The 60,948-nt window shown below is 41.7% G+C and overlaps 1 protein-coding gene and 1 pseudogene across 6 annotated transcripts; both read left to right on the top strand.

Annotated features, from left to right (window-relative positions):
- Window positions 1-1,832: 1,832 nt before the first annotated feature.
- On the top strand, window positions 1,833-2,819 carry LOC102558583 (polyadenylate-binding protein-interacting protein 2-like; annotated as a pseudogene).
- A 312-nt stretch (window positions 2,820-3,131) lies between these two features.
- Window positions 3,132-50,413, top strand: FBXO15 (F-box protein 15). 6 transcript variants are annotated; one of them, XM_059724275.1, is made up of 11 exons: window positions 3,258-3,334; window positions 4,836-7,066; window positions 19,014-19,133; window positions 22,183-22,287; window positions 24,784-25,026; window positions 25,387-25,596; window positions 31,542-31,671; window positions 33,676-33,758; window positions 35,358-35,503; window positions 41,785-41,909; window positions 48,530-50,413. In XM_059724275.1, exons 2-11 carry the CDS (start codon window positions 7,014-7,016, stop codon window positions 48,803-48,805), a joined length of 1,491 nt encoding a protein of 496 aa, XP_059580258.1. In that variant the 5' UTR covers window positions 3,258-3,334; window positions 4,836-7,013; the 3' UTR covers window positions 48,806-50,413. The 6 variants fall into 6 exon arrangements, with proteins under 6 accessions (XP_019346040.1, XP_059580261.1, XP_059580260.1 ...); XM_019490495.1 differs by lacking the exons at window positions 3,258-3,334; window positions 4,836-7,066 and adding an exon at window positions 3,132-3,185; XM_014606714.3 differs by lacking the exon at window positions 4,836-7,066 and having other exon boundaries at window positions 3,224-3,334.
- The last annotated feature ends 10,535 nt before the right edge of the window (window positions 50,414-60,948 follow it).

The raw sequence follows: 60,948 nt of genomic DNA, 5'->3' as shown, positions 1-60,948 counted from the left end.
GCCATAACCACATATATGTGTAGTTCAGAGGTGTCAAACATATATGGCTTGTGGGCTGCATCTGGCCTATGAAGCCATATGGTTCTGTGACTTATGGGCCAGATCAACCCCATGTACTGGCCTTAGCCCCCTGCACTGCATGCAGTATGTGGTCTAGACTTGGCACTGTGTGTCCTGCACACGGCACAGGGGATCAGTCAGGGGAACACAGTGCATGTTGCACTCTGCAGGACCAGCCCTGCATACTGGCTCTGACCTGGTGTAGATCAGGCTGTGTCACATATAGCATGTGCCCTATACTGGACCTCCCTGCCATATGCACAGCGAGGCCTGGAACCGGTGTACGCAGCATGCAGGCTGGACCTCATGCTGTATGTGCTGCACACAGAGTTGGTCCCAGTCTGCTCACAGACTGCCCCAGGGATCCTCATCTGACCCGTGGAGCTGGATGAGTTTACAACCCTTGGTGTAGATGATTTCTTTGGTTCCACTGATACCAAGTGCCTCTCAAACTTTACATGTTGGTATAAAAATACATTTAAGGATCAAATTAAAATAACAGTTAACCATATGCTAATAAATCTACTTTGTTGGAAGAATCAGTCCCAACACTGCAGGTACCAAAATGGCTATTTTGGAGATGCTAGTCACAGATCTGTCACTTAGGTTTTGTTCTTAAAGCAGACAAAGTATTTATTATGCATGCAAATGGCAGCAATTGCTCTTTGAGAATAAATGGAACATTCTGAGAATTTGGAAGTAAATCTGTTAAATGGTTTAGGCTTAATTTTAATTATTAGTTGGGTCCTGTAAGAAATTTAGCAGCAGGTGTCAGACCTTTTTTTAGTCTCAAATTATCTTAATAGCAGAATAACTCTGGCAGTTCAAACTTCCCATATAGTTTAAATTCACAGAAGTCTTTTGACTCGGTGGCTGCTTCTGACTTTTCTTTCTTGAGGATGGATAGTAATACTTGCAAATTATTCTTCCAGCAGAAAGCTTCTCCTTTAGCCAGCGCTGAAGAGTAAGTTTCTCATAAGTTCTTCAGAGAACTCCCCCTCTCTAAATATGACAACTTGTTATTATTCTCAGTGATCCTGGAGCCACAGTTTGTACTCAGGTGGCCAGTATGAGAAGGCAGAGTAGACTGGCACCTTTGCCAGTGGATCTCAGCCTTTTTAGACTCAAGGCACCCTTGGATAGACTTGAGGCACCCCTTTGATTTCTGCTCCACCCAAAGTTTAAAATCAACTGCCTGGCAGTGACAGCAGCATTTCTCAATAGGCAGTGCTGAGTGAGTCACTTGAATCAGTCAGGGGGTTGGGACTGGATGACCTCTGGAGATCCCTTCCAGGCCTACTTCTCTATGACTCTATGACTTCCTGGCTCATTATCATCTACCTGATCCCTCCTAAACTTTTCAATCTGTATGTGTATAGCATTCCTCCCTTCTTTTGAATAGGCTTGGTGTCCAACCAAGCAAAGGGATTGTGCTATGCTATGCTGCTGCCTGTTCCCTGCTCCTGGTGAGGCAGCTCCTGTCTTATAGCCTTGTGAATTAGTTTTCAACTCATTCCAATGAAATTCTCTTTGTTTCTTCTTCACTCTAACACTAAATAATACAGCCCTGCCTGGGTCTCTAGCCTGTTAGGAAAAGTGTCTAATTTCTTTTTACCTAGAGAGAAACACCTGTAGTTTTAGATGCCATGATGCCCCTCACCAGGTGTATCACCCCCTCCCCCCCCCCATTTTTTAATGTCCTAGCACTATGGCAAGGTTCATGCCATTAGCCTACAAGAGTACTTTGTAAAATCTAGAGCTACTCGTGCTCCTACTTCAGATCAGAAGTGCAGCCATGAAAGATCCAAATGGCAGCAGTCCTAGCCCAAGCATCATCAGTGAAGATGTGATTATTATTAATGGTCACGCTCATGAAGATAACAATGCATTTGCTGAATACATGTGGATGGAAAATGAAGATGAGTTTAACAGGCAGACAAGAGTTATAGGAAGAATTTATTGAACATTGTTTTTAAGAAATGCTGGAAAAGGAAGAGTAACACAAATGATTTTATTCCCACTCGAGATCTCCCACAAACAGGGTGCATGTACATGAGAGGTTTACTGCAGAGCTGATTAATTAGCTCCACAGTAAAGTGTTAGCATCTACACATGCGGTACTATTTGACTGAAATAGACTAAATAACTCGGCCATAGGACAGTACTGCCCAACACGGGTATGATCCTATGGTGGAGTTATTTACTTTGCTGCAACACGCATGTAGATGCTGACCAGGGCTGACTGGTGCATTAGGGTTGCCCCACACCACAGCACTTTTGTACCCCAGCTAGCCCCTCCACAGCATGTTGAGTCAGAGCAGCCCCAGGCTGGCAGGCGGACCACCGGCACCCCCCGCCTGCTGGGGCTGGTCTGCTGTGACTCAACATACTGTGGTGTCAGGCGCACCTGTAAAAGCAACGCAAAAAAACTCCATTGCAAACTGCACGGGAGTTTTTTTTTGCATCAAATTGGTTTCACAAGTAGACGTGCCCAGAGTGGATCAAATCCAGGGCCAATTTAATAGCCTTGCTATCAGCGACAGCTCATCACGGGAGGACGTGATGATCAAGGGTCATCTGAGTCCGAGCGTGAAGGAGTTTTCTTCTGGGACGAAGCACTAAGCGTGGGAGCAGCCTGGGCCCTCTTTTGGCTGATGTAGCACAACTTTCAGGCTGTGAAGCCAGGCTGCAGGTCTCATTTCAAAAGCGCTCTCTCCTTGTCACTGGGCGCACTGACACTAGCAGCTTATGCACATTAGCATCATACCGCATGTCACAGCAAAAACTGTGTGACTAGCCTAGCCTGCAGTAGCATGAGGCTAACTGGCAGCTAAGTGTCACTAAATAACTGTGCCCCAGCACTACTGTGCAGTAAGTTCAGGCACTACCGATGTCCTTAGCACGTTAGAAAGGAAGTACTGAACTAAACACGCAGTACCTGAGGTGCGTTAGCGCCCAACACGTCACACTTCTGCATTGCCCCAGGCGTGCTAGTCACGCAGGCGTCACACAAGTGTTACGAAGTAAGCAGCTGTCACAGGTTGAATGACGTCAGGGCGGGGCGAGAGAAGGTGGCGCAGAAGCCCCGCCCCGCGAGAACGAGGCCGCCCCTTGGAACGCTCTCAGTGAGTCACGTGACGTCGCCGCCAAAAACCCCCCCCCCCATAGCTCCGCGGGGGGGGCAACAGTCGGGGTTCGGTGTTGCCATGGCGATGGGCCGCGGCTGGGTCCTGCGGCAGCACTGGGCGGGCGCGGGCTCCGACATGCGGGCCAGGTACCCGATCCCCCGGCTCGGAGCTGTCTCCTGGCTGGGGCGCCGCGGTGGAGGAGGGCCCTGTGCTCCAGGCAGGGGGCAGAAATGGGGGGGGATCTAAGCCCGCCTTGAGCCCCCGTGGGGGAGGCACGTGCAATCCCATCCCTTGCTGGTGTGGCCTCTTGAAGAGCTGTAAGCCCCCCCGGGTGATGGGGGGGGCCCCCAAGGGCCTGTTGCCCTGGCTCAAGGCAGCTTAAAGACCAACTGGACGGCGGGGGAGGGCGCAGGTTAAAAATTAAGCCACTGGGTGGGGGGAGACCCAGCAGAGGACACTGGTCTGTGGTGAATGGGGGCACCCCTGGGTGTTGGAGGGTTGTTGGGGGTGGCTCAGCAGCCCCAGAGGCTGCTCAAATAGGGGAAAGCCAGAGCTCATAGTTTGGGGCCCAGCACTCCCTGGCCGGTTGCAATTTTTCATCTTTTCCAGTAAAGATGGAAACAAGTTTGGCTGCAGCCTTGGGCCAAGTCCTGGGATTTGCCAGGGTAATTCTCTCTCTCTCTTTTTAAGCCTGGCTGAAGGGGGGAAAAAAAACTGGAAAACATTTCCATTCAAGGCTCAAAGCCAGAGGCAAACTTGGTAAAGGAATAGCAACAATTCGCTGCTACTTTACAGTTTGATTTTTGGAGAGCCTGACTTGGGTGGGATGTTTCCTCTCAACATTTCTCTTGGTGTTTTCTGCACAAAGATCTGTGTTTATGTAGTTTGTTTGCTTTCTAAATGAAAAAGGGAAATACTGTCATCCTGTTAAGAGAGAAACTCTAGGAGTCTTAGAAATGGGGGATGGCAAAAACAGCTGAGATCTGAAGCTAATAGTTTTGTCTGGGTTGATTTAATACAACAAGCCATTAGTAGACTTCATGCAAAGCTAGTGAAACATTCATTTAAACTCTCTTCTGCGACAGGTTACTGTAACATCCAGGTACTTTGCAAGTATTAAATTACTCTTACCGTGCTGCCTTGCACTGCGTACAACTTGTGTGGGGCAACCACTGCAGTGACTAAATGTTTTGAAAAAGACCTTGACTAAGACACAGGTGGAATAGAGTGAATTGAATTGGATTGGATTGGATAATCATTGATATGTGGCTAGAGGAGCTGCAAAATGCTACTGGATCAGAATACTCTGGTGTCGATGCTGTTCCAAATAGTAAATTGGAACAGAATTTGCTCAACAAGACAGAGAAATCAAGTACTTTATACCGCTTTGCAGCAATGCATTATATCTTGGTGATGAGTACATGTAAGAATTCATACGAAAATATTTTACTTGTTCATAATCATACAGTTCTTGTATATTGAATACTCTGGATTTTTGTGATGATCAGTTTTACCATAATCATTCTTTCTAAACATACATGTCTCATGTAGTGAGACGCTGCATATAGTTTGCAGTCAGAATTTTATTATATAGTTACGTCTTCATTATAACTGTGAACAATCTTTTTTTTTTTTTTTTTTTTATAGTGTGTTGTGCTGTGGCATGTAAAACCGATGAGTGCAAGATGAGTATACTCTTTAGCAAAGTAGAAAAACTCCATAACTGCAGCAAATGTTCAGTGGGTTTAATTATTGTTTCTTTTATGTTGTAGCTTTTAAAGTGCTGGTTTCTCAGTGATTTGTGAAGACTGTTCTCTTTTCTGTTTAGCCTGATTCATTCAGCAATGCCTTAGTTTGGTGTTTCATTGTGGGTTTGTTTGACAGCAAAACAACTCATTTGTCTCGAATGCTGGATTTACAAAGGGAACTGAGTAGGCAATGCATACCGAATTGGAAAGCAAAACCCAAACAACAGAAACTCCATTGGTTCATCTACTGTTGAAAGTGTGAATAGCTAATGGTGGGGTGGTGGAATCTGACAATTTGAGGATGTTGTTGCACATTCCTTCTCTATTGTGTAGAAACCCCAAACATTGGATACCTAAATCTCCAAAACTACAATGTAGGTGAGTGACCAGCATTCATGTGCAATTCTTTTCTTTCCTCAGGAAGTCCTGACATCAAAAATACTTTGATTCTTAGAAAACTGAAATTTCTAATGGCAATAGTAGGCCTGGTGAAAGAGAGAAACTTGTCAAGCCTGGTCAGAGACTTAGTGTGGGGATAAATAGGTTGTGGTAGTGGAGTCATGAAGGCTTAATGGACTGTAAGATATTATTACCTAATGGCATATTGGGCTGCATTAGTAGGAGTGTTGCCAGCAGGTTTAGGGAAGTGATTATTCCCCTCTATTCAGCACTGGTGAGGCCACACCTGGAGTACCGTATTCAGTTTTGGGCCCCCCTCTACAGCAGGGATGTAGATGAATTGGAGAGAGTCTTGCAGAGGGCGATGAAAATAGTGAGGGCTGGGTCACCTGATTTATGTGGAGAGTCTGAGGGAACTGGGCTTATGTAGTCTGGAGAAAAGAGACTGGAGGGGGAATTTAATGGTATTCAACTACCTGGAGGTGGGGTTCCAAGGAGGATGGAGATAACTGAACAAGAAGCAATGGTCTCCCGTTGCAGCAAGTGAAGTTTAGGGTAGATATTGAGAAGAACGTTCTCACTAGGAGGGTAGTAAAACACTGGAACAGTTTACCCAGGGAGGTTGTGGACTGTCCATCTTTGAAGATTTTTAAGACCCAGCTAGACAAAGCCTTGGCAGGGATGATCTAGTTGGGGCTGGTCCTGCTTTTGAACAGAGGGTTGGACTAGATGACCTCCTGAGGTCTCTGCAACCTGAATTTTCTGTGGTTCTACCATTAACAAAGACCTGTGGAAGAGGAGGAAAACAAGTTTCAATGAAGTAAGACAATTTATTTTGAGCAAATTCGTACCTTCTATGACCATCATTTTGACTGTTTCCTTGTTTAGTACAAACAGATTAGGATCAGATGTCTGGGATTTTTCAAGGAATTGAAGGAGTTAGATGCCTGACTTTGATTAAAATTATATGTCTCCTTGGGCTCTGAAACTCCTCCTAAAATTGTATAACTCCTTGAATAATCCCATGTTTAAGGGTCAGTCTAATTTTGGGACTGATTGGGATATAGCTTACTCTTTCTAACCTTCAAAATAGTTTTTAATTTTAAAAATAATTTTATTTTAAAGTTTTGCTCTTGAATTATTTCTTGATTAAAAATATTTTAGTTGTTTTCTCCTTTTCTCTCATGCATCTTCAGGACAATTGATTTTTAGCAGCTAGTAATCCCAGTAAATATCTGGAAGCAAGCGCTGGTAGTAAAACACTTTTGGTACTTGAATCATAAGAAAAGAACTAAGGAGAGGTGAACTTAATTGTCTAGGAATATTGGTTTAACTATAAACTTTGAAATTTGAGGTGAAGCAAATTCAAGAGTGATTTTAATGGTTGCCTGATTGTGTGTGGAGTTTCCAGATGTGAGATGCATCTTGTGGGTATATCTGAAGGACCATTTAGGAAGATACGCATAGGTCTCTCAACTCATGTTGGTCTGTAATTTTATCTATTTAAATATTTATTTAGCCCTTCCTTTCTCTGTCTTGTTCCAGCTGTCATTCTGGAAGGTGCACGTTTGACTTGTGTGAAGTCCTCTGTGCATTTCTTGCAATAGTTTATCCCTGATCCTCTTTCCTTCTTTCATTTGTTCTGGATCATTACCCAAAGAGGCCTCTGAGGTGGAATATGGTTAAAGGTGCAGTACATTTTTGGCAATGCGAAGGAAGGAAGAAAGAAAGGTATCTTTTATTTTACCTTTGGCACCACAGTGAGACTATAAATTGGTGCTCATTATACTTTTAATTTAATCTCTGTATATTTGCCTGATCACAAGTAGTTCACAGACAGAATTGTAAGTTGTACATATATAATTGATTTCAAACAATTGCCCAAATTTTTATTGGCTGCCCTGCAGGTAGGAGGGGTCAGTACCAAAGGTGCAGGGTTTCTTTACTAGTGATGATCTTAACCCTTATTCAAGTACCAGTAGCAAAGGAAGATGTTAATCTGCTGGAAGTCCCACATGAGGAGAGGGACTATTTTCTAGGCTTCTCCTTGCTATTTTTTGAAGGCATTGCTTTATTGCCTGGGGACTGATCAACAAAGCAGTAACCAGGAGAACTGATATGCTACAGGAGCAGGTATAATAAGCTTCCTTTACCCAGGAATCTCCTACCAGCCTGGAAGAATTCTATAATGTTATGGACAGTAGGGAAAAACTCAGTCAAGCATAAACAGGATGCTGAAACTTGAAGACACCAGGTCTATTGTTATCCTTCTTTCTGCAAACTAAGACTGCAGATAACAGCTACAGATTTTCTGTTTAATAGAATGAATGGAATCAATAATTCATTCTTTAATGCAAATACCAATATAAAAATATCAGTGAAGTAATATTTATTATTAGCTATGAATTCAAGCTAGCTAAATCTGTAATTTTAATGTTGAATGCAAGCAGCAGCCAGCTAAAATCACAGGTTGGATAGTTATATTTCCTCCTACCCCCTGAAAATCAATGTAGATCACACCTGGATGGATTGATTTTAAAATTAAATCAAGTTCACTTAAATCACCAAGGTGAATTCCTTGACAAAGGCGCAATTTAAATTGGTTATTTAAAAAGAAAAAAATGCACTATTTATACAAACGTTCACAAACATGTAAATTCACAACTAAATAGAAACTTTGCATTTCACTTAGTACTTTTTATGCCACCTAGGGGGATACACTATAATTATACGGTTATTGTATAGTTTACTATCTTCATTTTTTAGTAGTTTTGAATTTCTGGTGCGTTAGGAAATGGTGAATGGTAGGTGTATTGCTTATTTTCAAGGTATCTGTTTACTCATGATTTGTCAAGCAGTTGTCAGTATATTAACTGAAATTTAATTAAATAGAGACATTTTGTGTGTTTTACATCTGACAAACCAACCTTATTTTTGTGTGTGTGTATATATTTTTTTTTTTTATTGTCAAAAAATCTTTCACATTTGCAACTAAATGACCACCTGAAGAGGGATTAACTGCAGTAAGTGAGTTAAACTGACTGGCTGTGAATTTCAAATGGGTAGAATTCCAGTCACTATCACTGAAGCATAAATCTTCTGAAAATGGGTCTCTGAAGTTATTAGGCTAGCCTTCAAACTTTTAAAATTAGTGGATCTCATCCTCCCTTTGCATTATTTTTTACAATCATCTGTGACTGCGAGGGATTGCCATAGAAGTCATAGACTCGAAGAGAAAGGTGAGTCTTTTTGCTCTTTCAGATTCTACTTGGCTTCTCATTTTTGTATAAATCAGTTCAACCTAAGAGTATTTTTTTTTTTTTTTTTTTTTTTTTTTTTTTTGTCCCTGCAGAAAAAGCTACAGTTGTCAAAATCTAGTTGAACATTTCAGCAGACTGTTTTCAGGTGCTTACTAATAACTTCTACCTGTGCACGCCAGGTCTGACCCCGGGTCGCTTACGTCGCTCTGCATGCGGGCTGTGGCCAGCAGCCTGGGCAGGCCGGGTCGGAGAGGGCGGGCGCCGAGCTAGAATTGGGTACAGACACATAACGGTTGATTTTAAGATTATTTTACTTACACCGAGATGGTCGTGGTGTAGGCTGAGAACTTGCTTGAGTTGCAGTTACAACAAAAAACACGAACAATCACGTGGAGGTTGCTAGGCTTCACGCAGACAAACTCCGGATGTCCAGGACAAGCGCGCATTAAATTGTCGTTACGTCTTATAGTAGGCTCTGTTCGAAGACGGGAAGAGGTGGGCGGTGGATCAGGCCGCCAAACCCCTCTGAGCGACACAGAGGGTTTCTATTACCCTGCCGCGCACACCCAGAGTCCCCACGAGATGGATGTGGAGTCCTCTTCGGCTTGGGCGGAAACTGCTCAAGCCTCTTATACGGCTAGCAGGCCAATCGCTAGCCGCCACGTGTGAATAATTTAGCACTAGCCAATTGCGGGGCACAAATTTGCATACAACGAGCGGGAAATCTTTGCACCGTGCATTTCTGTGTTGCAAAGGGAAATGCACCCTGCAAAGATTGCTGCAAACTGGCGGGAACACTCCTTTGCACGCGGGTTCTCCGCGCAGCAGAACTCCTCCGTGCAACGAAGCTGTATACCCACGGGGATAATTCTTAGTGCTGAAGCACACACAAAAAAAATCAGACCTTTGGGTCATGACACTACCAAGTTAATGGTGTGATTTTTTTTTTTCTTTTTTCCCCTTAAATGTTATCAGCAAATATGAACTGCTTGAATGGCTTGCCTTCAGACCTGAAATTTATTTTGGTTAGCATGACTGGAGGTCAGTTATTAAATACCCATGTCATAGCATTATCTTCTTCCTCAGCAGTTAGGCATCTACCTTGGTATATTAAGTTGAAAATATTGGCAAGAAAATCATGGAATAAGTATTTGATTCTTTTGCTGGTCTGCTCTCTTTAATTTAACTTCCCAGAGTGCTCTTCAGTGTCTCTTGGAGTTCTTCCTAAATTTTAGTTGTATCAGTAATATTACAACTATCTTAATGTAACTTGTCTAAAGCTATTGACACAGATCTCAATGTATTTATCTTCCATGTTTCTCTTTAGGGTGATGTTTACTCTTTGGCTGTGATAGTTCCATCTATTTTGTCACTATTTTCTACACAAATTGCCATCACAAGGAGCCAGTTCTAAATAAATAGTTCAAAATAGTCAAAAACTGGAATGCCTTTGTACTTCTCTGAGAAGAATTATTTTTAACATGCTTTTTTCAGTGAAGCTGAATCAAAGTAGTTGTCAGAATATTTTGCTATTTCATTGCGTCCCTTTTATTCTTGGAATTACTTGCATCTGTGGCTAAAAGACGAATCAAATGAGCACTGGAACCCTGTAAGTTTCAGATTCCCTTCATTGTTTCTTAGACTTGTCATCTATGCTGCGTGTGCAACGTTTGTAACAAAGCTGTGCACTTGGCACTAGAATGCTCACGTCTTTTCAACCTCTGCTTTGACTTCTTCTGAACATTGTGAGTTATGAACATTTCCAAATATATCGAATGCTCTTGTAAGGTACAGGTATTGATCTTCTGTTGGCACACAAGCATGTATTATTGAGTCATTGTGCATGTTGCTGCACTCATCAAGACGCAGATTAATGAATTTCCCATTGATGTGTTTTTGCACACTGTTAATTTCTAGCAATGTCTTTTCTGCCTGGTAGAGTGGAACTTATTTTTTAATAATTGGATTTTGTCAATGAACTGAACAAAATGAAAGGGAGAAATGGTTGCTTAAATGAATCAGGCGGTTGTTTCATTTAAGGAGTCTTGCTGGAATCTTCTGGTCCTGATTACAAACTCATCCTCTTCTGCTCAGTAATGAAAGATAACTTCTGTTACAAGTGATTTTACCAGCAGATGACTCTAAAATTGTAGGTAGTACAGAAAATGGATATTCATAATCATGACCCCTTGTATTTGAGCTGGACCCTAAAACAGAATGATTAAAAAGTCCCTCTTCTGCACTGCTTTATGAAATAACCAAGGACCTACCAAATACATGATTTCAAGGAAATTGAGTAATTGGCTGGTTCCCTGTGGGGAAAAGTGTGGGGAACCATCCCCAGCTTAGTCCCAGCACTGTCAAAACAAAACAAAACAAAAAAACATACTCACCGATTGCAGCAGCAGTGATTGAGGGCCTCTGGGCGCTTGTGGCAGAGCCCCCCTGCACAGTGTGGGGCAGCAGGGATTGCTGTCCCCCACCCCCCTGCCTAGCACTCATGTGGCAGCTATCACAGTGCTGCATGCTATCTGGGAGCTGGAGCTGAGTGGTGCTGGGCTCCACCTGACAGGTAGAGCCACTCCAGCTCCCAGACAGTGTGCAATGCCCTGCTGAGCTGTGCTGCACCCATGCCATGAGGCAGCTGCTGCGCAGGGGCCGAAGTGGGGGAGTGATTCCTCGCGCTGCACAGGGGGCTGTTCCACGAGGCCTCAGAGGCCCTGATGGCTGGTGCCAGAGCTGGTGAGTATGGAGCTTTTTTTTACAGTGCCAGGACTAGGCTGGGCTGTGTGGGGGATGGGGCCGGGCAGGGCAAGGCAGCCATGGGGGCTTCTTCTATGGCTCCTCTAGCTGTGCCTAGCTCTGCCTCAGTGGAGGGAGCTGTGAGGGCTATGCCCTGCTGCTGCTTGCCCAGCTGATGTGGGGGGCAGGAAGGGGAAGCATGATGCAGGTGCGGCTTGCTCCGGGCAGCAGCAAGGTGTAGTCCCTGCTGCCGGGTATCGGCACTGAGAGTGGGGGCTCTGCCCTGTCAGTGCTTGCCAGCCAGCATGGAGGGAGGGATGCAGGTGCAGCAGTGCTGGGAGCAGGGGCTATGCCCTGCTGCCACTTGCCCCCTTCTGCCTGGAGCGAGCTGCACCCACATCTCTCTTTTCCTCTCCACCGCCCCAGCTGGGCAAGTGGCAGCAGGACTGAACCCCTGCTCCCAGTGCTGGTGCACCTGCATCCTGTGGCCCCCTGCCCTTGCTACCCAGCCTTGCCCCAATCCCTGCCTCCTCCATGCCCCTTCCATCCCCCCCTCTCCATCCCCAACAGATTTACTGGCTGGAGGCAGCTGTGTCAGCTGCCTGTTTAGTCTATGGCCAAATCTCTGAAGCTCTTCCGAATTGATTCAAAGCATCCAAATTGATTTGGAGCTTTTAATTGGTCTCCTGATTCGATTTGGATTCTGTCCCTGAATTGGGCCAAATCTCTGCCTAATCAAATCAGCTACAGAAGCTTCGCACAGCCCTACCAGCTATGTTTAAAAAAAAGTGGGCAAAGAGCTGGCAAAAAGCTGCCTACTAGAAGGGTGAGGGAAGGGAGCAAAGAGGAGGGAAAAGAAAGTCAGACTGCCCGTCTCCTGATTAGGGGGTGTGTGTGGAGAAAGGAACTTTTCTCACCTCTTTGTCTTCAGAATAGGAAGGAGGGGTGGGTGCAGGGAAAAGACCTTGGCCAAAAGTCTCCTTCTCCTGAAGAGGTGTGGAGGGGAGAGATTACTTTAATTGTTTGTTTACTAAGTGATTATTGCCCTCTGCCCCTGGAAGGGGGTGATTAATTACTGCAATAAACCAGGCAGCTCCAGTTTGGGTGGGGAGGGTATAGCTTGGAGTGGAAAAAAAATGCTGAAATTCATCCCTGCTTGTTAAAACTTTAGTTTTAAACAGACAGGCTTCACCTAGGATGTTTCATTGTATTATGCTGTAAAAAATCATTTCATAAGTCCAGCCTCCATAGTAAAAACACAGCTGATAACAACTCTCATAATAAATTAGACTGCCAACTATACTTTGAACAGAAACACTTTCAAATGTATTAGTGAATAACCCATACAATGTTATGACAATAATTTATCTCTCCTTTCTTTTCTGCCTCATGGTATGGAAAAAGCCACCCCATCATGCACAATCTTGCCCAGTCCAACCAAGTAGAAGTGGTGTGTGTGTGTGTAGGGGAAATATTTCCTTACATTTGGGATTACCTGATAACTGCCATGGGGATTGTTACCTTTCAGCCTTAACATACAAATATCATACCCGATTTCATAGGGATTAGGGCTGAAAGGGACCTCGGAAATCATTGAGTCCAGCCCCCTGCTCCAGGGGCAGGAAGTGAGCAAGGATCATAGGGTCCCAGCAAGATAAAAATCCAGATGTCTTTTGAAGGCGTTCACAGTAGGTGCTTGAACCACCTCCGGCGGCAGTCTATTCCAAACCTTGGGGGCTCAGACAGTGAAGAAGTTCTTCCTTACGTCCAGCCTGAAACGTTCCTGAAGGAGTTCATGACCGTTCTACCTTGTCATCCCCTGGGGTGCTCTGGTGAACAGACATTCCCGCAGATCCTGGTGAGCACCCCTGATAAACTTCTAGGTGGCCATCAGATCACCCCTAAGCCTGTGGTTTTCCAGGCTGAACAGTCCCATGGCTCTCAGGCTGTCTTCGTAAGGTCTGCTTTCCTGACCTCTGATCGTGCACGTGGCTCTCCTCTGCACCCTCTCAAGCTTCTCCACATCCTTTTTGAATTGTGGAGTGAGCCCAAAACGAAGCAGTACTCCATTACTCGGCCCTGGTGAGGCCGCAACAATAGGAGAATGACACCCTGGGATTTGCTTGAGAAGCATCTATGGATGTAAGCCAGCGTTTTGCTTGCTTTACTAGCTGCAGCATCACATTGCAGGCTCATGTTCATCTTGTGGTCAATCATGACCCCCAAGTCCCTTTCATCCATAGTGCTAGCCAGCATAGCACTGCCGAGTCTATTAGGATGCTGCAGGTTTTTCTTCCTAAGGTGGAGAACCTTGCATTTTTCGGTGTTAAACACCATCAGGTTGTCGTCCGCCCATTTTCTGAGCCTGTCAAGGTCAGCCTGGATCGCCCTCATGTCCTCAGGTGTGGATGCTTTACCCCAGAGTTTGGTGTCATTGGCAAACTTGGACAGTCCGCTTCTGATACCAATATCCACATTGATGAAGATGTTAAATAGTATAGGCCCAAGGACAGAGCTGTGGGGGACCCCACTGGTCACGCCAATTGACTTCCATCAACCACCACCCTCTGGGTCCTACCACAGAGCCAATTCCCCAGCCAGTGGATCGTGGTGTGGCTGAGGCCACAGTTAGCCAGTTTTGCTAAGAGGTGATCATGGGATACCAGATCGAAGGCTTTTTTTAAAGTCAAGATATATGACATCAATCTCTTCTCCTTTTTCCAGGTGATAGTTCACCTGGTTGTAGAAGGAAATGAGATTGGTCAAGCAAGACCTACCCGCAACAAACCCGTGCTGGCTATCCCTCAGGATATTGCCATCGGCCAGTCTGTTATCAGAGGCCATTCTTAATCTTTTCCAAGACCTTCCCCGGGATAGAGGTCAGGCTGATGGGCCTGTAGTTTGCCATATCCACTTTCCTCCCTTTCTTGAAGATAGGCACCACATTGGCTTTCTTCCAGTCATTGGGCACTTCACCAGAACTCCAGGAGTTCTCAAAGATCTGTGCTAGAACTTGGCATATTGCATAAGCCAGTTACTAAATTGGGACCACCTTTATTTTAGCATATTATCCCTTCCATAAACTTGTCAAGCTTCATTTTGAAGCATTTTGTAGTCTTTTCTGCTTTGTTTGAAAGGGTAGTCTGTAGTTTCACTGGTGTAATATTTAGAAACCTTCATCTTCAAAGTCATTGCCTTCTGAATAATGTTTTTGTTAAAATTGTTTTGTTCTCACAGCTAAGGCTTTCATCTTTTTGTTGTATTGCTCATATTCAGCATGTATTTCCTTTTTTATCAAGAGGCATAGTATTTTTTTTTTTTTAAATATTCCAGAAATTGGGTACTTTGTGTCTTGCAGCCCAGGCTCCCTGCTGCTTGTTACCTCACCCCCTGAAATAAGAACTGGTAGTTGTTTGGTAGATTAGTGTTTTTCTCGCCAGCTCACAGAATAAGTTGCCATGGTCGGGTAAATCATGATGTGAGTACTGAACCAATCAGCACACATAGGAGCTAATGAATTTATTAGTATAATCTATTGTACCATTTATGTAAAGTTTCACATCAAAAGTGAATATTTTTATGCAGGTAATTCTTTCCTTTATGTAGAGTACTACACAGCCTTTGTCTTTGATAGAGGCTCATGGATGCTGCATTTTTAATTTACGCCTCTAAAAGTTTGTGATGAGTGTTGGCCTGAATTTTGCATTGCATCCAGATTTCATTTTAAACATGGTAGTGTAGGAGTGAGATTGTAGCCATGATGATCCAGGAATTGTGAGAGGCCAGGATTTTTTAGGCTGATTAACTTTTATTGGATCAGCTGTGTAATTGGGATAAAGTTAGACAAGCTTTGGCATTCTTCCTCAGGTCTCTGGTACAGGAAGAATGCATGGTTGGTCCAATAAAAGATATCACTCTAAGAAATACTTGTCTCTCACCTGAAACAAGATTTGCTATTTTTAAAAGGATCTCTTGATTTTTCATTGCCATTTAAATTTATAGTTTAAATTAAAAAGCTGACTGAGCAAGACATTGTTGTAACAACTGTGTATTGCACATTATGGAAAGATGGGCAGTTAGTGTGTGTTGACTCTTGCCTTCAGCTGAGGCAGAGTATGCCCTCTATCATGTACTAAACCGTGTGGTAGTAATTTTATTGGTCACACATTGGAGAGTGTTTTTAGCATGTATTTCTATTCTTCCTGTAACACTAACAGAGATAGTGTCTGCTTTTAATGCGTCTCTGCTCCCAGTTTTGAAGTCTCTTCTTGGGTCCATCTTTAAGTACTTTTAATAGATCTGTGGAATTTGGCTTAAGGTTGTCCTGTTGCCTTAGGTGCAGGATCTGTTCCAGGCCAGTAGCACTTCCTGCCTTACTATTTCCTTTAAACTGAAGTCTCCTCTGGTACTACTGTCCCTGGCCTAAAAAAGTCAGACCATTCTGTTTTAAAAGCTCATCTGCACATGACTTTACCTAGGGTGGTACCAAACAGCTGGTTAAACTCTATTTCACAGGCACTACAGTAGGTTGCCAGGAATGCTGTTGGTATCTGTTACTCTGTGGTAAGCGCTCTTATGGTTTTAGTTCTCTGTCTCAACAATGATTTGTCTGCCTGATGCCCTCTATTTACAGGCCTTTTTTTTTTTTTAAATGTGCTTGTGATGAAGTTAATTTGCGAAAATCAGATTTTGAAGCAGGCTGAACAAAATGGGGGTTTAACTACTGCCAAGGTCTTACATAAATTAACAGGTAGCTTTTGCCACACCATACCAACCATGTAGGTAGAAGGGCTAGAAAACACAGCTTCTAGGGAATTGTGTTGGCAGTATTGGAGAACTGTCACAGTTGGTTACAGAGCTTGAGCTTCAGCTGTGTAAATGCACATATTGAAATGAAACTTGGCTTAACCCATATCCTCAGCCAGGCAAAGAGTCTTGCCTGGGTTAACCTTTTTTGTATATGGGTGGCCAGGGGCAAAACCAAGGTAAGAGCTTGAGTTAAAAGATGGGAGGGACAAGGGTGGAAGTCTGAGTGCAAATAATTAGCTAGGCATGGAAGAAGTATACATTTAGGATGGGCCTAGCTTTGAAATTCTACCAGCTATTGGTAATGTTGGAGGGTACAACTAACTTAACTTTTCTGGTATCGGACTCAGCTTTCAAAAGTTTAGAGGACACTGGTGTAACAGCAAGGCAACGTATCTGGGTTCTGTTTTTACCCTCTTATGTTATATTGAGCAAACTGGATAGCTGTTCTGTGCCTCAGTTTTTTCTTCCTGTAAGATAAAGTGCCAGTGCCCACCTTGGTAAAGCACTTCAAAGTCACTGGATGAAATGTGGCATATAAATTCAAAGTAGGGTTATAAGAGTGTTTAAATGAAAATTGGAAGGGGAATTGCTACTGTTATAACTTTAATTGCAAGTTGCTGCATTCCTTGAAAGAGACTTTACTGGACTTGCAAAAAGGCAGTATCCACTTTGCATATTCTTTGGCATATTCAAGTGAAAAATATAGCTGTGAAACTTGAGTGCCCCAAGCTGAACAGCTAATGAAAAAGCCATTGAGGTTTTTTTTGCCATTTGGGTTGCTATATGAGGCCTCTAAGAATGGGAGTATGGGAGGGAGGGAAGTAGCAGCCATTGTAAGCCTTTCAGTTGGGCAAGTCAGCTTTGTCATGTATGAAAGTTTTTGTTTTACTTCTGGTTCCACATCCTTTTACATATGAAATATGTAATAGGGTTATGAAATAGGGTTAATTAGTTGACATAATTGTTTTACTGTTCTGGCTTTCATACGTCTCTCAAAAGAGACTTTAAATCTACCTATGCAGCACTCAAAGGTGAATATAATACTTCTGGGGTTTTTGTTTAATTAACTTTCATTGTCTAAGGGCTTACTTCTGATGTGCTCAAGGCATGAAGATTTAGAGTTATCCAGGGTAATATGACCATTTCTTTTTGAATAGCAAAAAAAAAAAAAAAAATTGGAAACTTAATACAAGCTTTTAAAAACAAAGGCTTTGGATAGATGTAAAAATGGTGTGTATCACTTTTAGAAGTACCCATGAGATTTGGAGAAAGAAGTTTAATTGTTCAATGGGACGTGTGCGCTCTTGCGTTTGAAAAAATCCTTCCTCAGAAATTAAAAGAACATAAAAGGACACTTTTAATGCTGTTTCATCAGAGCTAATATAATTAAATTTGTCTAGACAAAAAGTATCGATAATTTTGTGCAGAAGGTGGAATTCTATAATCTAGTTGCTTAGCAGCTTTGGAAAGACAAAGTGACATCTGTCTTTTATAATCTAAAATGTCAGCTTGTGATCCAGAATTATCTATCAATAATAGTATGTCTGACCTTAAGGATCATGTATGAAATATAGTTAGGAATTTTATTACCAATTACAGTATGGTGGTTTGTTACAGGATTGCTATATGAAGTGTGCAGGGTACAGCTTTAATATGAAGATAAAAATGTGCTTGTAATTGTTCCCAATAAGACTTCAGGGGTTTTTAGGATGATGAAATAGTAGCTTATACAGTTGATAAGGTCAAAGATATATATTTTTCCTCAACTGACTTTTACTTCTTTCTAAACACAAAATTTAATTTTTATGTCCTGTGTATATTGAATGTCCTATTGACCCCTGGGCACCTAACACCTCTCCAGCTGCAGTTGATTTCCTGGAGAGACAGTTGGATTGACCATATGTTTGAGTATCAGCTGGCAATCCAAACTTGGGAGCATTAATAGAGAGAACTGTCCCATGGCGCTTCATAGAAACAATGGGCCAAAATTTGATTAAGTTTCTGTTGTGTGTCATCCCTCCCCCCCCCGGTTTTGTGATTAGTCTGGAGATAATTACAGACATTATGATATGCAAGATAAATGCTCTTGCTGTCTTGGAAACTTCAAGTATAAAATATGTAGTAGGTTAGCATATGTAGTTTTATAGTTATGCTTGGAACAACAAAGCCCTTTTTTGCTTTTTGTAGGAGGAAAAGCAAAAGAAGACGTAATCTGACAACTTTCTAGTGCTTTAATAAATAAGGAAAAGTAGCAGTGATGCCCACCTTTTTTGAGACTTTGTATTTGAATAACTTGCACCAAGTATTATGTTAAACAAAATCGGTGTTAAGGTTAGAATATCTTTGCATGTTTCAAACAGGAGCTGGTTTATGGCTTTGTGGAATTGTTCATGGGCTCTGTTAACTTTTAAAAGAAGTTAAGCTGATTTTTCATGTTTCACTAGCTTAATGAAGTTAGGTGGCAAAAATGTCTTGGTGTGTATCTTCTGTTTTGCTGCATGACCAGTTTTTGCAAGGACTTTTCTGGAATTCGCATTGGCCATGGTGGAACTGTTGTGTAATGGGGTGAATGAGTTGTCCCCATTGAAGTAAAAACCAATCTGATCTTGCTAAGATATCATTCATCTTGGCACAAGTAGTGGCTGATCTGAAAATGATCATAAGAGGGCTATGGTTTTTAAGGCTGTCTTCATCTCATCAGCATAAGTAACTCAATTACTGAAAGTATTTATGAAGTGAAAAACTGATCATGTAAGCACATTCTTCTGAATCTTGTTTTATTTGTTAAGCACAGGGTTTTTCATCTTTGCTGCAATGTGTGTCTCCAGTTGATGACCATATGATTCTTAACAACTTTATCTTTATAGTAAGAGGTCAGGAACCTTCACTGCTGTGCCTTTGAAAATGCCTGGTACCCAAAATGTGCATATTCAAAGACAATGTCACAAATCTTCTGCAGCTTCAACATCTTGTCTGTGCATTGAGAGGTGAGTGTGGCAGCTGCTTAACTCTTTTTAAACCAGTGTTTAAAAAACTTACTAAAGAGGTCCCATATTGGTGTCTTAGAAATCTCTGTATCAAATGGCCTTAGTATAAAAATGAAAAGATGTGTTTTTTTTACCAGCCGCATTGCATTCTAAATAGAGTGTTAATTGTCAGGCTCAGCCCTTCCCTAAGCTTTATCACCCTTATTAGAAGTTCTGCATGTCATAATAACTTGCTTAGATACCCCCTTCAACTTGTGGGCTACATGGCTTCTCACAATCAAGGTTGTTGAAATATTAGTTTAGAAAGACAGAGTTTACAACTAAAATTTCAAGTGCCTTTCATGCCAAATGTTTTGTCATAGGGAGTTTTAGCATGCTAAGTGGGGCGGGGAGAGAGTGTCACCCTCATCACTTGCTTCAGAACAGCTCCTAAAGACATGACTGAATCACTGTTTCTGGAGATACCAGAGACATTTTCAACCTAAACATGTTTTCCTCATGTACTTTATTGTTGCAAATACCATATGAGACTATTGTGACCGAAAAAGTAAAGAAATGTAGTTCACTTTGTTACTTGAATTTCAATACTTTTTGTTCAGCCATTTTCCTTGTTTCCCCCTGCATTGCTATATCTAAGTTGCTTCCCCTCTTCTCTGTTGCTGCATGAAAGGCAAACAGTGAAGAAGAAAAATATTGTTGTTTAAAAACAGGGGAAAATGAAGCTTGTAAAAACCCACATCAACAAGTGGACTCTAGAGCAGGTGTAGGGGCCATTATTTTTGTACCTTTCTGAATATGGAGTTGATTTTTTTGTCATTTTGAAAGCCATGTTTTCAAGTCTCTATCCCCAAATTGTAACTGGAGCCAATATACTGGCTGCTGTTGGCAAACACCACTGATATAATTGCACATGCATGTGGCTATTGATGTGCTTATATATTGTAGGTGTAATTTAGACCTTGGTTTCTCTTTTTAATATGAGCATTGTCCCTCTAGCATTGTCCGCTTGTATTTTTTTTTTTTTTTTAGGAGGTCCTATGTTATGAGATCAAACAGTTAGTTTATACATACAAATGCTGTTGAAAAACCAAAGCTGATTTAAAATAGGATTCATAATTGATTTTCTCAGTCCACTGGGAACAGGAGAAACTTGGGCCACAGAATCAATTTCTCTTAGCTTTGAGCAGCCACTTTGAAACCGTGGTATTACGAAGACTGGAAAAGTGAGGAAATAAAATGTTTACTTATATTTGCACTGTTCACAAATGTTACACTAAGAGCATCCTAGACAAAGGATGTATGCAGGGGCAGCTCCTTTAGCACCCTGGGTATGAACTGTATGGAGTATGTTATTGCTGTTGCTTCCATGCAGTCCAATGTGGGTGTTTTATAGATGTGCTCCAGGAGTGGGGGGGCCTAATTAGAGCAGCTTACTGCTTAATTAAAGCACCTGAAGTGTCATGTGTATCGGTGTCCATGCGCTGAAAAATGGCGGTGGGGTACTTTTAACTAAAGCTTGTTGAATGAGCTTTAGTTAAAGCACCCCTGCTGCCATTTTTCAGCTCATAGATGCTGATGCTCCAGACTCCAGTGTCACATGTATGGTAATTACCATGCACCAGCAGCCTCGATTTAATTGAGTCTGTGCTGACGCACTGTAATTACAGCCCATTGGAGCAGCCCTGCTGCATGTATATAGGTGCCCTGGGATTTCAGGGAAGTTGCCTACATTTCAGCCTGAATAGCTTGAGGGTGCAGACAGAAGTGCCAATCCCCGCTGTAACTCGGAATGTTTGGCAGGAAGTGCTTTGAGTTGCAATGGTCCCCAGGACCAAACAGAAGTTGACTGTTGGCTCCAGTGGGGAGGTGAAGCTGGCTGCTGGCTGCCAGGCTGTAGCTAGTTTCCCTTAGCAATGGCCCCTCCTTCCAGCCCCGGCTGTTTTCAGAATTGGAGGGGGGGGGGCAGAGGGGGCTTGTTCTAGGGGTTCCCCAGCTGGCAGTGGAGGGTGGAGTGGATGAATTGTAGCTTCCCCCACCTCAGGGGGGCTCCAATACATCTGCCTCACTCTCCAGCAAGAGCTGAAAAGACCCCAGCCAGAACTCCCTCTGCTTCCTTCTCACCTCCCATTTTGAAAAGAGCTTGGAGGCAGGCAGGCAGGCAGACAGAAGTTACTGAAGAGGCTGTTTTGTATTTTCTTCATCTGACCCTGCATGGAATGAGGGTTCAGACTTTCACCCGATTGGCCATTTTTTCAAGTGGTCTGCAGCTGTGCACTTGGTCATGGCTATTGACTGCTTTCTGTACCAGAGATGGATTGGGTGAACATTGTCACTTCTATGCACCGATAGTCACCTTCCTTCTAGTGGAAAATGGAAATACAACTCCTACTAAAATCATTAGTGCTCTTTCCATTGACATCCAATGAGTTGAGTCAGACCTTTTATGAATACACTTCTGACTGTAGAGGTGAGAGGGTGATTTATGGGTGCTTTAGCTGGTGGTGAATTTTCAGACTTAACTTTTGACTGTGGCTCTTAAGTGTTTGCATGCAAATTCTGGAATACATTTAAACAAGAACTGCAAGTCACTAAATGTGGAGCCATAATACAAGTAAGTTCGAAAACCCTGATGTTGAGCAATATAATTTAATGTCATTTAAAAGAATTGTTACTGTTTTCAAAATCCAAATTGGCTTCAGGTGCACCATAGTAACATGAAACTCAAGAAACTAGGTTTGTTGTTAACGTCTTCTATCACTCAGGTAGGCTGTTGTGAAGTGCTTTATATAGAGGTTTCTAGATTGGAGAAACAAAGCAAAACTAATAAAGACTGCAGGTTTTAGTGCTTAAGAGGTAAGAAAATGGCTTTTTACGAAGACGGGTTTGACGTGTATTTATGAACTGGTAGCCTCACTTTCTCTTTAGATTCACTTTCTTTTACTTGGGGGTTAAAGGCTTTAGTCACTGTCATCCTTGTAGTTTTGTGGATAAGTCTAGCAACATTTCTTCTGTTTCCATCCCACTGCCCCCCACTTTTTTTCTCTTCCAGTATGCCATCTGAGATACTGTTGAAAATACTTTCTTATTTGGATGCTGTAACCCTGTTGTGTATCGGATGTGTGAATCGGCGCTTTTATAATCTGGCCAATGACAAGTAAGGAAGTGGGGAAAATGCATAAAGTGGTCTCACGTAATTATTTTGACTATATGAAATTGAGCCTTTTTAATTTGGTTTCATTTATGCCAGACAATTGATGTAACTACCTGCTAGCTATTTTTCGGTTGTATTGCAAATTATTTTAAGGAGTTCTAGCTGCGGAAGTTCTATTTAATGTTAATAGAAGTTATGTGGCTAAAGCCAAATGCATTGCTTTGAAAATATATCCCTAAGCATTTACTGCTCTGTAAGATCCATGTGTACTTTTATTTAGAGACACTAGCACAGACTGCCATCTTCCCTCCTTGCATGCAGGTGAGACCGGGAGCATCAGAATTTTTATTTATTTTTATTATTTACTTATTTTTGGTCCTTTTAGGTGCCTGCTTTTTTGCCCAAGTATTTTTGTCATGTTGCAGGGCATTGTATGCATGAAGTAATTGGAAGTTTGTAGGCCTTGTTTGTCTGGTATTTGGTGGCATTCAATATTTCTCAGTGAGAAAATTTGGCTCTCCTTTGTAGGCCCACACTAGTGCTGCCCGTTGCCCTAACACATTTCCCAGTCCACTTATTAAAATGCAGAGAAATGGATTAATATTGATGCTGAACGGCCGTCATGGGATTTCAGAGCTGACAATCCAATAAAATTAGTGAAGTGGGGAAGTCCATACTTCTGAGTTACCTGAAGTAATCTGCAGTGCAGGCAGACATCCCTTTATCAATTACTTTTGAATCATGCCTGCAATTGCATCAATTTACTTCAGAAGAAAAATGAAACAGGCAAATAACACAACGTGTGTCCTAGAGGAAATGCTGTTTTTGGCATGAAGTTGCTTCTGAGGATCCTGGAAATACTTATTGTGTGTCTGGACTATTGTCAGTTTTATTCTAGAGTACCCATTTGTTCAGTGCAAACTGACTTTCTTGCTGCCAAGTGGCTTGGCACTGTAAGAGTGCATACTTCGGGCAAACTGCTTGGGAGAGCTGTTTATGTATTTGCTTCTTATTACAGAGGAAACTTATTGGGCATGAGATGTGTACTGTGGTATTGCCCAATTAACTCTGTAGTAAATGTCTCAGGACCTACATGTGCGGCCCTATTAAGCCACAAGAAAACTACAAATATTAACCTGCTGCAGATTTTATTAAATACAAGTATTATCCTGCTTTGAAGTTTCTGTGCATGTGTGTGCTGCAGTACAAGTGGTAGATGCTGATGGGGTTGGCTGGGACACGAGGGTGCTTCAGTGCAGGGGCTGCCCACTGGCTAGCCCCGCATTGAAGCACCCTGGTGCTCCACCCAGCCCCTCTGCAGCATGTTGAGCCAGGTTGGAGAAGCCCCCCACCCCGGTCTCCTGGCAGTTGGGGTTGCTCTGACCCAGCTCAATGTGCTGCAGTCCCAGATGCATATGTAAATGTGACGTCCAGGTGCAGTCAACTCTGGCATATGTGCTGGAGTTGTATTGCTGCATGTTAATATGCACGTGTAGATGCACCCATTGTTGAGTAAAATTTGAGTTACGTAACTCTGGAGAAACTGTCTCATCTATATGTGCCCTGCAAAGGAGTAGTAGTGTTCTGGGCATAAGACTAGGCATTGGGAGGTTTCAAGTCTTAATCCTGGCCCTGAAATGGAGTTTTTAGATAGTAGGCAAATACTTTAACTTTGCTGCCTTACTGATCCCATTGGGTACAGTTGGGATTAATTGTATAATACAGTATTTGTAAAACTTTCTGGATATTGGAAAAGAGAAATTCTCAGGGATAAAATTGGGGGCAAAGAGAACAGGTCTGGCATTGAGCAGTCTGAGGCCCAGAATAGGGAAATGCAGCACAAATAACACCTTTGCATTTCCCCACTGAGTTGCTCTAGGGATGCATAATTGTTGGGTATTATTATGATGTCCTTACTTAGTCTTCTTGCAGACTTTCCATTGACATCAATGAAAACTGTTCGAGAAATTAAGTACAAGATGGAAAGGATTTTTGGTGGTCTTAAACGTATTACAGTGTCAGGTAAAATTATAGAGAAATCATATCAAGATGTATGCAAATAACTTTTGCATATTCAGGTTATATGTAAATACGCTTTTCTTTTCATTATACAACTTGTTTTATCCCACGACAATCAAAATGCTGAAATATTCAGAATTATGGAAAGTAGGAGTTTAGGGACAAATTTAAAGGAAGGGGTAGTGAAAATATGGAGGGATATCAGCCACTGAGGTAAAATATGGATATTGGGACTTCTGTTATAGTTGGGATTCCCTTTTGTTCACCAAAAGAAAAGCCCTATTAGATTTTAGACCTGGACAATAACTTTTATTAATGAAATTGTCAACAATAGCTAAGATCAACATGCAATTTTTTTTTCTGTTTGTTGGAAGTGGATTTATATTTTAGCATGTTCTTTTAATTTATAATAACTCTTTTTGCCATTAATTTTGTTTGCCTTTTGTTGTTTTCATTACTTTTTATTTTTGTTTCTCACAGTGTCATCTGGTTCAAAAAATATTCCAATTCTTTTCCATGTAAAATACTTAATTGGAAAACTGAGTCTATAGAAACAACTACTGTCTCACTGAGCCATGCTACAGTCCAGGAAAGAAAATTGGGGTACTGGAAAAAGGAATACATTATGAAACACAAAGCAGTTACCAAAACCGGAATAATTCAACTTCTCAGACCTATAAACCTTTACACTGGCCTTCCTCTTAAAACCAAGGAAGCTATAAAGTAAGCAGTGTTTTGTCAAAAAGTGTGTTTGCCCCTAAGCCATGTACAGAATATTTATGTAGTAAATCTGTGTCTTTTCTGTGTAGTGGGGAACAGAAGGTGCTATCAGTATCTTATCTCTGTGATTTAGTTCTAAGAATGTAGATAAGTTAATGGAAGTGAAGGGAAAATACATAATTTTTTCTGCACTGAAGAAGCCACCTTGGTTTTTTTCCATTGATCAGAACAGGAAACAAACATGCTGTGCTCCTAGAAATTCCAGGGCATGTTGCTGACTGAATATCAAAGTTCCATATATCATTCTTGTCACTTTTAACAGGTCATTTTGAAACCTTTTCTTTCTCACTTCCCCAATAACAGAGCATCTAATTTGAGCTGGGTGGTCATACTGAAGGACAGAAAGGGAAAGGAGCATGTAGTGGAGCAGGTGGACATTACTTTTAATGACACGTCTGTTACTGTATATTGGTATGGTACCAGTTGGCCATGTTTAGACACTTTGTCAACTCTGGAATTATGTGGCATGACACCATTGCTGCTCAACCGATGCAAGGTTCCAACCAAGAATGGGTGAGTTTAAATATTCTTTATACTGTATAATGAAATATTGTGGATTCTGTCTATGTGGAAATTGCTGAATCTCAAACTGACATGCAGTGAATTAAATTTTTTAGTTAAGTCCACCTACAGCATTTCCTCAGAAACCAAAGTACTGTTATTCATTGGTGTGCTTTTAGGAGGAATAGAGAAATCAATATCAGAATTAAAGGAAGTGTTATCTATTTGCATTTCCATATAAAGCTCCCTTTTAAGAAAGGGAAGAAGGAGGACCTAGGGACTTAGACTACTTAGTCTGATCTCATTATCTGGAAAGAACGTAGAGCAGGACCTCAAGGAATCTCTTGTGAAATGCCTAAAGGAGAACAAGATGATCAGGAACAGCCAGCATGGATTCATCAAGAACAAGTCATGCCTGACCCACCTGATTCCCTTCTTTCAAAAGGGGACAGGCTCTGTAGATGGCAGGAGAGCAGTGGATGCAGTATATTTTGACTTTTAGCAAAGCTTTTCACTCTTTCATTGGCATTTTCTATAACTACCTAAGACATACAGACTAGATAACGGTACTGTAAGATGGATATATAACTGGTTGGATCATCATGCTCGAAGAGTATTCCTCTGGCTTGATGTCTAATTGAGAGGAAGTATCAAGTGGAGTTCCCCAAGGGTCTGTTCTGAGTCCGATATTGCTTAGTATCTTCATTGATGACTTGGATGACTGGATTGAGTGCATACTTGACAAATTTGCAGCTGGCACCACCTGGAGTTGAGATGTAGATACTTTGGACAGTAGGGCTAGGATCCAGATTGACCTGATTAGGCTGCAAAAATTGTGCACAGTCAATTGGATGAGATTAAACTAAGACAAGTGCAAAATCTCCAGTCTATCTATGCATGAAACTATTCCATCTCAAGTGCAGGAATGAGTAGCTAGGTAGTAGTACTGCAGAGAAGCACCTGGAGGTTATGGTAGATCATAAGCTGAGTATGACCCAACAGGGTGCTCTTTTTGCAACAAGGCAAGTTTGGTTGTATGTGACTCTTCCACTCTATTCAGCACTTGTGAGGCCTCACGTGGAGTACTGCCCACGTTTGGGCCCCCCCACTTGAAGAAGGATGTGGACAAATTGGAGAGAGTCTAATGTAAGGGACAAAAATGATTAGCGGCCTGTGAAGCAAGACTTTATGATGAAAGAACTAGGGTTATTTAGTTTGGAGAAGAGAAGACTAAAAGTGAATTTAATAAGAGTCTTCAGATACCTCACTGGAGATCATAGAAAGTGGGGAGATTGACCTTTTTTCTTTGGCCATAAACATAGGACTAGGGCCAATGGCTTCAACCTGAATTTCTTTTGGTGTACCTTGGAGACTAGGAGGACTGCAGTGGCTAGTTGGCAGAGGCTTGCAGCAGCATGGACATACTAGGGTGTAGGAGTCTACAGGCTTGCAGGGACTACAGCCTAGCTGTGGGTAGTGAGACCTGGTTGCAAGCTACCAGAAGAACTAGGACAGATGAGAAAGGTAATTAGCTAAAGGGCTTCCAGAGAAGGGAGCTAAGAGCAAGACTCCCAGGGGGAGGCAGGAGAGCCAGGAAGAGAAGGAAAGACTCTGAGGGGAGAGACATGCAGTATAGAGTTGAGGTAGCCCTCTTTGGGTCTTGGAAAAGACCACAGGGTGAGAGAGAAGGCTACAAGGCAAGGAGCAGCAGTGAGCCAGAGAAACCTTTCATAGGGTCTGGGAAACGACACAGGGGCTGCAAGGCTGGAAGCAGCAGCATCATGTCAGGGAACTGAGTTGAAGACTGTCTGTGATGGAAGACTCTAGACAGAGAGCAGTAGGAAGCCACAGGCACCTTCTCAGGCTCTGGAGAAGACTCAGGACTGAGGGAACCCTGTATGGACTATGTTATGTTGTGGCATTGAGTGCTGATTTGTCTGTGATATTCCTGAGGCACGTGTGCCCAGGAAATATAGGTCTGCATGAAATTTAAAGACTGAGCTAAGCAAACATCCATGATCCCACTACAAGGACTTTCCTGCCATGAGGGTTGTCAAGCATTGGAACAGGCTACCTACCTCCTGAAGTTGTGGACTTTCCATCTTTGGACATTTTTCAAGAGTGGGTGAATTAGATGCTTGGCTGGGATGGTCTAGTCGGGGATGATCCTGCCTTGTGTGGGGGGGATGGATTAGATGACCTCATGAGGTCCCTTCCAGCCCTACTTTCCTTCAATCCTAAGAATAGACAGTTCCTGCCCTGGAGAAGTTATTCCTAAGCACGGACAAATATGAGACAGAATGGGAAATTGGGAGAAAGCAAATGCAAAACTTAGCGAGAGCTGTTCTTTTTTTCTATTTAGGTAGTTATAATAATCCAAGATAGTATTATTTGTTCAGTGAGTGTGAAACTATATTTTTAATGCGCTGTTTACAATAAATATTTGTGTTTGGAAAACTCAGTATGACTGAAGGGTGGTTTCCATAGATCTCTTTACCAAAAAATAAAATAAAACTCAGAAATTTGAGATGTCTTTTTTGTGTTCATACCAGTCAACCACTTGAGAGGTGGGAGGCCTTTTCTAATTCTGTAATGTTCTGCAGCTTCTGAATAGCCACTAAGGACAATCATATCGCAGCAGTCAAGCTGTGGTTTGCCAAAGTGTGGGTAACAAAGTTCACGCATTTGGTGAAGGGTAATACTGCAACTACTATGAGGAAATCCAGATACAACTTTGGATCTAATTGGCTGCTGAGGCTGTAAACTGTTTTAGCAGAAACTATTTCTCTTCAGTTCAGGCTCTGTTTTGGCTTGTTCCTACTAAATGCCTGCTTTTCTGAGAAGGATCCCTTCCTTATCAGGTTGAATTGCTTCCTGTTTGTTTTCACCAGATCCTTGTCCTTGGTCAGACATTGGGAGACTTGCTAAGACTCTGGAATCTGAAATGGAATAAAAGGACGCGTATAGGGTTCCATCCCAAAAAGTTGCCTTGATCTGTCGGGCAAACATTTGTCCGTGTGTGAGATGAATATAATAAATGTATTTATTATTGCTCATGCTGGTGGTGGTGGTGATGATTGATAGATAGATAGATAGATAGATATTTTTTTTTTTTTTTTTTTTTTGAAGAGACCCTGCTAGAGAGAGAGGAGAGACTTTAATGTTTTAAGATGGACATTATCTGAATACTGATGAGATTAGGATATGTTTGGGGTGGTAATTTCCTCCTAGTGGTATCCTGTTTTTTCCCTAAACAAACTAAAACAAAATGACTGGGAGGAGTACCAATATGGGGCCCTCCGTATAAGGAGTTTTGAGAAGAGTGAGCATTAACCAGTAGTGTCTTGTGAAACTACTTTGACAGGCAGTAATGGACACATACTTGAGAGTGCCCACTAGTGAGTTGAAAAGACAGGAGTCAACAGTATCAGAAACCACCACTACCATCATAATTCTGGATCAGTCTTTTAATTCCAACTAGCATGGAATAAAAATATATCCAATCCAGCTGACTTTAGTAAAATGATGTTTCTCTTCAGAATCAGTTTTGTGGAGGGAAGTTCACCATTCCTAAACTACCTATTTAAAATAATCCATGGTTTGTATCTGGTACCAAAGCACATATTTTTTTTTTATAATAAATTTATTACAAAAATCTTTAGGAAATTTACTAAATCAGAAAATTAGGGATGCAAGGGACTTCAGGAGGTCATCTAATCCAATGTGCTGCTCAAGGTAGGACCACTCCCAACTAGATCATCCCAGAGACAGCTTTGTTTAGCCAGGTCTTGACAACCTCCAAGGATGGAAATTCTATCACCTCTCTGGTAGCCTGTTCCAGCATTTTACTACCCTCCTAGTGAGAAAGTTCATCCTAATATCTAACCTAAACTTCCCTTGCTGCAACTTGAGACTTTTGCTCCTTATTCTGTCATCTGCAACCACTGAGAACAGTCTAGCTCCATCCTCTTTTTTGAGCCCACCATCAGGTAGTTGAAGGTTGCTATTAAATCTCTCCTTAGTCTTGTCTTCTGCTGACTAAATAAGCCCAGTTCCCTCAGCCTCTCCTCACAAGTCATGTGCCCCAGCCCCCTCACCAGTTTCATTGCCCTTCGTTGGACTCTTTCCAAATTGTCTATATCCTTTCTGTAGTGGGGGCCCCAAAAATGAACAGAGTCACCAGATGTGGCCTGACCGGTACTGAAATCACTTCACTTCCCTTGACCTACTGGCAACACTCCAACCAATGTAGACCAGCATGCCGTTAGCCTTCTTGGCAATAAGGGCACATGGCTGGCTTATATTTAGCTTACTGCCCACTGTAACCCTCAGGTCCTTTTCTGCAAAGCTCAGCCAGTTGGCCTCCAGCCTGTACCAGTGTATGCGATTGTTCCGTCTTTAAGTGCAGGTCTTTCCATTTGTCCTTGCTCAACCTCATGAAATTTCTCTTGGCCTAATCCTCCAATTTGTCTAAGTCACTCTGAGTCCTAGACCTAACCTCCACCATATCTACTACTCCCCCAGCTTTGTCTTCTGCAAACTTGCTGAGGGTGCACTCTATGCCACATTTTAAGTCTTTGAAGAAATTGAACAAAATCAGCCCCAGGACTGACCCCTGGGGTACTCCACTTGATACTGGCTGCCAACTAGACATGGAGCCATTGATTACTACCCTCAGAGCCCAGTGCTTCAGCCAGGTTTCTATCTACCTTACAGTTCATTCATCCAGCCCATACTTCCTTGCCTGGGAGAACTTTGTGGGAGACCATATCAAAAGTCTTGCTAAAATCAAGGCACATTACATCCATAGAGCCAGTTATCTCAGAGAAGGCTATCAGGTTGGTTGAGCATGACTTGCCCTTAGTGAATCCATGCCAACTATTCCTAATCACCTTATCCAAGTGCTTAGAAATGGATTACTTGAGGATCTGCACCATGATTTTTTCCAGGGACTGAGGTGAGGCTGACTGGTCTGGAGTTCCCTGGATCCTCCTTTTTCCCTTTCTTAAATGCGGGCACTGTGATTGCTCTCTTCCAGTCCAGCCCGTCTCCTGATTTTGCCATGAGTTTTCAAAGATGATTGTCAGTGGTTCTTTAATCACATTGGCCAACTCCCTCAGCACCCTCAGGTGCATCCCATCTTGCTCTATGAACTTGTATATGTCTAGCTTTTCCAAGTAACCCCTAACTTGTACTTTCACCACTGGGTGCTCACCTCCTCCCCAAACTGTGTTGTCCATTGCAGTAGTCTGGGAGCGGACCTTGCCTGTGAAGACTGAAGCAAAAAAGGCATTGAGCACTTCAGCCTTTTCTGCATCCTGTCATAAGGTTTCCTTCCCCAAATACATCAATCTGTCCTATTTTGAGTTTCCTATTCACAATGTTACATCGGTTTGTGATGAGTCTTATTAAATTCTCACCTAGGCTTTGAGAGCATTTATACGCATGCCTGATGCCTGTTCCAACATGTGCTAATTGGTAAAGCATCAGAGTAGACTTGATTAATCGAATCTGCTAGAGCATGTAATTGGCACACCCCAGCAGCCGCAGCATCATCTGTATTCAGCAGCCCCGTGCTTCAAAACAATTGCCATGGTGCTTTAACTAAAGTTTGTCAAGCGAGCTTTAGTTAAAGTGCCCCCACCACCATTTTGAAATGTGAATGTTGAATACACATGATGCTGTGGGCACTTCAGAGCAGCTTCTGAGAGCTATTCTAATTTAAAGTACCGCCCCTCCCACCCTGAACATGCGCAAAGATGCCCCTGGAGCATACCAGCAGGCTGTGTTTTGTCTAGAAGTTAGATTTTTATTGCTTTGTATGCTGAACACCTTCAGAACACTGCTTAGTAACGTGCTGTTAATTATTCAGGGAGAAATTGAAAAGTGGCTGAACTTTCATGTTTTGTAATAAGACCCACTCCTGTCTTTGTTTACTTTACCATGCCTTGTCAAAGACCTCGGTGGTGTTCCTTAATTGCTGAGTATGATCTTACTAACTTGACTAAAGCCCCTACAGTGATTGGTTCGGACAGTCTTGTTCAGCTTCTACATCTGGATCCAGGGCTTCTAATGGGACTGTGGAAGGTAAGGATATCCCTTGGTATGGTATGTTATTTATTATGGTTGCCTAGCAAACGCTGTTTTTTCTCGCATGTGTTTTAATCATTTATAAAGTAAAAAAAAAATCTCTCAAATTTCAATTCCAACATGCATATGCTGGTAGTGAAACAGCTTCAAAATCACTGCTGAATCCTAATAGCCATTTACAGTCACAGTTCCAAGTATTTGCAGGTTAGCTGGACCTGAATTTTGCAATGCCTTCACTTACTCTTTGAAATAATTAAAAACTATTTTGATACGATACACCGTAAAATAGAATATCAACAGCATGATATCTGATGTTCAGTTTTGGCCTTCAATTTTATTTTCTGATTTAAAGTACACTTGCAGTTTTTTATGTGCCAGTGTTTCTGAATTGACCTTGTGTGATTAGTTCGAGTTGAGGTGTACCTGTGATATCTCTCTCTCTCTCTCTCCCCTGTAAGCACTCCTTACCTGATTTGCACGCTCCTACTTATACACTCCGGAATGGGACATGTGGCTCACTCCATGTTGGACTGGATGACCAACCTGTAATATTTTCTCTCTTCCTTCCTTCTTCCCCCTTCCCCACCCTGTGTCCAATCATGGTCACAGGGTAAGTGGTAACTTGGATCTGTTTGGCGTTGTTCTTGAGTTGGCACCTCTGGTGATGAGCTTTTGCTAGCTTCACCTCTCCCCATATAAAACTCTGCAGTTCTATCACTAACTGAGTAGATTCTAGGGTGGCAGACCCTGATACCAACCCAGTTAGGATGACTGACTCGAGTGCATTTGACTACTATGCATTGTTGCACTACAGTGTTTGATTCTGAAATAGTTTAAATCAGTTGACATTTAAATGGTCATGGATCTGAAATGTAAATACCCCATTGTGGCAAATGGGGTAATTTACATTTCTTAAAGTTATTTTTTTAAGAGTGACTAAAGGCTTAGGCAAGTGACAGCAAATAATTTTACTTTTGATTCATGTTTCAGGTACGTAAATCTGTGATAAATAAATTAATGGCCTTATCATTGTTTTTTTTTTTTGAAGGCTTTCTATAGCTCTTGATATGAATGATACCTATTGAGCAGCAGTTTGCTTTGTGCAGTGCAGCAATGCAAGAGAACTGCTGTTCTAAGAGTATAATGTTTTGCTGTGCTTTGTTGTGTTAAATAGCACTTTACTTCTCAAAGAGGAGAGTCCTGGATGCTAATAACTTACTAAATATCTAATACTGGACTGCATTAGTATGAGTGTCAGCAGATCAAGGATGCAATTCTTCTTCTCTATTAGGCAATGGAGGGCCACATCTGGGATCTAGTTGGGAATGGTCCTGCCTTGAGCAGGGAGTTAGATTAGCAAACCTCCTGAGGTCCCTTTCAACCCTAATTTTCTATAGTTCTGTAATGATGACCAGGCACTTAGCAAATCAATCCTCCCCCCCCCGATTTTATTTATTTAAAATTTTTTTTTATTTATTCACCTTTTTCTTTATGTTAATTATGAAGTGCGAAAATGAATCTTGTGACTGATATCCACACAGGAGAATTCTATATCATGGCTTGGCAGTGTTATGCAGATGCCATTATTCTTTTTACATAGGGACCTTACAGTTTATGCATTTTATGGAAACTGAAAAGCAGCATTATCCGCAGTTGCCGGGATATCTGGCATTGGCTATGATTTTCCTGTGAAATCAACCAAAAAAAAAAACTAGTGATGAAGGCACACTTTGCCAATGAGTGGCGAGGGGTGGGGCTGCCAGGACTACAAAAAACCTGTTGTCTTGCCATGACTTAGGTCCCTATTTATACACTATTGTGTTTGGATATGATGTATAGTACCAGTCTGTAAGAAGTGCTCTCTTTTTTTGTTGAACTATCATTAAAATTGTAATATACTGCTATGATCTTGGAGACGTAATAGGTAGCATGTTTTGTGGGGTTTAATGATGCTCGGGAAAACCTTTTTGATGCACTGTATTCCTTCTAATTAATTGTCAGGAAGGGAATGAGATTGCTTTTATTGTGGCAAGTCTTCATTATCACCAAATTATTGAGAAAAGCACACTGGGCTCTTCCACTATGTAAGTATCACTTTCTCTTTGTATGTGGGATCCTAGGTATAATCTTGTACATAAAGCATTAGGTATGAAAAATTAAAATGAATTGGTGGTAAAGGAGGATTATTATTATGGCATTAATTATCAATGATAGTGTTTTCCACAGAGAAGTAAGAACTGTTACGCATTAGAGTTACAATAACTGGCTTGAAAAAAAAAAAAAAGTAAAGGAAATATTTTTCATGCCAGAACATCCCCTGACTACATTTAATAAAGAGGCCTTGTAAACTTAGTCACACTCTTCCATAAAAGTGCTTACTGTATATAATAAACTGAATTGCTTAAGATCAATTTTTGCAAAAGCTTTACCTTTTTTCCCCCCTCCCTCTTCCTCCTTGCCATTTTCAATTTTATTAGATTTATAGTTTCTATTTTAAACATGTATATAATATATCTTTACAGACATCTTGTCTGTGTTTTTTTTCTTTTGTCCATTTTAAAATATTCAAAATAGTGATTACTGTCAGTTGGCTTTAAGCAGCTGCTTCTTTTTCACTTTTTTTCCCCTTTCTCTGTAAATTCTTTCTCTTTGCTTGCTTCTCCTTGTCGAGGTTGTTTTTTTTTTTCATACAAAGCATACCTAGTAACTACTGTTTCTACTTCAACCCTTGTTGGGATTTTGTAAAACATTAGAAGTGTAGGTGATTTAGTTTTCTCTTATTAGACTTAACTTATGTGTCCATTTATGTACTTCTGAAAAAATTTACTTCTCGCCAGAGGCAACCTTCCACATAACTAAAAGTAGCTGCTCTTCCAGTAGAAACCGTAGGTGTACAGACATTCAGAATTTTTCTCCCAGAGCAAAAATTGCCATACTACGAGAAAAATAATATAGGAAGTCTCCCCTTGGAGCCTGAACTTGTGTACACTACTTAGCTTCTGAGAGAAGTTGCAGCATAGTCTTCTATCTCCCCAGCTTTGCTTTCAGTGTACTGCCTGCTTCCCTTGGGTCCAGAAAGGCAACATAATTCAGGCTAGACTCTGTTGCTGCAGCCACACAGGGAGCCTCTTCACAATCTCTTGGGTCAGGGGATTTGGGGTAAGGGTTTTTTTGTTGGTTTGTTTTCTACCAGGCGAGGAAAAAAAACAAACTAGGAGACTTCTCTCAGCTCTTCTGAACATATGTATGCAGCCAGAGATTCACCATTGTACTCTACACATAGGCAGGTTATTTCATTGTCTGCTCTTCTAGTGAAGTAAATGATATTTTTTTAGACCTGTGGCTACAGTAGAAGAGTCCATCTGATGGAAGTTTTATACGTGCGCACTTGAAATGTTTCCAGTGGTAAATTTAGTTAGTTGCTTGTGGTTAGCTTTTTATGGTGTGATATTGATCTGTGTAGGGAGTATGGTAAACTCAACGTAAGCTTCCAAAATATAAATGGCAAAGCAGAACACCTGTGTGTAAAACAAAAACCAAACCAAAAAACAAAACTAAGGTGGTTTTTTTTTTGTTGTGTGGGTTGTTTTTTTTTTGTGTTTAATTAAATCGTATCAAGTGAGGTTATTTAGCATTTCTTTTGTGCCAACTTATTTTTTCCTTGCCTGATTCTTTCTTTTAAGCCGATATGTCCTGCCTACTCATAAACCTATACTGGATGATGTTGACCCAGAGTATGGACTGCATGGCTACCAACTACACATTGACATGCACAGTGGTGGGCGTTCTTATCTGTGTTCTACATTTCGCAATCTGTTCTGCAGAAAAGGTAGAGTTAATGGAAATTGGAAGGTGGTTTCGTTTTAAAATGGTCCTTGCATGTATTTTTACCTCCTTCATGCCTAGTCTCTCACTTTCCTAAGCCTTTACTAATGACCTTTTCATCCCTCTCTTACTTATGTGTCTGGATTTTTTTTTGATGACTACTGCTAGAGCATTGACAACCTAGATATCATAATGTATCTGTGGGGAAAAATATTGCATATGTAAGAGAGAATTTCTCTTTAGCTTTTAAGACCCCTTTAAAATGTTTGAAATAAAAAAAAAAATGAATGCTTTTTAAAATAGAACGTGTTGACAGATGCTACAGAGATATTGGTATCAAATAATAGTTATATAATTCATAGATGCTAGGGTCAGAAGACACCTCAATAGATCATCGAGTCCGACCCCCTATATAGGCAAGAAAGAGTGCTGGGCTCAGATGACCCAGCTAGATGCTTATCTAACTTCCTCTTGAAGACCCCCAGGGTAAGGGAGAGTACCACCTCCCTTGGGAGCCCATTCCATAATCATAAACATAATCTGTTCCAATGTAGCTGTTGACTTCCCTTTTCTTATAGTAGTAATAAAAAAATGAAGCCAAACCATTGCAACTTTAATTCTGTTGTCTTCCAGGTTAAAGTTGCAGCATTTTTTTTTTTTTTTTTTTTTTTTGAGCTAACTTATGCTGTTTTATAGGAGCATGGCCCTGTAACAGATGTATTATAACAGCTGGTACACACTACTGAATGGCACCTCTGTCATCTTTGAAAGGTAGTTGAAAGTAACATCTGTCAGTGGTCCCAGACTCATTTCAGTGGTTGCATTTTTAACATTTAAATTCAAATTACCTTGCCGTTTTTATGTTATATGAAGAAAGTAAACATTTCTAAACTTTAAAAATGTATATCTGTTTATAAGACGCATCTGTATTTAGCACTGTTTAAAATGCTACAAAAAATTAGCATTTTATTGGAAAAATACAAAGCAATATTACTGCTTCTTTTCATTTTGCTGCATGTCCTGGTTTTTGGTGAAGACAGTAGAGGGCAGTAGAAGATAGTAGTGTTGCCATCAGAATTTCATAGTTTTCAGAGGAGAGTTGCTAGATATTTGTGAGATCTGAAGTGTGTGCGCTTGTATTTGGTGACACCTCAACCAGAATGTCATTAGGGTTGAGAACTTAGCCAAAGTTTTAAGTGTATACTTTGGTCCTTGACTTATATTCTAGCAGCTGATTATGTAATAACACTTGATGTGTTTTATTGTAGAGAAAAGTCTATACATTGTTTTAATCAAATTGATCTTTATTGAATTTCAGATCCTTAAGTACGTTCTCTGGTCCCCTCTTTGAATATTAACTAATAGGCATTGAGAGCATCTATTTAAAATTTTCCTATTTTCCATCTCTAGTCCATGTTCTTGTAGCTGTTTCCACAAACTGTGGAGAAAACATGAAGAAATGAAGATTTGCTTACAGAGCCACATACACTTCCCTAAAATCTGGGATTGCAGTCACTTTCCACTATTAGTTATTGGAAAGTGTCTCTTGAAGCTCTTCTCTTTGGATTCTAAAAATCCGTGGATTTTTCTTTGAATGCTGGAAAGTCTGTTTATGTGCAGAGTTTGTACTCTTTTGGCCACACGCTTTTTTTTCTTGGCTGTCCCAAGTCTTTTCAGTATTATCCTCTGTTGTTTTGGCTTGATGTTGTTTGTTTTGGCCCAAGGCATCTTATGGGACAGATTGTTTCGTGTGTCTTAGGCCTTTTTTTAGGATTGTTTTGGGAGTTTTTTTGTGGGGGTGTGTGTGTGTGGGGGGGGGGGGTTTGTATGCAAATTTTCTACAAAGTTTGCGTGTAAATGATTTACACCAAATTTTATACACCATTTGTGGTGGATTGACCTGCACACTTTAAATAGTTTATCTGATTCTGGTAGAAATAAGTAAATTTTGCCATGGTGAGAGAACATTTTAAGGAGGTACAGTAGACTCCCGACTTGCACATATATTGCATTCCTGAGAAACCTTGAGTCGTATGTCGTATTTGTGTGACTCGAGGTGAATTTTCCCATAGGAAATAATAGAAAAGTGAGGGGTTGTATTCCTTAGACCTCACATTTATGACACCAAAGGTACCAAAAGGAAACCTTTTTCAACCAATACTTTATTTATTATATTACAAAAACATATTGTAAACATATGCTGCTATCACAATGGCAACACTGAGACTGAGTGAGCCTCCAGAATCCTGCTTGGGAACCCAAGGTGTGCGTAACTCTGATGCAGTCTGCGCAAGGTGTTCACGTATATACACGAATGATGCATGTCTTGGGGTGTATTTTTCTGCTTGGGTGTTAATATTAATTTGCGTAAATGCGAGACATTGGTAAGTTGAATATGCATAAAACAGGGGTCTGCTGTACCTTTTGCTTGCAAAAATTGCACATTGTATCTTGTAACAGTAATATTGTACAAATTTCAGTTTACTTTTACAACAAAGCCTATACTGGTTGGTTGGCAAATCAATGATCAGGTGTGTTTTTTTTCACAAAAAAAATAAGTGCTGAACGGTAGCTAAGGAGCAGAAGCCTAGTCTCCCCTTTCCCTTCCCGATTGCAGCTTTTTCGTGTGAGCAACTAACAGACCTATGTTCCGATCCTCACCCCCAGTTCTTCCTGAAAATCTGTTTAGCAGGGCAATAGGGATCAAAATCCTCCCTTCATGTCTAGTTGACATCTATAAGACCCATCCCTCTGAATGACAGTTCAGATCTGTTGCTGTGCCCTGCCTTTTGAACCCTTGTCTATGTCTATACTTATGAAGTTTCCTGTTACAGAGATGTTGTTGTCCTAGTGGAACAAACAGCGGTTATACCACTTCCAAGAGCAAAAATAATTTTTCTTGTTTTGTATAGCTGTGTGTCTACTGGAACTTATGCTGCTAAGGGACAAAAATGATCAAAAAAGTCACCCCACCAATCTTATTTATATGGGCTCCAACAAAACTTGAAAGTGCCTCTCAGGCTTGAGCATGTTTATTACTTATTAGTCCCATTCCCTCCACCACCTTCACCAGATTCTGACTTATGCCTGCTGTGTCTTGATCTACCCCTGTGCCTCTTGTTACTTAGCAGACCTATCTGAAAGCTCACCTGAACATCTTGTCCTGAGTTTCTGGGCAAAAATTTCCCTTTCCACTGGCCACACCTCCTTGCATTTTTATACATCAGGGCTAAAACATTTTGAAAAGCAGATGAAGTGCCACTAGCTTTCCTTGATCAGGGATGTGGGGGTTGGGGTAGAACAGCAATGAATAGCAGAGTGGCTACATTTTTTCTCAAAGAGGGGTGAGAAGTGGATTGGGCTTTCGTAAACTAGAAGGCTGGTGGCTTAGCAGGAAGTGTGAAGAAAAAAAATGCATCCAGGAGAGGTCCTGAGCAATAGCAGAGCCTTACAAAAAGAATGGGAGTGGAGAGGAAGTACACTAGAACCCAGAGGATTTGTAGCTGGGTAACTCGCAACCCAGTTAACTTGTAAGGGTTGCCAAGTGAAGGATGGACTACACAGGTCTTTTCTGCAGTTTTTACTTCAAAGGGCACTGCTGGAGCTCCTTAGCAGTCCCATGCACCTGAAGGGAGAAGCTGCACCCTTAAAAAATAAAAGATGGAGCAACTCTGTATATGCAGCTGTAAATGACCCCCAGCTGGCTTGCAAACCCTAATCTTGGCAAGGGCAGAAGCACATAACCTATGAACTATGTTTTCTACTGTAATTGTGTGATTTGGGCTTTCTCTTTTTTGAGGGAAAGGGGTAAAATTGTATTTGGAGTGGGAAGGTGCATTCATGGAAATGTGGTCAGTGAGGGCAGTACCTTTTAAGAATATTTCTGTAAGGCTGAAAAATCCCTGAAGAAATTAAATCTCTATCAATCTTTTGATCCTCCACAAAGAAGGAGGAAGCGTAAAACTGGGTTTAGAAGTTCAGTTCACGACTAACTTTTTTTTAAAACTAAATTCTTATTTGCAAAAAATGAATTGACACACACAAATGAAAAGGTCAGAGAAATGAACTCTGTATCATCTTTTTATCAGGTCTGGCTTAGAGTACAGCAATGAATGTAAAGGGACTTGGTATTTGCAGAATAGCTTCTTAGGTGGTCCATCCACCGATGTGGTGATTTGCTTTTGTAATATTGGTGATACCTTGAACTTCCTTCTTTTGGCAGCATGGATTGCCCCAATTTATTCTGTTTCCATCAACATGAGTTTGTTTTTGCGTGGATTTATGCATCGTGGAGTGACTGTTCCTGTTTGAATCTTATTTGCAGATAAGTAAATATCCCTTTGAGGAAAATGCTTGGTAATTGAGGCTTCTTTTAAAGTTCTATTTGTAAAAGCTCTGCTTAAAGCTACAGGGGTGTAGGTTGTAGCTGTGTTGGTCTAAGGACATAGGCAGACAAGGTTCCTTGGGTGAATCTGATATCTTTTATTAGACCAACCCAAATAGTTAGAAAATAATTATTAAGCAAGCTTTCGGGTTCAAAAACCCTTCATCAGGCTAAGGAAGTTTCAGCAGTTGGTATGTGCTCTTCCATCCATAATAAGCATGTCAGTTCTCTGTTGATCATTTTCTTCATTTGACATAATGTAGCACAGAATAAAACCAATTGGGGTTGCTCTATTTTGTATGGTCCCAGTTGCCACTTTGTATTTTTGTGCAAGATGCACTGTTTTAATTTGGTCACAATTAAAGGCCTGGCTGAGCTGTTGCTGTATTCACCACCAACACCGCAGCCCCCCACCCCTCCAGTGTCGCTCACTCCTGACCTGCAGCCTCCTGGTCCTGGGAGTGAGTAGCACTGGCAATGCGCAGGGCCCAAGCCCCTGCTGTGGGAGGTGGCAGCTGCTGTGGCTAATGCAGTGTGTGGAGCCTGGCTCCCATCCCTCCACCCCCACCGTCCCCTCCCCTGTGGGTGGTATGGCCAGAGCAGAGCCAGTGGTGGGGGCGGAGGTTGCAAGCTGCCTGCTGGAGGCTTGAGGCTCCCTGCTGGCCTTCTCCCTGGGGTCCATGGCCCAGAGGGCTGGACCTGGCATGGAAGGGAGTGCCGCACTGGCATGGCTGCCAAGCTGAGGCACCCTCTACCTACCCAGCAGCAGTGGGGGTGCAACTCCATGCTGCTGCCACACCTCACGTTGGTGGCCATGATGGTGCGGTGTTCCCTTGTGTTCTGGGTCCCACCTACTGGGCTGCAGAGGCAGCTCCTGCCTGGAGCTGGTCCAGCCTTGTTGCAGCTTTGTGCCCAGCAACCCTGAGGGAAGCAGTCAGTCATAAACAAACACCTCCCCTCCCTTGAGTGGGTTCTCTCTTGGCTAGAGTAGGGCCAGTTCCATCAGGAAAGCGTAACTTAAACTGCTTTCTTTGCCAGCGAGAATGAATGGCACCCTGTGTTTGTACATGATTGAGGTGATGAACGGAGAGCCACTCCTGATTTCCTTTTCTTGTGCTCATGTAGTGAAGATGATTATCCTGTCTGCGTTCTCAGTGAACAACTTTCACTGCTTTAGTATCTCTTGTATTTAAAGAGCTTTGTTTTATGGGAAATGTCCTATGAAGAGGCTCTTATTTAAAATAACAAAAAAAGCCCTTACTTTCCTTGTCAGAGAATTAGTTCATTAAGACAAATGCCAAACTGTAATCGAACCTCAGAATTTACTACATTTTTTTTTAATTACTAGAAAAGAAAAACTTCCCATTTAAAAAAAAATAAAAAAATCCTTTCCTTATGATTGCAAGCAGTATCAAATTTAGGATAGATATTAGGTAACGTTGGTTTGCTCCATTTGCAACTAGTTTTGTATCAGATAGACAAAGTAGTAATGAAGCATCTTTGCCTTCTCTCCCCTGGTGTTGAACACGATACTTCTGTGATACCTGCAGGGTTGAGTGATTGGGTGACTCGGGATTGAATTATTTCACTTGAGACTCTTATTTGCTTGTTTCTTGAAGCCAGTGGGTGGCTTTCAGACTTCTGTACTTGAATGAAACAAAAACCCCAACTTTTCTATCTATTCTTGTCTCCCAGAATCAAAGCTGTGTATGCTGACTTTATCTGTTTTCATAGCTAGGTGGTTATGAAAACTACTGGATACATGTCAGAATTCTCTTTTGATCTGTAGAGGACAAATGCATGGCTTATAGAGATTGTAGCAAAGAAATAAGGACATATAAAGGGTTTCTGGCTTAGTTTGATTTGTCATTACATAATGATATGTTTGTTAATCTTTTCAGATTACATTCAAAATGGATATTTGAAGATTATAGTTATAGGTTTAAAAGATAATGCACAACACTTACCTCTGATTGGGAAAGTTGGATTTTTCTGGAAAACATCTGTACTTGAAGGCAATATAAAGGTAAATGAATAGGTTTTGTGGAAAAAAATAGTTATTTCAAAATAGAAGTACAACCTAATATGTGTATTTAAAATTGGATAGTTTTTGTTTGTGAGAAATCATTTCAACTGAAAAAAACCTCCTAAAATCCAGGTGTTAGAGGTCAAACGCTAACTTGGTTCCATTATGTCAAACAGTCGCTCTCTTTTGGCAGGACGGGCATGCAAAATTTCTAAAAGAGAGCCTTCTGTGAATTGATAAACATGTTTGAATATGATTATGCATTTTTAATGTACTTACTTTTTTTTCTATGTGGAAAACTGAAAAATTTCAACCTGAAACTCATTAATTGCCCATAATGTTATTACATTCTTTTTTGGACTGATTTTTTTTTTTTTCTTCTTTGTTGCCCTGAAGCAAGATTTCTTTCTTTTTTTTTCCCCTCTGTCTGTTTAAAATTTCTATGAAATAGATTGACTCATTTTTCCAGTTGTATGTATAGAAAGAGTATAGTTTCTCCATTTGGTTTTATCAGTCAGACATTGTATTTGGATAACCAAAAGCAGCTGAAGCTAGAAAGAACCAAAATAGATGAAAATCTGTTGGAAAAATTCTTAAAGCAGTGACCATTCATAAGTCAGATCTGTAATGCTCAGTAGGGGTGATTTAAACAACTTTTTTTGGCTTTGAAAAAGCTTGTGTTGTGTCAGAATTTGTCAGCGTAGAGTCTGTCTCTAAGTCTATACAAAGCTTTTGATCAGCAACATTTGTGGGATGTTAGCACTGACTCATGTGGCTTGTTAAATTGGAGCAAAAAAGGTCTTAGTGGAGTGAAATCTGGATGACTTTGCTTAAGGATATTCCTAGTGTCAAGGGACTTGAGGCCAAATGCCATAAAATGGTGGCACTTGTACTCAAGACTGCTAGTCAAATGGATCAATAATTGAGGTTGAAATTAATTATACTAACATTAGACTCTATCTTAATTTTGCCTGTGTGTTTTAAATACTGTTTACATCTATTTCATAATGCATAGCATCAGATGGATTAATAACTCCACCCCCTCAAAAAACCCAACAACAGAATTTTGTCTGTATCCTCAGCTTTTACGTGTTCTAGGGATTTTATTGTTTTCATAAAAAAGAAATAAATGCCCATGCTACCACTGTGGTGAGCAAAATTTTGGAGACTAGTCATGCATGTAATGCCAAAACAACCTGGATCATAGAGAATTAGGGTTGGAAGGGACCTCAAGAGGTCATCTAGTCCAACCCCCTGCTCAAAGCAGGGCCGTCCTGAACTACATCATCCTAGCCAAAACCTTTTGTCTCGGGTAACCTGTTTCAGTGTTTTCCTACCTTCCTAGTTATTTTTTTTTTTCCCCTAATATCTAACATAAACTTCCTTTGCTACAGCTTGAAGACTGTTGCTCCTTGTTCTGATAGACTGTTCTCAGTGGTGGCAGATATCTCCATCCTCTTTCAATCTTCCCTTCAGGTAGTTGAAGACAACTATTAAACCTCCTCTGTCTCCTCTTCTCTAGACTAAATAAGCCCATTTCCCTCAGTCTGTCTTCAGAAGTCATGCACCCAGCCCCCAAACCATTTATATTGCTGCCTGCTGGACTCTCTCCAATTTTGTCCACATCCTTTCTGTAGTGAGGGACCCAAAACTGAACACAGTACTCCAGATGTTGCCTCATGAGTGTGATGAGTAGAGGCAAATAATGACTTCCCTTGACCTTCTGGCAACACATCTACCAATGCAGCCCAGTATGCTGTTACCCTTCTTAGCAACAAGGGCATACTGCTGGTTCATATTTGGTTTATTTTCCACTGTAATTCCCAGGTCCTTTTCCTGCAGAGTTGCTGCCCAGCCAGTCAGCCCCCAGCCTGTACCAGTACATGGGATTGTTCCATCCTAAGTGCAGGACTTTGCACTTCCCTTGCTGAATTTCATGAGATTCGTTTTGGCCCAGTCCTCCAATTTGTTTAGGTTACTCTGAATCCTAGCCATACCCTCCAGTGTACCTACTACTCCCCCCAGCTTGGTGTCATCTGTAAGCTTGCTGAGGGTGCACTCTATACCATCTTCCAAGTTGTTGATGAAGAAATTGAACAAAACTGGCTCCAGGACTGACTACTGAGGCACTCCACTTGATACCGGTTGCCAACTAGGCATTGAGCCATTAATTACTCATGTCTGAGCCTGATACTGCTGCCAGTTAGTTCTATCTACCTTATAATCCATTCATCCAGCCTGTACTTCCTTAGCTTGCCTGGGAGTACAGTGTGGGAGACCATATCATAGCCTTCCTAAAATCAAGGTATAACACGTCTGCTGGTCTCCCTGTGTCCATAGAGCAAGTCATCTCATAGAAGGCAATCAGGTCAGTCAGGATTGACTTGACCTTGATGAATCCATGCTGACTGTTCCTAATTACCTTCTTCTCATCCAAGTGCTTAGAAATGGATTCCTTGAGGATCTGCTCCATTATTTTTCCAGGGACTGAGTTGAAGCTGACTGGTCTGTAGTTCTCTGGATCCTTCTTTTCCCTTTCTTAAATATAGCCACTGTTTGCCCTTTTCCAACCATCTAGGACCTCTCCTGTTAGCCATGAGTTTTCAAAGGTGATGACCAGTGGCTCTGCAGTCTCATCTCCCAAACTCCCTTATCACCCTCGGGTGCATCCCATCTGGCCCCATGGACTTGTGTATGTCCAGCTTTTCTAAACAGTCCCTAACCTGTTCTTTTGCCCCTGTTGACTGCTCACCTCCTCCCCAAACTGCTGCCCGGTGCTGCAGTCTGGGACCTGACATTGCCTGTGAAGACTGAGGCAAAAAAGTTGTGGAGCAGTTCAGCCTTTTTCTGCATCCTCTGTCACAAGGTTGCCTCCCCCATTCAGTATGCAACCCACACTTTCCCTGATCCTTCTCTTGTTACCAACATACTTGTAGAAACCCTTCTTGTTACCTTTCACATCCGTTGCTGGCTGCATCTCCAATTGTGCTTTGGCTTTCCTGACTTTATCCCTGCATGCCTGAGCAATGCTCTTATATTCTTCCCTAGTTATTTGTTCAAGTTTCCACTTTTTATAAGCTTACATTTTTTGTTTTAGCTTACTGAAGAGTTCCCTGCTAAGCCAAGCTGGTCTTCTGCCATAGTTGCTAGTCTTCCTGCGTATCAGGATGACTTGTTCTTGTACTCTTAGTAAGGCTTCTTTTTGAAGTATAGCCAGCTCTTCTGGACTCCTTTCTCCCTCAGACTGGTGTCCCAGGGGATCCTGCCCATCCTGAGCAAGTCAGTCTATTTTTCTGCATGCTGCTCTCCATCTTTCCTTTCCCCAGGATCCTGTAATCAGTCATATTGTGGTAACTGCTGCTCAAGTTGCCGTTCACTACTATTGGTGATGATGCATAGGGGGTGCACATGCACTCCCTGAGAGCACTGGTGCACCCCCTGGCAGGTAGCGCTCCCTGCTTAGGCAATGGGCAGGTGGGAGTGCTGGGGAGTGGGGGCGCCAGATGAAGCATCGCTAGCACTTCCAGGCATGCCGCTGGCTTTTTTTTTTTTTTTTTTTTTTCCTCTCCACCCACCCGTCCTCCCTCCCCAACTCGGGTAGCATCAGTCACCCGTGACTACTACATTTCCTACCAATTCATGTCTGTTTGTAAGTAGCAGGTCAAGAAGGGCATGGCCCCTAGTTGGCTGCTCCAGCACTTGCATCAGGAAGTTGTGCCCAAAACTCTCCAAAAACTTCCTAGATTGCCTGTGCACTGCTGTATTGTCCTTCCAGCAGGTGTCAGAGTGATTGGTTCTCATGGGGGATTTCAGGGCTTGTGATTGGGGAAACTTCCACTAGTTGGTTGAAAAAGCCTCATCCACCACTTCCTCCTGGTACTCTACAGCAGACACCTGCTACAACATCACCCTTGTTGCGCTTCCATCTAACCCAGAGACTTTCAACAGGCCTATTTCCAGGTTCATACTGGAGCTCTGAGCAATCATATGGCTCTTTTAAAGTGCGACTTCCTCTCATTTCCCCTATCTGTCCTTCCTGAACAGTTTGTACCTATCCATGACAGTGTTCCAGTCATGTGAGCTATCCCACCAAGTCTGTTATTCCAGTTGCATCATAGTTCCATGACTGCACCCAGAGCCCTGTAGTCACTTTTTGATCTGTTCAGGTTCTCCCCTGGCAGTATCATGGGTGCCCACATGGATGAGCAGAATGGGGTAGTACTCAGAGCACTGGGTGAATCTCCATAATCTGTCCATGACCTCTTGGATCTCGGCTCCAGACAAGCAGCAGGCTTCCCAAGAGAACAGTTCAAGTTGGCAGATCGTACCCTCTGTCCCCTGCAGAAGGGACTCTCCAACCACCATAGGCGATGCATTGGGGGGGGGGGGAGGAGGCACGTGCCCCCCACCTCCACCCCCTGAGAGTGAGCACTCCAGCTGGTAGGGGGGCATGGAGAGCGCTCGTGCCTCTACTGAAATGGGCTCTGGCAGCGGGACGTTAGTGGTGGAAGCGCTGGTGGTGGAAGTCCCGACATTTCTGCCACCGCTGTGCTGCTGGCATGCTCAGTGACCAGCTTCTGGGGGACTTCCCTCCCGCCCTGCTGGCTATCATCATGATCGGCCGCTGTTCCCTGCAAGACACCACCAGGAGGCACTGCTCGCACTTCGGGCAGCCCCCAACCACAGCTCCAAACCCGGACCTGGGTGGAAGCCTCAATGGTGAGCTGTCCTGCCTGTACAGATGCAAGGTGCAAGCAGTGGCAGTGGCTTTGGCATTGTGATATCCTCCAACCATTTTCCTGGGCCTCTTGATCTGCCTTCTCTCTTTTACTACCCTTCTTCCAAGCACACCTTCCCTAGTGAACACACCTGGAAGTTGGCCTGTTGTTGCTCATTGGCCCCCAAAAGTTCAAAGGTTCCTTTTTCCTTGCTTCCTTGCATGAAGCTGAAAGGCTCTCTCCCCCAGAAGTGAGTGGGGTGGAGGGGAAGGGAGGGAAATTGGCCTGTGAACTGGCCTGCAAACTGCTTATGCTGATTCCTGGCTCCCTGGCTGCTCAGGAAGTCTCCTTTTATACCCTGCTGGGCCTGGACCAGCTCCACCCCCCTCATTAGGGCTTCTGTCAGGCCCAGGCAGCAACCACTCAGCCAGCAATACTCCCAGCTTCTCGGAGCACATGTCCCAAACATACGCAGCCCACCAAACAAACCCTCAGCAAGCCAAAGGCAGCTCTGGATCACTTACCTTCCCTGGGCAGGATCTGGTGCCTGTCTTCTCTTCCCTTCTTGCTCCCAGCAAACTGCCTGCAAGTTGACAGGCTTTCCCTGTCTGGGAAAGCCTATGACACGTGTGCGCACTTCTGCTGCATTAGGACCGTGATCAGCCTAAAGTAGGCAGGAGCTGCTTCATGTTCTGTAGCTCTTCCTGGTCTGGTGCTTCCTGTGCTCATCCTTGAAAAAAGTGCACAGGTGGAACTGGCCCATATACTTCTATTCCTGAGTGTGTTGGAGGGCCCATGTATGCAAACACAAGAATGTTTATTTTATTCTTTTAACCGACGGTCTACAAACATTTTACTTAAACCTTCAGTTGGCAACCCTACTTGACTGCTGCTGGGGTTTTACACCATGCTGCCCCCAAAACCCAGTCACTAGCCTTATTTCCCACCCCCTCCTCCAGTTCCAGCACACATCTCCATCCGCTGCCTCTCTCTGTCAGCCCCTCCGCCCTGTCCTATCTATAAGGAACTATGGAGGTTGTAGTGAGCCAGAAAGCCTTGACAGATAGTTTGCTGCAGGGTGTCAAGCAGAGCTCCTGTGTAAGCACCAGGTGGTGCTGCTCTGCTCTCTGCCCAGCATTGATGCTTGACTGTAGCTTATTCATGCAACAAATCTTGAAACAAGCTCAGGATTTTTTTATGGAGTTTATGGAAAAGTGATTTTGAGATGGACTTCTTACAGACTGTCCATAAATGTTATGGATAGTTGGCAGTCCTGGGTGGGATGGAGAAGGCTACAGCTGAATCATTTGGGTCTGCTTTGGCTGATGATATCTCTCATAAAGCAGAATTGTGCATGGGGCAATTTTACCTGGTTGCTGTTGCGGCAGTAATGCTTACAGTGCAGCATCTCAGTTGAGAACCACTCATCAAGACCATTCAACTTCAGATATTCATAACTAGCTTATGTTATGCAAGAGGTCCAGCAACAGGACACTAACAGTGTCGCCCAGTATTAAGATCTCAGTTTATAGTATAGCTACTGAATTGTTGCAGGTAACTTAGAGTAGTATTCAGTATCAGACTTGTCCTTTTGGGAATTAAATCCTGTGCCATTTCATAGAGGGGGAGAAACTGGAGGATGTTTCTGACTCTGTGCAACCTTTGTGAAATCTGGGACTGAGGCTGATATGCAGGCTCCACTCGCTTGTGTTCACTGAATGACTAAGCCTGGAAAAGCATCAGCATCAGTGGCTTGGAGGGACCTAAAGCATGTGCCCCAGTGCTGCTTTCAGACTTTGTCTGCTCGGCACCATCTCAAATATTTTGTGTATACATTTTGCGTGTGCACGTGCATAATCAAATGGCACAACATAAGTAAATATTTTTTGCTTGTGTTTTTAGAACTGTTACATGATGGATATCACCGTCTTGGATGAAACTGAAAAACCCTTCTGGTGCTTCAGTGCCCCAGTCTACATGAAACTGTCTTCTAAGACATCTGGCCTTTATGACTACATGGGGCACATCTATGACATAAACTATGTGGATTCAGATGGAAAAGTGCACATTGAGCTTGTGTGGATGGATAATGCCAAGGAATATTATATAGTGAATCTAATCCTTTACATAAGCACCAAAAAAGTTAACAGCTGGTATGGAACAAACTACAGATACTAATAATTTCTGCAGATAACTTTTTTAAAAAAATGTCCTGCAGATAACTAATTTATTTTTTTGATAATTAAAAGTTCAAATGATTCTCTAATCCAGATGTTACAAGTTGCTTTATGCTCTTTTTTTCTGAAAATTACTAAATTGAATCATAGTTTCTCTTGTAACTGTACCATAGATACTTAATATCTGTGCCAGTAACTAGGTATGATGGGAGGGAAGAAAAAAAGGAAAAAGATCAATATCACTTTTATACCTTACCTTCTGAGATGGTGAAGAGTGACATTCTGTTTCTGGGTGTGGATTCATATTTGGAGCCATTTAAAAAGGGCAGCAGCTATCACATTTTAGTTGCATGTGAACATAATACAATGATATAATTGTAGCAAAACCACTCAACTTCTATCCCGGATGAAGCAGCATTTAAGTTGGAATGGTTTTCTTATATTTGTTTTGTTCTCAGATGGTTTATACAGGATTAGAATGCAACTGCTGTCCTCTTGAAGCTTTCCCCTTTTGAAATTGTTCTAAATGTGCACTATTAATTTGTGGATATATGTAAATAAAACATTATTATCACCACTCTGATCTACACAGTTCCTGAAAGCTAAAATCTGCTTTGAAAAACCACAGCCTTAAAGTTTCAGTGACAAGGCAGCACAGCTTTAGTGTTGACTGTGCCTCTGTGCTGTTCTCTTACAGATCGCGGAGGATACTTTTGAAGAATGAGCAAATTTAGGTAGAGGTTTTTTTGGGTTTTTTTCTAATTCCAGGGAATTTTATTCAGGTTTTAAAAGATTTTTAGATTACAAAACAGAGATGAAAGATGCATGGTTTAAGGTAATTCACAAGGGGAAGAGTTCTACCAATACAATTGTATACAATTAAAACTGATGGTTTACAGTGCTGTTAGCTCAGGGAAAATGCATTTAATTTTAACTTTTGTTTATATATTCCAGCAAACACTTTCAAATATGGGAGCCTAGAATTATGCACTGAAATCCACATACCAGCCATTAAATAAATGTTCTGATTTTGAGGCATTTGTCTTCACCAGCTCCCATTGGTATACTTAACAGTCCATAACTTTTGTAGAAACTGTGATTCTTGTTATTTAACTGTAGAAACTCAGTTTTTGAAAATTTAGGTTTGTATGCTTAATCTTTCACTCAGGATAGTCGGTGGTAAATTTAGAGTATAATTCTGTTCTTATTTGAAATCTGCTGGATGTGAGCCAGAGTAAAGATTGCAGCATTGACACACTGTCATTTTATTATGTGGGTAACATTAGCATATTGTATGTCATATAAATGAGCAGTAAGTTTGAGGTTTCTCCTCTTCATTGTGGAGGAGGAAGTCTGAGTATAATATCTGGCTTCTTGTTAATTAAATATTTTCTTTAAAATGTATTCTTTCTGTATATAGATTTGTATTGGTTTGCATGAGCCAACTTTTATTTAAACAGTGGCTGAGCTTAAGTATTTGTTCTGCAGATACAGAGACTCCTTTTGTCAACATATTTTTTGTTTTCTGGGTTGTTTTCTTTTTTTTGAAATGTAGTTATTGTTTGAACTCAAAGAGAATAAACTATAGTTGATTCTGTTGACAAATAAATGTTTTCAGTTTGATTTCTGTTTATCTTTGCCAGTCAGGAAACAGTGTTTCTACTTTCAGTGGACAACAAACCAGCCTTACTTCTGTTTGTCTGTTCTGGTCCAATCACATTATTAATTGCTGTCCCCCACCCGGCAACTCTTCCTGGTCATTCATAGGGATTGGGTACCCTTATACAGTTGGGTACCCTTATACAGTGGACTCAGCTTAGCATATTCAAGAAGATAACAGAGTTTACCAAAACTAAACAATCCTTTCAAAGTTTATTTTTTGTCATTAGTAATAGATTTTATTTATCTGTTTTTATTTGTAGCCAACTGTTAGAAGAAATGCTAAACTGATGGCATTGAAGTTCTTTGTGTGTGAACAGTCGGGGTACAGCATGCCAAACTGTTTTGCAAGTGAGCTTGAGCATGGCATCTCAAACTAACCTGTTCAGAGGGACATAAAGTTTCATAGGCCACAGCTTCTTCATCAGATGCTATTAAGGGACTTGCAGAGAGCAGAGGTACTGAATAGAAAGGAATATGGTCACTTTAAATGCAAGGGATTTAGAAAAGGAGAGGGAAGGAGCACTGCTGAGAGAGGTGAAGGGTTAAACAAAGCAGTTCTCTCATTGAGAGAGATTTGGGTTATAAAAGGTAGCTCACGTAATGGAACAAGAATTGGGTGTATCTACATGTGCAATTAAGGTGAAGAAATAAATGTTGGAGTACTCTTGAGTCAGAGTGAACTGCTGCTGGGTGCACCCATGACAGCAGCTATTTGAGCTGGGCAGGGGATACCTAGGCTGGCAGGAGGCACAGGGTGTCAGCCCTGAGCTCCAGGTGGTGGCATCAGGCTGCAGACTGGCTAGGGCATGAGGATGCAGAACCTGTGAAGCTAGGTGGCAGCTAGGAGTCTGGCCCTCATCTGGTCATTGTTTACAAATGCATTTCATGTGTACCTTGCTGTAAGATAATACTGTTTCTGATATCACTTTCTACAGTAGAGTTAACTAGTTTACCATCCCCTAATACCAGTGCACTTGCAGACTGTGAAGCTTTACTGTGGAGCTAATTAGTCAACTCTTGCAGTAAAGCGCACGTGTAGATACACTTCTTCAGACCAGAATAAGCACAATCCAGTCTGTGGATCCCTTGTTACAGAATTTTGTTATCAAATTATTTTTTCCTCTAAAATCAGGTTTTTCCCCCATTCAACATGGGGAGGGGGGAGGAGGGTGAGATGGTATGTGCCTTGTCTTGGATTCAAGTACTGGCTTATTGACCCAGGGTAGGCAATGGCTCTAACCTCACTCAGCCCTGGCTGAATCCACAGCTGTAGCTGCTGCCTGGAGCTGTTGCTGCTGCCTGGAGTGGCCAAGGTAGTTTTTACAGTGGAAGAAACCACGTAGAGGGAACGGGGAGGGATGCAGTAGAAACTGGCCTGGAGGGAGTGCAGGCAAACTACTGCGGCTCCAGGGCTGGACTTATCACTATTGCTTGTCTGAGGATGGGGCCAGTGCCCCTGTGTGCTCCTTGACCTGGGCCAGAGCCAGAGCTTTTGCATGCATAGAGTAAGTGGCAGGTTGGGGGGCAGGCCACTTGTCCCCCTGCTGCAGTGATAGGGCAGGAGGGAGCTAATTTAATATGAACCCTTAATGATTAGATTCTATGCATGGACAATTATAAGTTTTGTTTTTAAATTCAAAGTCATCTTGGATTCAGGTAAATATAGCAATTGACTGACTGTCCAGGGAGGTTAAAGTATTCTGCCACAGGCTACCATGTCTTTCTGGAATTGATTTTAGATCAATGTCCATTCATTTTTTCACGTAGGGATTGCCCTGTCTGTCCAATGTAGACAGCAGAGGGGCACTGGAAGCAGGTGACTGTGTAAGGTGTTGGTAGAAGAGTAAGTAAATGAACCCTCAATGTTAAAATCAGTGTTTGTCCCAGTAAGTATGTGGTCTGTGTTAATAAGGGGACACAGCTGGCATCTGGGAACCTCTTGCGAGGTTCCTGTTGGTGAGAATAGGAGGCAAGTAGTCTGCTGCAGAGATATCATTTGAACTTGGGAGGCTGTCTATAAGCCAGGACAGGTTTATCCCATGTGGCTACCTTGAGGTGTTCATATTTTTCCAAGAGGGGTTGGAGGTCATTAATGATGTCTTGAGTGTTCAAACTGGGGCTTGTAGGTGACAGCTAGAAGGATTCTGTCATCCTTCTCACAGGATTGATATAGTGAGAGGTCAGAGTGGGGTTTCAATATGGCTCTGTTGATCTGAGTGGCTATACTTTTGAGATTGTATTGTAAGTGTAGGAATCCTTATTCCAGGTCCCCAAGGTGTGGATCCTGGCTGGTGTGATCAGAGCAAATGTGGTTGTAACAGAGCTTGGTCAAAGATGATGGATCTAGCAGTATGGTCCCCATATCCTTTTGGCTTTTGGCCTTCTTGCTGAGACTGCGGACGAAAATGCAAATTACTTCCAGTTGCTTTGACAGCTTTGTAATGTGAACACTTGTCCTTTGTGACCTAGATTGAAACCACCAAACCGCTGTGAGATGCTAACAGCTTTCTTTCACTACAGACTTCAGCTGAATTTGTTGTATAAACGTTTTATATTCAGAATATAAAACACCAGTAGTTCTGTTTGTTTAAATGTCATTTCAACTCTTATGGCATTTAACTAAAAATGGTATGTTACACAGAGGAACTAGTGTAATACTCTGACTGCATAATGAAATTTCTCAAGAAAATATATATTAGTGTAGGCTCTAAAACTGAAACAAATGTAGCTGTCTGTTTATTAAGGGAGCTAATGAGAGAGGGTTTAAGGTAACTCTTTAATAGAACTGTCATGCAGCAACTTGCACCTGGTGAAAGAGTAATGGTTGACCTACAACAACATTGTTTCTAGTTTAACTCTTAGCAGTTTGCTGGCACTGGATTTATGACCTTGTTTCAGGTGGACCCAAACCCTCAGACTGACCACTACCTCTCCATTTGATAATAGGTGAATTTTATTGATATACAGTGATAGCAGATAAGAATAATGCAAACAATTCTACACCTACCAGTCCTAGAGCTGTCACTCAAGGTACATCTGGCCAGTATGCGAGCTTCTCCCTTAGGTTCTCTTGAATGCTAGATGTCAGCAGCCTGAAGGTCAAAGACTGAGGCCCACCCTTCCAGTAGGGTGGATGAGACAGGCTGGTGGTGTGCCCCCTGTCTATGCTTGCCTTGGATTCCCCTCTCAGGGACCCTTTGCTGCTCTGAAATCCCTCCTTTTGTATCCCTTTCCTCCTCTGACTTTTGATTGGTTTCTCTATGGTCGTCATACTGTCCACATTCTGTCCCGTCAGCATATTCCTTTGTTTCACAAACCCATCACATGCACACATCCTAATTCAGTTATTTACCAGTTTCCCTGAATTTGGTCCATCTACCAAAACTGGAAATCCCAAGGGCTCTGCAGTTTAGCATCTTGACTTGCAGAGCCTCTTATCTCAGTCTGGGTACGCTGTTCATGCTATGGAGTGGTGTGGCACATGTCTTCAGTTTCTCAGCCTGTGTGTCTGCTTGCTGCTTGCCTGTGTCACACACAGTGTGCCCTGAAGGAAACTTTGTCACAAGCAGACTTTTAGAAATCAATTGACCCTTGCAATTCCCCATGGGCCATTCTTCTAATGCATGTCTACTTTACCTAAAAGCCAGCTCCCAAAAGCAAACCTCTAAATACTACTTTCTAACCATCATTGTGGAATCTAGAGAGATGCCTGAGAAGAAAATTATTTTCCCTTTCACTTGTGCCCAACCCCCTCCCCCCCTTTTTTAAATTCCTGGGGAAAAAAGTCTACTTGTCCACGGTTGATTTTGGAGGAAAAGTTGATTTGAAGCCATTAACTTCTGCAACAGCTAATGTATATCTGCATCTTTCCCCAGGCATTCTGTGGGAGGTGCCGCTTTAGAGCATACATGACTCGCCTAGTCCCACTCTGCATGTACTTGGAAATGAAATGAAGCTATACTGAGGGGGCTGGATGTGCACTGTCATACTGTGGGTAGAAGCAGATGTCACCTTTTGTTGCTTTTATACTGTTATAACAATTTACGATGGTGCAAAGCAAATAGACCTCTATATCCTTTGTCACACCAGGAATTCTCAAATTTAGTTATAAACTATGCTGCTTTATTGCAGTGGATACCTATTTATTTACAGTGGGAGTGCAGGCTGCCTATGTGGATGTACTCCAGCTGCCCCTGGAAGGGCTTTGGAGGCTTGAGGGATCTGGTCCTGAGCACCTTAGGAAATCCTCAAACCTGGCCAGCATCTGCCTCACTTTCCTTACTTACCTAGATGGACCTTCTGGGGTCTTCAGGGACACATCTTGTTAAGCGGGGAAAGTCAGGGTTTGCCCACTTACAAAGATTCATCTCTGAGGTTTCATTCCCCTCCCCTGCCGAGAAACCTTGCTTCTTTTTCCCCCAGCAACTGACTTTTGCATTGGAACTGGAGCTGTCCTGATGCTGACAGTCCACTGGTACACAGTCAATTATGGGTAGGGGTCTACCCAATTCAGGAAGGCAGCTGGCCGATTTTCGTGGGCAGATCGTGGTGCTGGCTGATTTCATGGGCAGATCATTGCTGAGACCCTCCTCAGTCCTCTGACTGGACGAGGGGCCTGAGTAGCCATGTCTCCTGCTTCTGATTGGTGGAGAGGGTGGTCTGTTGTATAGCCCTGCCTCTTGTTGCTGATTTGGAGGAGCAGGGCTGCATGATGGGCAGCCCTCTCATCCAATTGGCAGCAAGGGGTGGGGGTGGCAGTCACCTTTCCTCAGGAGAGTTGCATGGCTGGGAGGACTGCTGGTTCCCACTGGGGAGCCAGCATTTTATTTTTACTAAGTCTTTTCTCCTAATGATGCGATTAATGTGTTACGGTGTAATGAACACATGAATTGCATTATCAATGTAACGTGCTGGGGGCTTGAGTCAAAGTTCTAGTTAGTAAGTGATACCTGTAGTTCAGGCTGTACCAAAAGTCAGGGGCCTGGTAATCCAGAACACATAAATAGGGTGCAGAGAACCAGGCGGGAGGGAGGCGGGCATGGAGGAAGAAGGTACAAATACTGCAGGTCATGAAGCATTAAGCAGCCAAAGCCCAAATGAAGGTCCTGGGCTTTATATGCAAGGACCAACTTGCTTTCCTGGCAGTGAGCTTGACATTTGCAGCTGGTGCCACTTTAAAACCAGGTGGCCCTGCTATGCAGGCTGTTTTTTAACAGAAGCCAGTGCTTCTCTTCCTGTGTTGTCATCTTCCATACCAGAGGAATAGCATATACATACATAAAACAAAGGAAAAAAGAAGCCAACCAAGTCACCAGTTTCAAGCCTTTAATTAAAATACAAGCAGTAAAAGCAACTTTCTATGAATGTTTAGTCCAAACACTGTTCTTTAAATCACATTATTCATAATGGTCTATTGCACCTATTTTTGTACCTTTCTATAAAATGTAAAGTAGTGTTTGTTATTAGAGACAAAATTTAGGATTAGAGCAGATTGGCCTTCTGAATAACACTGCATTACCTTTTGACTGGAGCTACAAACACTAGCAAATGAAAACAAATCCAAGAGTTGAAGGAAGCATTTTTATTTTTATATGCCTCTAGGACAGTCATCTAAATAAAAAGGAGAAACCAACAACTTTGAATGTGTGTATTTAACTGTTATCTGACAGAAAGAACTGATAATGTCTTTAAAAGGGTAATTTACCTGGTAGGCAAGCATAAATACAGTAGTTATGTTTATTTTATTACATGTATAATAGTGTTCATTTAATATAATCAGCTTAAATTGCATTGAAAAGGGATCACTGATTACGAAAAAAATGATTTAACAAAAGGGCCTTTTCAAAAAGGACTGTAGGAATAGGAAAGTTGTCCTTTTTAAAGAAAACAACATCAGAATGTTAATCTTGGTATTTATTGTTTCACTGTATGACTAAATTACTTCATTCATGTCCTGTGGTCTTGGGTTTGCATGTATGATTTGCATCAGGTGAAGATCTCTGCCTCCAAATTTTAACGACAAATGTCAGTGTGACATTGTAACACCTCACCATAACCTTTTCTGTTAATTCTGTGCTTAACATTTAATGTGAATGGGACACCCTTTGCAGTTGAGGGGTATGAGAGGGGTCTATATTTACAGCTGTCCAACCCAGGGGTGCATAATTCTAGGTCCATGGGCCATATCCAGGCTGCAAAGCTGTGACTTCCAGCCTGCTGGGCTCCCCACAGGTCTGAATAGTTGCCAGTGGGGGAGCTGTGGCAGCACTAATTGCCACTCTCTTGCTGCCACACTTTCAGAGCTGTAACAGCTTAGTGTATCAGAAAGCGTGGTCATACATGTTAGATTGGGTACATGGGGCTGGGCTTGAGGCAGCACACATACTGGTCCGGCACCACTCATCCAGCCCACAGGGCTGAAAGGTTTACACTGCTGAATGGTTCAGATTCAAAATCCAAGCAGCCTGTGGCTAGAGGGGCCAGCAAGCATAGAAATGAAAAACAGGCAAATGGGAGTTTGTAGAGTTTGCCAGTCTTCAAAAAAGAGGATGATTAGTGAGGCAGAAATGGAGGTGACGGAAAGAAGAGACCAAGTCGAGTAGAAGTGGATGGTCTGATATACGTATGTTTACTTTGAATTGGTACCTGCCTCTCAAAAGCTATATGTATGAACTGTCACCTTTCTAGAGCTTGTGAGGGGGGAAAAAGATGCAGTTGGAGATGATGGTGGAAGTTAGATGGAGATTGAAGTATGGAGGGGACTAGAGAGAAAGCTACACAGACTACTCAGAATTTGCAAACACCTGCCAAATGAGAGGTCTTTGAGGCTACTCTCTTTTGAGGAGGGTGAATATGGGCGTGTCCACACATGCAAGCACGTGTGCTTGCAGCAGCTCAAATAGAAGCAGTGCAAATTTGAGCTAGGACATGTACTTAGATATCCAGGGGTCTAATTTTCTCCCTGAACTGCAAGTTTGCAGTGTGGGGAACATTTTTTTGTGTGCACTCATAGGGCTCATGTGGATGCGCCATATGAGTACAAGGCAGAGGAAGAAACCAGCAAGGGAAAGAGGAATTGAGTAGATAATGTTAGTGAAAAGACTTGTACCCAATCTGGCTAGGAAGTTGTTTGGGGTCAATGAGAAACAACTGAATGATAACTGGATAGCTAGGATCAGCTTTTATCATGAAAAAATATTTTTCACCTCTCGCCATCACTCTAGTTTTGCATTTCAATCATCTGCAAATAACTTAATCCAAAGGTGAAAGATCTTCTGATTTTTTCCTACCTGCCCGCTCCCCCCACCCCACCATAGGTAAATAAACACAATAAAATATTGACTTGTGTAGATGTAACTTTTTGTTGAATTGATTGGTTGGGTACTACATATATTATTCCCTGTGTCTTGTGTTTCTATTAAAGCTAGTTATTTGTGGGGTTACTGAAGTTGTATTATTTAATAGAATGGGAATAAAACAATTTGAAGTAGCTTAATAGCCTTTCACAGTAATATCAAATAAGACAGCCTTTTAAACATTGCACAGATTAAATTATTTTTTCCTCAAATCGGTCGGAATCTGAATGAAAAATCACAAGAGGGTCTAGGCTACATTACTAGGGGGGTTGTAACTTATTGTGAAGTGTTAAACTTGGTCAGCTAATTTCCTTTTTTCCACCTCCATTATAAATCAAAATGGAAATTGTGGCAGCAAGGGTATTTGTGGTGAGCTATATGTGATAAGAAAAGATATTTTATATTGAATGTCAGTGCATCACTTGTTTTCTTTTCATTTTCAAACTTGGTCAAACCCCTTTGGGAATCTCTCATGTTGTATCCTCTCTCAAATGTCTGCAGAGGGGGAACAGTGATCTTTTGCACGGACTGCAAGTTTGATTAACAGTGGTGATTATAATAAAAGCAGAAAACTTATAAGGCTTGTAAACACACCAAGGAAAATGGAGGTGGGAAAGTTAGACCTTGGATTTAATTGAAGTTGTTTCATCTCCCAGAAGTATATTCTGTGAGACCGAGCTATGAAAAGTTTGAAGATGCAAGAGCTATTTTAGATGGAAATAGGCGTATTACAAGCCAGAATAACTTGAATATCGGTGGATAACACTCTCTCTATTTGTTGAATATTATTCATTAGAAGTAGTTCATATATCAATTTTGTTGTGTTCTTGATGCAAGGTCATACGTGATGCTGAGAATTTGTCAAAATAGCTAGGCTTAGTATAACAAATAAGGAACAAAACAAATGATTAATGACCATTAAGTAAAGCTTCTTTTTTCAAATAACTCTTTTTCAGCCCAGGTTGAAATACTACAAATAAACTTAGTTTTGAGAGAGAGCAGTTCACCATGTGGTATTTTAATTATTTCCAAACAAAGCAACTTAATGCATGGTTTTTTGTTAGATGCCAGCCCTCTTCATTTTTTTTAAGACATTAAGAAAATCTCAGTTTGAAAAATGTAGAAATGAACAATGAAAGGATTAAATCAATTTATGATGATCCATTGATTATGATAGATCTATTGGACAGTAATGGTGATTTATTGCTCACTTATCTCAACTGAACCAAACCATTGCCTGACTACTTTTTTTTTATTCCCCTTTCTTATTTTCTTTTGTAGGGGAAACATTATTAGGTATACATTGTTGGCATGATGTGTATTAAAGAGTTAGAAAGGGAGATGGGGAGGTAGTCTGAAAATAAATTGTCATATTCTGTAAGGTTTATATTAGTTTGAGATAACGTTAAGTATAAGACTGGTCTTTGAAAAGAAAAGGAATGTATAGTCTGTTTGGTGCTACTAAATGTGCTGTATATAGTATTCTATTTTGATGTGAATTAGATGTTTATAATTATATGGAAACAGATTTGTGTTGTGTACAGGACTTGTGTTGCATTATATTGCTGTTTGTTGCTAAGATATGTATTGGAAAATTTCCTGCAACATGCAAAAATCTGTTGAGGCTGAACTGGCAATCCACTATTTTACAAGCAGTCCAAAATAGATGTTGGTCTGCACCTGTTTAGATATCGGCATCATCACAGCTTGTTACCTTGATTGCATTCTCAAACAGCCATAAATGGCATAGAGATACTTCAACTGCATATAAAATTGCTGTTGCCATCCCACTTCAGTAAGGGACACTCTTCAATTCGTTTCTTCATTCTCAGTTATGGAAATAGTAAGGTCTGTACAGTGCCAACATCACCCTGCTTGTTCTGCCTCCAAAACCATCTTGAATACTCCCAGTTGAGTTGATGGCTCTTAATGCTGAATCTTTTAGTTTCCCCAGAATGATTTCATGAGAGTTGCATACATATTCTATCTTCAGATATGCAGGTGCCTTCCATTTAAGATAATGTCACAGGTGTACACTCCCTAGCAAAATGTTAACTCTAGGGTAAGAAGTTCACTGTGCATCTAATTTTTCTTCCTCCACCCTTAGTCATAGTCTCTAACACATCAGCAGTAATTATGCCCACCTGATTTATGGATGCAAAACTGTATTGAGATGCCTGCAAAAGATGAAACCCAGCTGCACTTCAGGCCTTAAATTTAGAATTGTGTTTTGCAGTTCATTGAAACAATTTAGAATTTCATTTCAGAGTACTTCGTAATTGGATCGTCAATCTATCATAGTTCTGTCTAAGCAGGCTCAGTTCATTATGCACATCCTTGCCAATTCACTGAACTCTTTTCAGACAATTTATTTTTTAAGGAAATATGCATTGAATTTTCAAGCAGTGAAACTGAACAAAATTCCATTTCAGTAGGAAGAGGATTAAAATTTTACATACTTAGTTCTACCTCATCACCATTACATGTTTTATCTCGTTATCTTAGACTGGTAATTTTAACTTGCCTTTTAACAATCTGAATTAACCAGTTAATCTTGTGCTACAACCTAGACTTTGGAATAGAGAATGGAACAACTGCTTATGTCCTATCACCTGCTGCGGCCTTACAAGACTGCCCCACATGCATGGCTGCTAACACTGATACGAAATAAGCCAATATGAAATAGCATGTTTAAGCTGGCTCTGCAGTGTTCTCTCTCTCATTCAAAAGATTCAGTCGTTTCCCCTTTTTCAGATATAACAGTAAATGTAAGTAGATTCAGATCCTCTTTCTTTAATACTATTAAGAGATGGTAGTGAACTACTAGCTAAATGTGTGTATTACATCCTTGGCTTAAAAAATTTTTTTCACAGCCAGAAAATGTATGGTGACTGGAGCTGTAACTTGCTGCTTCCTTTAAATTTGTAGTTTAAATCTTTTCCAAGGACTCTGAACAATGGAACTGGAAACAAGGCACCCTGAAGAGGATTTAAATGTATGGGATATCATTTACTTGACACCTCTGCTACACACACTACAGCAGATTTCAAACAGGATGTTCTATCATTTTATCCTGCTTTCCTATTTCCAGTTCCATGATTGTACATTATCTTTTACCAGGCTTGTT

The sequence above is a fragment of the Alligator mississippiensis genome, chromosome 3 (genome assembly GCF_030867095.1).
Source record: "Alligator mississippiensis isolate rAllMis1 chromosome 3, rAllMis1, whole genome shotgun sequence".
Taxonomy (NCBI): Eukaryota; Metazoa; Chordata; order Crocodylia; family Alligatoridae; genus Alligator; species Alligator mississippiensis.
This window is presented reverse-complemented; position numbering and strand designations above follow the sequence as displayed.

What these genes read in the sequence shown, in the direction of transcription:
- FBXO15 (XM_014606714.3), top strand. Translation starts at nt 3,267, where the DNA reads ATGGCGATGGGCCGCGGCTGGGTCCTGCGGCAGCACTGGGCGGGCGCG. An exon ending in ACACTGGGCTCTTCCACTAT is followed by an intron (nt 33,759 to 35,357) that starts GTAAGTATCACT and finishes CTTTCTTTTAAG; the next exon opens with CCGATATGTCCTGCCTACTC. An exon ending in TACTTGAAGGCAATATAAAG is followed by an intron (nt 41,910 to 48,529) that starts GTAAATGAATAG and finishes TTGTGTTTTTAG; the next exon opens with AACTGTTACATGATGGATAT.